Source organism: Tympanuchus pallidicinctus, unplaced genomic scaffold (genome assembly GCF_026119805.1).
Source record: "Tympanuchus pallidicinctus isolate F22 unplaced genomic scaffold, pur_lepc_1.0 scaffold2, whole genome shotgun sequence".
Lineage (NCBI taxonomy): Eukaryota > Metazoa > Chordata > Aves > Galliformes > Phasianidae > Tympanuchus > Tympanuchus pallidicinctus.
The window spans coordinates 44,343,266-44,402,260 of record NW_026294721.1 but is presented as its reverse complement, the minus strand read 5'-3'; the positions used below and the strand labels follow the sequence as shown (position 1 = coordinate 44,402,260).

The following is a 58,995-nucleotide window of genomic DNA, read 5'->3' as shown; positions in this document are numbered from 1 at the left end:
CAGCCATCTGATTGCAGTCAGATGCAGACAAACAGCATCCACGTAGACAGGCACATGCTGGTCTGAACCTCAAATCTCTGATAGCTACCCCCACCCAATGGGTGCTCCTTCTGACACGTCTGCGCTGTGCAGGCTTCAGAGAGGCAAGCCAGCGTGCCCTCCATCAGAGCCCGTCAGAGGGGAAAAAGAGGCAATTACAAAGGAAAAAAGAGATGAGATGCAGGCAGGAATCTGTGCTGCTTAAATGCTCACAGCTGAGGCTACACAGCTGTGCAGCAGCCCTCAGTCCCAACCCAGTTCTGTGATCTCAAGCCCATAGGGCCAGCCTGCTGCTGTCAGCTGTCTGTTAGCAGGTTAACTAACATTAATTAATTAACCTTTGTTAAAATTCTTGCTGAACAAAGGTCAAAGCTGAGGGCGTATGGCCCAGTAAAACATGCCCACCTCTCACCAAGAGGGATGTGATCTGGAAGCGTGCGTCGATGTTTGCAGAAGCAATGCTTAGGGATGCAGGCCATCAGGACGTTGGATCTTGGAGTCGACTTGGGTCCAGCAAGATGGGGTTTTCCATGCTGCTATTCCTCCCAAAGGCCACAGCGAGGCAGAGGCAGCAGCCACAGCCACACATGGGTGCCCCTAGGGAAGTGCTCAGGGGAGCAGAGCTGAGGCTGTGGTCACTCAGCTCTGGATTGCTGAAACAAGAAATTCCACCCCCCGGCAGCTTGTTTGCCATTTTGCCATTAGAGATTGCACCACCATCTCGTTCACTGGAAGAATTTAAAAACAAGCAAGTCAAAATTCGTTTGTTTTAATTATATATAAACTCTTGTCTTTATATATCCAGAAACACGCACACACAGCAGTTCATCCCCCAGCACAGAAGACAGACAAAAAGATCTGTGACACAATTTTTCTGGAGGGAACTTTACCTTGTTTTCCTTTCCCCAAGCTGTGTCACGGATCCCCTCTGCCCTTCTCTAGGCCCGGCTCCTGGCAGTGCTCAGCAACATTCAGACCTTACCTTAAGGACATTCTCCACTGAGAATTGTGGTGTTTCACATGCACTTTAAAATGTTGAGCAAGATAGGGTTAAAAAAAAAAATTGAATCACAGCGGTGACATTTGAAATCCTCTCTCCATCCTCAGCAGCTCTGTTCTGAGCAGCAGGAGTGCCAAACAGTGCTGGGCCACACCGGCTCCTAGGAATGCCTCTCAAATGTGGGAGTGGAACAGAACAAAGCCATCAAGCCCGGCTGAACAGAAGCATGGTTGAACAGAAGCATTCTGATGCAAAGCGCTGGACCCAAAGAAAAGCCTGACCTCAGGAACGCTGGGGGAGAGGAAGGAAGCCCCACAAGACGTCCAGAGGCTTTGTGCCTCAACACAGAACGCCCCAGAGCAACAGCGGCAGCACGTTGCAGATGTGCATACAAACCCTTGGGTCGGGAACAGTAATTTTTGGAAACACATTCAGAAATGCTGACAGTGGCCCAGAAACGCTGTTGATTTTGATTATTAACAGAGCAATTAATATGAAGCAAGCATGAGCTGCCAGAGAGAGATCCAAGTGAAATCACAATCAACTTTCATGCAGCTGCTTTGCCAAAAGCTGTTGCCTCTGAAAAGGGTAAGCAAAGCCCAAGAGAGAAAGACAGCTAATCCAGAATAGATAACAAATCCCCAAATAAAATACACATGGCTGCAAAGTCAGGTTTGGTAAACAATGGTTCAGTAAACAACCAAACCACCCAGCTCCATCCTGCTCCAAGCACCAATTGCTTCCAGCAAACCATGTTTGCAAACGTGACATCAAGCTCCTCTCACCTCATCCACAGCTGAAAAACGGACTGGGTGCTTCACATCTGAGGTTCTGTCTAACTGGCTGTTTCTTTTACATATTCCAATTTGAATTTTGCCCTTAGGATTTTAAGTGTGCAGTGAAAAAGTGCATTGACCTAAAAAAAATCTGTTTCCACGCACACTATCTGTAACAGCAACAAACCCAGCAAGCATTTAAAACAGGATCCAGTATTCCGAACACTTCAGCTGCTACATTAAAAACCACATCCATCAGCAGCAAACATGATAGGTGCAAAGCGTATTGCAGAAAAGACCTGAATTAAACACGTATCCCAGCAGCGCGGAGACATGAAATCGCTCTTCCTGGGAGCACAGACATTCACCACCAGCAAACAAAGCAGAGGGCAGACAGCAATTCCTCTCCCAGAAGCTGAGAACACGAGGACTCTGGCAACGACTCGCAACAAATGGGCTACTTCATGTATTGTTTATTACCCACATGAGCGAATTGACCATGTCGGACACTCCGTCGCACACAGGGCAGAGGTTATGTACAAGAGGGACACGTGTCCCCAAAATAAGTTTAAGGTGTACAGGTTTGTAATGAGAACCAAGATGGAAGGGAGAAAACCAAACACAAGGACATTGCAATCAGACTTTGACCTTCAGGTACAGAAGAGATCTCTGTCTCCATGGAAGTGGAGCTTTCCAACTCTTAAATAAATGGTATCTTAAAAATAGAACATTTAACAATTCAAACACATTATTATTTCTTCTAAATAAATATTGCATGGAAATGATGCTGCGTTGCCACCACAGCCTCCTCTCCTTCGGGGACTCAACCACCACCTCTAATTTTCCTTAGATGCATAGTTTTATTTCCTAATGGCAAATCCTTTTTTTTTTTTTTTTTTTTACTTCCCATTTTATAAAGGGCCTGATCAGACTCAGGTGAAAACTATGGGCACCTTTCCCTAACCCTCGCGGGCCTCTCACCTGGCTCATGATGGAAATACAATGGCTTTCTGAAAATTAGCTCCAATTTAAGCAGTCTCTTCCACCAACAGAAAGAAAACGCTGCTTCCACCCACCCTCTGGATTTGAAACGAGAGCCCCTGTTCCACCTTCCAGCTGCTTCCAGCAACAACAGCACTCCCTGCCCTCTTCCTCAGCTAGAGCACCCGGACACAGCCTTGCTGCAAGGAGAAATCAGAAAGCAGCAGTGACCCTCTGCTCTGCAAGCCAGGAGCAAGCAGGCTCCCAGTCACTCCCTCTCACAGCCCCGGGCAGCCTATCCCCAAAATGCAGTAAGGCTTTTAATAAAGTGAACATAGGACAACTCAAAGGTGCGTCTCTGGCACAGCATCCAGCCCATGGCAGGGGGAAGCTGCTCCTGCAGGACTTATGTGTGGTAATGCAGATTCTTCCCTTGCTTCCAAGTATTTTTTGCAGATTCTTGTGAGTCTCCGAACTCCCAGCAGGTGTTTTGCAAGGGCTTCTGCTGCACTTGTGCAGATCTGCTCCTCCACCCTGAAATGATGTAGGGAAAGGGAGCTAACTCACCAGAGATACGTTCTTCCCTGTAAGCGCAATTTATTTTGGGACATCGTCCTCCTCTTCACCACTCCCGCAGCTGGGAGGGATGTGAGAGGTGACCAGAGGGCTAAGGCACACTATCAGATATGACGATGGCAGGATGCTGCTGTCATGCAACAGGAAATCTTTGGGTACAGAAGGCTGTCTTCCTACAAGTGCTGTGGATGCTGCCTTCACTGCTACTGCCACCTGCCAAATCACAATTCCAAACATGCAACTCCTGACTAGGACAAAGTCCTGACTAGGACAAAGGCTTGCAAACACCTTGCTATTCCCTTTTGTGTTCCCTTGAAGACAAGTTCCACGTCCCTGGGCCCACTCTGTGGTTTAGCTGAGGTAGAGTACACAGTTACCTCCCACATAAAGGGCATTTGATTTTGGTATCCACATCCTGCTCCCGGATATTCATTGGGACCAGCAAGGGCTGCAGGCCAACATCCAAACACAGGACTCATCTTGTGCCCCATGAGGCCACGTGGCCTCTTCTTGTCCCACCTCTCCCACCCAAAACAGTACTCAAGTGGGCACAGTGACCCACGACAGCCCTCCATCTGTCCACTCCCCCCGAATGGGCGCAGCGTGAGTGGACGAGGTGTCCTCAGCAGGAGCAACATCCCTCCATCACAGGGCCAATGCTGAGCCCCAGCTGCATTTGGCTTCCACAGGTGAAACAGAGCGAGATGGTGAGCAACGTCATTTAGGGTGTGTGCCAGGCCAGGTGGAGGCACAGTGACGTGACTTTGGAAGTGGACGTGCAGCACCAGTGGCAGGGTGTCATCAGTGCAGCTGCTGGCAGGCAATGCACGTGAGTGAGGCTGGGGCCGGTGAGGCAGAGCACTCTGCTGTCTGTACCACATTGTTTCGGTGATGGGGTTGCCACTCGCCATCCAAAAACAAAGATCCAACACGATGGACTGCACCCATGCTCGCCAATACACTCATTTCACATCTCCTTCAGGCACACAACTGACTGTGGTGTGTTGCATAATAACTTCTGGAGGCAGATTTCCTTCTTGTCGGCACTTCTTCAGGTGTGATTATTGTCCTGCTGGTTATTCGTAATAGAAATGTTTTTAGACCATCAACACATAGAGCCACTCAGACGATTCATTGCACTTCACCATTTTAAACGAAGGCGCCATCAATGCTGAGGCCCTCCTCTGTCTCTTCTTTTCCAAGGCAACAAAATGCTACCCTAAAATTAAAGTTCATTTTTTTCCAGTGTAACCAGATTACTTCACCTTTATTCATTTCCCTTGCAGGTGCTTTGTATCCAATAATTCAGCAAGCCAGAGTGTTTCTGAAGCTTCCAAAGTGCAAAAGAGTTCAAGGTACTTAGCCACCACGAGCACCAGTTAAGGCGTACTTGAGTTCAGTCTCAGCCAATGTAAACCCTGTCTAGTGTAGTGTACCATTTCGGTCATGCTACTGGTCAGTGCCAGAGGGCACACCGCTGTGCTGAGTTCAGCAAAAAACTCTGCAAAAAGATTAGAGAGAGAAAACGGTTGGTTGGTTTCACGCAACAGGCACAGCATGTTTGGCAATACATCCCTTCGCCCCGAAACACCATGTGTGTGACGAACAACAGCACTACGAGCACTGTGTGGGCTGACTGAGCTGTGTCCACACTGGGGCTGTCGCTTGTCCAACACTGTTTGTGTCATGGGACAACAAAAACAGTGTTTTTAACAGTAAAACTATAAAATGCGAGACCCGGACAGGCTGAGAGTTGGGCAGAGAGGTTCATGCAGAGAGGCATGTCCTGCACCTGGGAAAGAACGACTGCACACATCGGTACAGGCTGGGGGCTGACCTGCTGGAAAGGAGCTCTGTGGAAAAGGACCTGGGTGTCCTGGTGGACAGCAGGTTGGCGCCTTGTGGCCAAGAAGAACAGCGGGATCCTGGGGTGCGTTGCAAAGAGTGCGGCCAGCAGTGTGAAGGAGATGGTCCTGCTCCTCTGCTCTGCTATGGTGAGGCCACATCTGGAGCACTGTGCCCAGTTCTGGGCTCCCCAGCTCAAGAAGGACGGGGAACTTCTGGACAGAGTCCAGCGGAGGGCGACAAAGATGATCGGGGCCTGGAAAACCTCTTGCATGGGGAAAGGCTGAGGGAGCTGGGGCTGTACAGCCTGCAGGAGGGAGGCTGAGAGCAGATCGGATCAGTGCTTATCAATATCTAACGGGTGGGAATCATGCGGGTGGGGCCAGGCTCTGTTTTGTGCTGTGCAGGGATGGAGGCAATGGGCACAGATTGGAACGCAGGAATTCCATACGAACATGAGGAAGAAGTTTCCTGTGAGGGTGACAGAGCACTGAACAGCTGCCCAGAGAAGCTACAGAGTCTCCTTCTCTGGAGACATTCAAAGCCTGCCTGCAATTTTCCTGTGCAACCTATTTTAAGGAATCCACCTTAGCAGGGAAGTTGGACCAGATAATCCTCAGAGGGATACCCTCCAACCCCTATGATTCTGTGATTCTGTGTAATAAGAATGCAGCAGTTGTTTTACTGCCAAATGCTGGTCACGTACTCAATAAGGACTCCAAGTGCTGCTTGCTTACTCTGTTATAGCAGGAAACAAGTCTCACCATTTTCAACTCAAGAATTCCAGAGACTCTGACAAACAAAATGAAACACAAGGCCACTGGGCACAAACCTGATTGAAAGTGAAGTGAACCAACTCAGAAAACCTAAGCTCCCTGCAAGGGAAAAACAAAGAGCAGAAAAACTCCTGGGCTGGCTTCTCTTGTTAGCACAAAGCAATTTGCCTGGTTTCCTGCAGTGAACCCTTAGTTCATAGACATCTGAGGCTGCCAAGATAATCTTTTAATTGGAACACTCACCAATATATCATCACTAAGTATTTCTGCCAAAAACCTGCCAATACACCACAGGTGTCTTTTCAACATATTTAAGGCTTTCTCCTGCAGTCATGGTGTTTGTTATACTAAGTGTTAGAATTTAAATAGGTTCACACAAATAAACACAGTGTGCAAAATGAAAAGCTAAAGTGAAGGAACCTTACCCTTATTATTCTTGGACAGTGCATCAGCATGTTCCCAAATATTATACGCATAGAGGACATAGGAAGTGATGTTGACATATGAAGAGGTGATGCTTGGGATGGTGACTGAAGAGCCAACGCCGTTGCAACCGCAATTGCTACCATTTGATCCCTGCTGAGAACTCACAGATCTGGCAGGAGAGGGCACTGGAGAATGAGGAGAAGGCATGCCTGTGCTTCTGCAGGAGAAAGAAACACCACCGTGAATGCCTGTCTTCAGAGGTAAATGTCTTATCACAAGTTCCTGACATTTCATGCCAGGAGCTATCTGGTGCCACCTGGACCTGCACTCAATGTGGCCCGCTTGCCACAGGGTAAGGTTCCATCATTGCTTCCTGCCACTGGTTGAAGTTGCTTGTATGAGATAGCCTCCACCACTGCACCTGGGAAGCCATTTACATATCAGCAAGCCATACTGCACCTGTGGCAGAAAAACAACTGGATCTTTAGACCAAATGAGCCTCTCAGTCACAGACTTTAAAGGGGATCAGTGTGGAACTAAGCATATATTTCCCAAATACATTCACTGCAAAACAGAGGAAAACTCTTCTTCTGTCCTAAGGTGCAGGTGCTGTGTTCTGAACTTTGGGTCAAACACTTAAATGGCAGCTTTCCTTTTGCTGCTATGCATACAAGAACTGTGCTGTAAATATAGGAAAGTGACAAATGTTCAATAATTCAAAAATCAGAAAATGAGTTTCTTTTTCTTAATTGATGACTAACACAGAGAAAAATATACAAGTATCACTTCAAAGTGATTCTAGCATGGTGTAAAAGCATTGTCTTACTAGGTAGCAGCCAGGGAGATGGGCATGATATTCCAGAGAGTCTTAGAGATCTCAGACATGGAATAGAAGGACGACAAGAGCAGGGGTTCTGAGAGCAACACAGCCACAGTGCTCTCCCCACTGTCCTGGTGGAGAACTGATCCCCAGGACAGGCAATGACTCTCTGGATCTCATCCCATAATAAAAAAATCCTTCACTGATGCCAAAGACAAGAAAGAGAGCAGAAACACCCCTGTGCCCCCTAACGTGATGTCAAGCAGCAAGGTGGAGTGGGTAGCAAGTCATTTTCAAATGTAGTTAGCATCTCAAAGATTCCTGCTTCAGTTTCTGCTCACACCTTAGCAGATGCAGATTTTCACACCTTACCTTGCAACACACGGAGAAGGTGCCTGTGTTATTCTGGAAGAACTCTGCAGCAAGGAAGAGAGCTCTTGTTAGTTTTCCTGGCCATACCAGAACGAACTGTAGCCCCTGAGCTGGCAGCACGGCAACACAAGTGCCCTACCTTGAAGTGGTCGTTCAGGATCCTGGAATACTTTATTGCAGTGTCTCTTTTGTAACGAAACATTGCCATGTGCAGGAGGGACTGGCAGCGCATGCTGTGAACAGAAAGACAGTCAAGAGTCAGCACTCATGCCTGGTGCCACTGTACCAGCAATGACCACACCAGGCAGTACCAGCAGCCAGCAGCCTCTCTGACAAACCAAGTTCAGGATCTCCTCTCCTGCTCAACTTAATAAGAGTCAGATTCTGTGAAAAAGAGGAAGGGCTATGTTTTAAGGAGACGGGTGCACAGCCCTTTTGGATGCCAGGGGCTGAGTGAGCCTTCAGCCAGCAGCAGCAGCTGCTGTGCTCAGATACAGCATCAGTTACACAGCCAAAATGTGGGCAAGCAAATCACATTCTTCTGCCTGGGGTGAAAGCCTTCACACACTCTCCAGTTACCAACAGGTCAAATTTTGGAGCCTGCACCTTCCATGCCTGATCTCTTGTTATATCCTAGCCCACTTTAAAGATTTTCCAGTTTGCTCTGGCTTTTATATTGGTTTTTCCCTTGAAGAACTCTGATTCCCATTTAACTCATTCCTTCACTCAAATAAAAAAGGACTTTCACTGTAGTAAGTCTACAAACAGAATAAGAAGTTGGAAAAACAGCTACGCACCATAACACAGCAAAGACATGTTCATGTGAAGATGCCGAGACATCCGTAAAGGGTTTTAGTGTCATTACGTACCTGAGGGAACAAAATGAACAGCATCTGGTCAGTCATCAGGGCTCTCAAATCCGTTTAGAAGAACAACTGCATGCCACTGCCTCAAACACTGCTCCAAAACCCCAGAAAGGTGATGCCCCCATGGGTGCAGGCCTGAAGCCCTCAGCAGGAGCTCTCCTCACTGAGGGTGGAATATTAATTCCAGGCCAGGTAAGACATCTTGAGAGGAGTTCTCACAAAGCAAAAAAGCATTGTGAAAACACAGTCCATTAAAATCAGAAAGCAGTGAAATTTAAAAATGTTGAAGTCTGCCATAAAAAAATTATGGCAGCTGTTTCAATCAGCTCCATGGAAAGGAAGTCATAGCAGCTGTTGCAAACACACACACAACCGTCAACTTCAATATGAATAAAGTGGTGCCTGTCTCTTTTCTATCTAGCATAGGGCTCCCTGGGTTGTACTGCCTGCAGATGTCATACCAGCAAACAACACAACCACTGCTTCCCTCCAAGCACACTGCCTGACCGTCATGGTTCCAAAGCCACTTACTTGAGCAGATCTATTGTGTCAGCGAAGATGCTGTAAGCAGGTTTTGGTGCTTCTGCATTCGATTCCAGGGCCATCCCGTATTCAACGAAGGAAAGGGCAGCATCAAGGTACTGAAAGGCCTTTCCAGTCTTGTCCATCTGTTCGAAAAAATGTCTCACTTTCACACAAAGGCAAAAACTATTTATCTCAAGTGTACCTGAATTCCTTTTCTCTCTCCAAATAGGCAGAATTTGAAGAAATTACAAAACACACATCAGGTCTCCAGGTAGTGATGGAAGGCTCTCTGCTGAGCCCCTAACGTTGTCCTGCTCACCAGCCCTGTGTGCTTGCACTATTGGCCTCTCTTCCTTGTGTTCTGCCACAGCAAGTGTTTTTCCTATGGCAATAATACTTTCTAGGTATTCTTGGCAGCACCTGGGGCTTACATTCGCAAAGGGCATTTCCAAGTCTTGTTCAACAGCAATGCAGTTATCACCAGTACTCTGGTATTTCAGAGCAAACCGCCCTACAACTGACTTTCTGATTCAGCTGCCAGGACTTTGTGATAGCTCTGCAGAGCAAAGTCAGCTTTTATTCCTGTTCTCCAGGTACAGTCTCTGGACGTGTTTATACAAAGGGAAGTGCCTGAAAATTTGGTAAGTAAAAATAGCCTCCCCACATATGACTGGAACGTGTTCCACTAGTGGAAGGGACACCAACCAGCACAGTTCCATCATGTACCTGCAGGTGTGAGATCCCAGAGGAAAAGCAGTGTCAAGCACAGGGCTCAGGCTTACCATGGCATCAGCCTCATGCTTCATCTTCTTGGCCTCTTCCAGGTAATATTCTGTCAAATGCTGTCTGAAATGGAGACAGGCAGAGGAAAACAAATGTAAGAGAAAAAGGATATGGAAAGTAACAATGCTAACCTTATCCAGATGATGCTGTGACTCCAATACAAGCTGATACTGCTATCAAACACACATCAGATTTAGAAGAATCACTACATGAATGTCATGTGCCTGTTTAAAGGTTCATATCCTACTGGCCTGCCACCTGCCAGGACTCAGAGAAACCAACAGCATCCCTAGCTGTCAGGCACATTGCACAGTCCCGTGCAGAGTGGGATGTCTGTAAGTTAAACAAGCACCTGACTTCTACTAGACAGCTTCCCTCAAACTGAGGGCTGCTAAAAGGAGAGACCATTGCTTTGTGGGGATGTCCTGGAGGTGACAAGGCAGGTCTAACAAAATCAATGGTCAGTACAAAGCAGGAGCCACAGTGACTGCATGGCCAGCCTTGCCTGCCATCTTCAGAGGGGCAATCTTCAGAGAACAAAGTCTTACCTTTCAAACTTGATTTGAGGTCTCCTCGGTTTGGAGGTACCATTTGGCACAGAAGGCACTGGTAAAGAATTTGTAACATCCCCTGCAGATCCCTGAAAAATCAGGAGCAGAGATAAAGCTGATTAGAGAGATCCACTTAGAACAGTTCTAAAACACGGCTTTCCTAAATTTGAAGTGAAAATGTTTATTTGTCTGAGATATAAGCTACTTTTCAAGGTTCCTCCCCCTATTCTTTCCCAGACCCCAGGCCAATACTGGAAATGAAAACCTGGCTTCCCACCAGGCTGCTGCTGAGGTTTTAGTGCCATCAAACATTCCCTGAGCAGGCAGGAATTAGGCAGCAGTTTTCCTTGTACAATAGCTAAGATAGCAGTAAGGCTGCCAGCAGCACATTTTTCACAGCCACTGGAAAAGACAGGAACTGGTAATATTCATTCACACTTACACACTTAACCACAGCAACTCCTGAGTCTGCATTACTAACTACAATGTCAGGAAAAAGAAAGTAGTGAGAAGCCAGCTTATACAGCACGCACAGCCTCCATTAGAGTGCATGCATGTGGAAGTTCTGGACCACACACATACAGGCACTCAGAAATGGCAGTTGAGCTGAATTTCCTAAGCCACTAATGTGAAGATCTAGCTGCAAGAATCACTAACAATATTTCTTAATGCAAGCTATAACAAATTCTACACAGGTTGCAGCCAAAACCAGAGTTTGGTTATTTCTTACTCGCAAGCAATCCGCTTGTTTTTGTTAGTTCGTTTTTTGTACACACACTTCTCTTTACACCTACCATACCTTACTGGCAGTTGCCTACATTCAGGACCAGTTCCTGTCATAAACACCATTATTTTTTATACATGGTCACCCTTTCACACTGAGTTTCACCAGTGAGATGAAAACAGAAAAGTGAGTAGCGATACAACAGCATGGCTATTCAAGCTAGGAAGATACAGTCACAGATTGCCACTGAAGGGACAAACATGTTTCAAAGAGCTCTTTCTGGTGGCTGGTTTACTGTTCTTCTCACTTACATCCTATAGACAGGTTTCTAAAGAGAATTAGATGGCAGCTACAAGTTGCAGGACACATCCCACCACTAATAACCAGTACCTACTTTGTTACCCTTCACCTGCTCAGAGTGGTTTTCCACCATCTTCTTCTGCTTGGAGGAAGAAGGATCCTTGTGGTTGCTTGTGTCCAGGGCAGTGCTGCTGGCAGTGGCAGGCGGATGGCTGTTCTCACTCCTGGGTCTTTTATGGGCCTTCTTGGTTGGCTTTTGTGCAGGATGCAGGGGAGACGCGGGCAGCAGTGGCAGGGGTTGCCTGAGATCTTTGTTATGGGTCTCAGACGAAGTGTTCCATGCTCTGGAGATGGGAAGTGAATTTTGCAGTTGGGATGAATACAGTATCTATATAATATTGAGAGTGTAGGTTTTTTTTTTTAATGAAAAATCATCCTTAAATGCACTGTGTGCCCATACTGTTTAAATTTCTTCAGAAATGCAAGATGATTTATTAACAAAGATTCTAACAGAAACAAAAACAAAATTTCAGGGACTTTGCTGTGTATTAGATACCACGTGTTCAGCTGCCAACAACACACAAGCAAGTTGCTCTTGAGGTAGGAATAAGCCTCTGGACTCATCCTTGGAGGAAACGTGCAAGCAGAAGGTCAGGATGCTGCAGAAATGCCACAACACCTTCTCATTGAAAAAGGGAGGGGGCAATTCCAGAGAGAAAAATCCCCAGGACCAGTCACCCAAGATTGCAAGGGAACCACAGCACTGCGTGTCTCCCCCTGCTATGGAAGAAGGCATCTTCTGCAGCCACTGACGCCTGCCCTGACACATGACCCCATGCAGGCCTCAGCAGAAGTAAGCACAGTTGGTTCTTTAAGGACTTGCCAACTCTACTAGACAACACATGTGAGGATTCAAGGGAGAAAGATTTTAAATGCTGCACTTTTAAATGGTGGAGCTGATCATATTTAATAATACTGTGCCAAATTTCTGACCATCTGGGGTTGGGATTACAAGGGAACTCCTGCAGCTATAAGCAGAACTCAGTAGCTCTACGTCTAATTTCACTGACGCTCATTTACATTATTTTCTTTCAGTTCCTCTAAGTTTCCAAGAAAATAGAAAGTGTTTAGAGTGAGGAGTGCTAAACATGGACCCTGACTGTCAAGGTTTTCCCTGGAGAGAAGCAGCTGAGTCAGGATGCAAACCTCAACAAATCCAAGCCAATACCTCAAGCTCATGATGGCTCTGAGTAAGCAAAAAATGACTGCAGCAGCTCATGATGGATGCACCAGCCTCCTCTCTCGGGAGCGCTGCCCATCAAGGTACTTTCTTGGAAGCCATCAGGCAGACCTAGCCAAAATGCTAGTGGTATGCTGTTGTGCAAATCATGGAGGGAGTTTCAGCAGAACTACCAGAAGCACTGCCCGTGCAATTTCTGGAATAAAGGAGACATTTTTGGCTATGAAGGCCACCTAAAATTCCTGGCGTGATTCACAAGGCGCAGTGGATGTGCACCTATTCAGCTACACACTGGGACAATTTGAGGGGAGAAGGGAAATGCTTCTGACAAGGGATTACCACTGCAGTCAGACAGGGTCCCAGCAGGCAGGCAGTCTGCTGCAGTATTTCCAACTCAGACACCACACTTTGTGCAATTGTTTTGTTGCACAGCATCTCTTCTGAAAGATGGCAGTGCCACTGTGTGGATATCAGCCTAGAAGGAAAAGCAGCACTGGCACAACCAGCGATTTCATTTCCTGCAGCCTCAACAGATTTTTTGAGCTATGTGTAATGGAGGGATCAGTTCAGCAATCTGAACTGCAGGATGGATACCTCTGTGTTTCAAATGGCCAAGCCTTCATTTCATCTCCACTGCTAGAAATTGGGACAAGTGCCACCGCATGCAATTTTACAGCAACACAGTGTAAGCGTGGCAGGAGGCCAAGCACCAAAACATCAAAACATCAACTTGAGCATTGCAAAGGATGAGAAAGATGGGGGGCACTAAGGGCAACTGCATATCTGCAACAAACAAAAAGGCAAATAACGCTCCTACAGCGACGTGGCAGACAAATTTGCAGCAGATTATGTTTCCAAAGGCACATTATGTTAAGCAAATTCACAGGAAGCATGGAAGGTTTCTCTTTGTTTTAAAATTGTAAAGAAATGCTCAGTTTAATGCATTTTTTCTACCATCCCACCACTGTATACTCACTTCAATTTACAGGAGTCTTTGTTAGGTGAAGACTGCAGTGATTTTGCTTCTTTGTCCAACTTCCTTTTCTTCCTATCGATGTCCTTCTCCTTTTCTCTCTAACAAACACAAACAAAAAAAATCAACTTTCATGTAAAGCACAGAACAAAACAGCTAAGTTTGATGGTTTCACATTAAAAAAAAAGAAAAGAGATTGGAACTGGCAAAGTGGAAAACCAGAGTACAGCAGATTTCAGGCTCCCTGACAAGTCCTGAAATGACCTTTATCCACTTCTGCTTGGACAGAATAATTATTTTGTCACGGAGGGGACGGAAAAGCTAAAGTTCTCCTTGCCAATAGTTGAAAACTGATGTGCTTCCATACTGAAAATGCACATTTCACGATGTGATTTCTGCATATTGTTTTTTTTTTTCTTTTTTTTTCTTTTCTTTCTTTTTTTTTTTTTTGTCTAAGACTAGGGAGAAAAAAGCCTTCATCAGAGACTTAAACCACTCAGCTTCCTGACAGGTGAAGGGATTTGGGTTTTATCAGCAAGAATCAATTAGAGGGTGACATTTCAATTAAATCTGCAGCCTACACACTGCCCTCCAGTACGGCAGGAACCACTGAGGCAGAGGGGTAATAAAGAACACCTTTTATGCACACTCCATAGATCCTATGATACAAACCATGAGATGCCAAATCACCAGAGGATGAAAAAAACTTCCAAATAATTCACTACAACACTAGAAAATTCATAGAAAAGGAGCACAAACCATGGCGTACGTGGTGCTAGCAAACAGCATCTGAGTACTTTCCATCCATCTCTTAAGAGCAGGTTCATGTCACTGTGATGCAGCTCGGTGGCTTGCACACAGACGGTGCAGAGAGCCACCAGGGCAAAGCTCCAACATTGGGATCGTGTCCTTACACCATTTCTCAGGTTGATCTGTGATCACTGCTTCAGAAAAGGTCTGGCAGCTGCAGCTGAGCCAGCTGGCTGCGAGGGAGCCTATGCTGCCAAGGGCGCTGCGGCACACTGACACAACACACGTGGCAAGGCTGGGACACAGGTTTTCCTGCCATCAGATGCTCAGGTTGCGAGGCACGATGTGCCCAGCATCAGATAGCTCCTCTTTGGCCCTGGAGAGACCAGTGGGAACACTGACAGATTCACTGCCTGCCTGCCTTCTTCCTGCTGCACTGCAGGACAGGAATCACTGGGGCATCCGCTTTTCTTCACCATCTCCTTGTTCTTCTCGGTTCTCCCACACAGCCACAGGAAGCTCATGGGGTGACAAGAGCAAATGAAACTTGCACCAAATCAAGATTATTCACCCACACGTGCTAAGCCACCTCCTTCTGAAGGAGGGGCCAAAAAGACATGGGGGTATCAGACCAACTCACTGCAAGCCCTGCAGGAGAACTAGCTGTATTGTCACAGTCCATTCTGGGAGACATCTTTAAAAAAAACACTTGTGATCAACGACCAAAGCAAGGGTTGTACTGCAATTCAAGGAAAAGCAACTATTCTAGTTGCAGGGTAATATAATTGATAGCTGCAGAACAAGCGGGGGGCAGCATGCTCTCCTGCAAGGGATATCCGATGGCTGAGGCCATGTCTGTAACATGAGGTACATGGAGAAGGCACTGCTGCTCTGCAAAGCTCTCCTTGGGTTGAAACTAGGACTAATCTTTTGGAAACACCAAAGCATTTGTTAGACAGCTTGCATTTCATTTGCTCAACGGTGGATTTTTGACCAACAAGAAACATCAGGGGATAGTTTTTGATGAGGTTTCCCTTTAAAAATTTGGCAATGCTGCAGCAGGAGTAGGTTAATGAGTCTACTCTGAAGCTATGAAGAAGAAATAAATCATATGCAGGGTTTTTTTCAGACAGCTCCACATACACCACTGTGGCCCCTGCACAAACCCATCTCCACCTCTACCTCTCACCTTCCTCTTTTTGAAGGACCTGTCAGGAGTGTCTGCACTTTTCTTCTCCAAGTCCTGCCCCTTGCTACCAGCGTGCTCCTTCACCTCTGTTCTCTTCTTTTGGTTCCCCTTCTCAGGAGGCTGGGGAATTCTTGACAGGAGTGGGAGATCAATTCTAACCAGCAGGCTGGGATTGCCAGGCACGTCCCTCACCGGTGGCAGCAACTTCTTCTCCTTGGTGGGCACAGGAAGCTTCCCCTTGTGAAAACCCTCCTTGACCTCAGCAGCAGACCTGTGGCCACTAGTCCTGGTGGGAGCTGCGCCCTGGCCCTCAGTGAGGTGTTTGAGAGTGGGATGCTCCTGGGCACTGCCTACCAGGACATCTCTCATGGGTCTGTGGTCCAGCAGGGCTTTGGCATCGGCATGGTGGGAGCTCTTGTGCTTCTTCTCTTTAGGAGCCTCCTGCAGCCGGGGTTTCAGTTCTTTTTGGTCACAGGATTTGGGTCTGCTTTTTGTTTTGGGTTTTGGCTTGTCTCTGGAAGACTGCTCTCCAATCTCATAAGGAGCAGGCTCGCTCTCAACCTTCAGGCCTCCCTTGGGCTCCTCGTGCACTGGGGGCTTGCTGGGCCTTTTGATCCCCACAGTCTGTCTCTGTGAGGGCTCCTCAGTACGTACAGGAGACTTCTGGCAGCCAAGTTTGGTCGGAAGATGAGCATCCTGAGGAGCCTGGGCTGCTCGGATGAAGCTCCTGTCATGAGGTTCCTTTGGTGCAGCACGCTCACAGGAGGAACCGTTGCTGACAGGCTGCTCCTTGTCCTCCTCGTGGCCATCTGTGTGGGCAGTGTCACTGGGGCTTTCTGTTGGCACTGCTGGTGGGTTCACTTTGGTGAGCCAGTTGTCAAGCTGCCACTTATTGGAAGTTGGTGGGTCAGGCTGCAGATAGAAAGAGAAAGGAAGTATGCAAAGCTGACTCCTTTATATCAAACTGAGCACTGGTTATCAGAACCCACTAAAATTTCCCTATACTGTTAAAAGACCTTGAAGGCAAAAGACCATGAGATAGGGGGAATGCTTTGGTACATGCACACCAACCATTAATTCAGAAGCACAAACATCCTTTTTGCACAGGACCAGTCAAACTGTGGCACAACACTTCTGGACTCCCCTAGCCCTACCTGTCGTGCAGTAAGAGGCTGCTCTGCACAAAAGCCTCACTTTGGTGTGCTCTATGCCACTAACCAACACCCTGCACAGTCAGACATGTACAGACATAACCACTGCAAAAACAAACCAGGTGCTATCCTCACAATGCTTTTACCAAATCATTTGCACAAGATGGATCAAGAGCTGTCACATCTCACTGAAGTCCGACAGGTACGGTGGCAGAATTCTGTGCTTTAAGCATTTATCAAAAGAAAGTATACAGCCAACACATCAAGCCCAGCCTCTTCTGAGCCCTCTGCCTGCACTGTCTGCCAGGTGTGTCCCCCTGATCACACAGGGCATGAGCTACCACTGAGCTAACTGACCAGATACATCACACGACTAGGAGAAGCCCTACAGATCAAAACAAAGGTCTGACAAATTGAGAAGAGAGTTAACCAAACAGCCACAAAAACAGACATCAAAGCTGCAAATTGCAAATTAGGGGCATGATTCTCTGGAGCCAGTTCAGAAAATACCACTTAGTTCTCAGCCACAACTCCCTGTTCAGAGAACAGCCACAGCACTTCTCAGAAAAAAAGCTCTAGCGCAGGAAAGGTCTTCCAGGACTAATTAATCCCTTCTGCAGTGGTTTTCTTCTCCACCCAGACTCAGCCCTTCTTTGCACAGCAGAACATAGTGACATGTCTTCAACCATGACTCCAAAGAAAAGCCTGGCATAAAAACAGATTTAGTTTTGTCACATGAAATTAAAACAAAACAAAACAAAACAAAAACAGTCCATTCTCATTTTCAGATAATGATCTCTTCCCTATTTTCACTAGCATTTTAACTTATTAGCCCCTCAGGAGCATTCTGTTGTTGTTAACACTATAAAGACCTTGCTTAGGAACTTTGTAAGTTTTGGTTTATAATGTAAGTAGGCAACTATCAGACAGTGGCAGATGTTGACCCTTTTCTGCACTTATCATCAGCTACCACGTGTGATCTACACCCTCACAGGGGTGTTCAGCCTTTTCAAACACAAAGGATAAGGAGATAATATTTTTTAAAAACTAAATACAAACAAGGAAATATTAACTATATTTTTAAAATTATTTCTTTCATATGAAGAATTGGATCTAATAAAAACAAGCCATGAGCATTAAGTTGTTCCTTGTGCTGAATAAAAAGGGATATAAAATGGTCAGTTCACAATAGCTAGGACTTCACTTGAGTGACAATAATCTAATAATGTAACATTATCAAGCACAGTTGGGTATGAGGAGACAACATCTGTTTCTCTCATTGCAGAAGGCAAAGTCTGTAACTGAACTGCTTAAGTGTGAAGGGTGTTAGATGTGAGACGTTAGAGTGCTCCTAAAGTAAAAGAAAGGAAAGTATGAGCTACAGAAGGCAGGGGGAATAAACGATGGAGCTTTTGGGCCTTGTGAGAATCCTTCAGAATGGCCAGCGAACTGCTTTACATAAGCTGTGGTCCATCAGATTGAACCATGCATTTCCCACTGGCCCAAGAATGTTCTTGAAGTGAAGGACTGTTTTAAACCATGGGACAAGAACACAGTTGCAGCAGATTTTTAAAAGCTGCATGCTCTCAGTTATTATGCAACTTTGAGGCACTAAGCTCTATTTCCCTGCATTTCCCCTAACAGCCTCAGAAATGCCAGTGCAGCACTATCTGAGCCAAACCCAACAGAAGCAAGGCTAAGCACATTCCTGTCCTTCCTGCAGGTCCTATCCCTTCTGCTGCCATCTGGGAGAAGCTGAGTCTGCCACTCACACGCAGGAACTGAAGAGGTGCAGCAGCAGCTTCCAGAAAAGGTACACCTCCAGAGATGGGCCCCAAGCACTGTGCCAAGCTTCAGTTCCCACCTGCAATTTGCTTGTGCCGCACAGGTGAAGGCGTAAATTCTCCAGCAACAGAGAAGGGGAGCACTTCAAGGTTAGGCACGTAAAAGTCTATTTATGCTATTACTGAGGGTTATTTGTTTGACAAACTCTGGCAGAGAAGCAAGAGGCAAGAGGAGTTTTTTGATGATGCAGCAGAGGTGTCACCGGGACACCTGAAGGATGACGGTATTTCAGGTCTGACAGCAATGAGTCCACATTAAGCAGCCTCTACATTTACTTTGCATTCACCTCAGGAGCTGACACCTTTGGAGGGTCGTTGGCTTCACTGTCACTTGAGCTGCTCTCTGTCTCTGAAGAGTCTGAAGAGCTGTCTGAGTCACTGCTGCTCCCTGACTCTGTGCTGTTGGAATGTGCTGATGCCACGCTCTCGGGCTGGGACTGCAGGGCACTGCAAGGCCACCAGGAGACAAAATTAGAAAGCAGCACTCGTGAAGGTTACTTATTATATTGATATGGCAGTATCCAGAAATAAAACCTAAACCCCTTAGTTTGGCACTGGGAAGAAAGGTGAGAAGGCCAAAGGAAAACACAGCCATATTCACAGATAAAACATCAGAATAAAAAACCTCTGGAAATAATAAAACTTTCAACTTCCACTCACGGCAAAGGGAGAACAGCTGGAGGAATACAATTCCGGTTCAAAAGCAAAATCCAGCTTGCCTGGATTATTTATTTCCAATTTAAACTTTCTGTAAAGCCCCACACAACTGAAACCAAAGCTGAACAGCAGCTTCAGGCAGCTACAAACCAGAGCTTGTATACAGAACAGAAAAAGGGACCCATTCCCACATGTACAAAAAAGCAAAGTTCTCCCCCCTCCTCCAAGCTAGCAGTTTGGGAACAAACATGTACCTTGGAGGATCAAGTGAAGAAGGTGTCTGTTCAACAACCTGTTTTGTTCAAAAAACAAATGGGAGAGGGGAAGGAAAGGTTAGCTTTAGGAGCTCAGAGCAACACGACAAGCTGTGATGATTTTATGGGATGTCTGTGTGCAGAGGGGATAAAACATCTAAAACTGACTTGGTCGTCACCACTCTCTTCACTATCACTGAGCTGCAGGTCCTCCTGGAGCACTCTGAAAGACAACCAGAAGAAACACATCAGCCAGGGCAGACACGTTTTCAAGCAGCAGACCCCGAGAGAAGACTCAGTTTGCACTTTCCTAAACAAACAGATCTCCCAAATCCTGTTTTACTTCTGGCATGCTCAAACTGCCAATCTTATGAGTACCAGAAGGAATGACAATAGGACTCCCAGCCTCAGGGCACTTTGCACCATTGGGCAAAGCATCACCGGGTGCATGCAGACAGCTGCTGAAGAAGCTCAGTTCTGGTACAGCAAGGGGCAGGTGAGATCTGCTCTACTGCTGCCAGAGGACAGAGCGGGATGCTGTGAGTGTTTCCAAACACACAACTGAGTTCTAGGGCTGCAACCAGTAACTGCTGCTTCTAATTTCAACAGTCAGTAGTTGGGTTGAAGGGAAACTCGGGCATTCTCTCACAACTTTTCCAAGCAGCAGATTCAAGCACCACAATGCAAAGCAAAGGCTGTATCTTTTCTTCAAACAAAAAGCTCCATCATTAGTATCAGAGCTAATGGGAATCACACATAGACAACAAAGAGAGAACAGACTCCAGCAATTATTCTCAAGGCTTGTTATGTTAATGAATACTTTTGCTTCCTTTCAAAACTAGTAACAATTCCTCTGCTTCCAGCGCTTCAGGAGGGAATCCAGCCCCCCTGCGTAAAGCCACAGCATGGCAGTTTGTTATTTGCTGCTACTTGCAAACATTCTTGCTCGCACAGAAGGAAAAGCACCCACTTTCTAGGGCGCGTCCAGCCCAGCTGGAGTACATGGGATGAAGAAATCCTACAGGAAACTCCACACCTCTCTACAGCCACATACCAGTAGCTACAGCACATCAGTTTCCAACACGCCTGTGGCCCTGTCCACTCCTTCTAAAAGAAGACAAGTCCTTGACTTCTTCATGCTTGAACCTGGGTGACCTGGAACTGAATATCCACTAATGAGAACACCCCACGTCTTCAGTCTCAGTGGAAGACAATGCCCTAATACAGTCACAGGCTCCACTACTGAATTACATGCTCCCATCTTCCTGCATCACTGCCATTTGTTTGCACCATTAAACTGAAGAACTTCATCCATCCATTTCCAACTCTTACTAGTAATGCTGCCAGGTTAGATGTTTTTTTCTTCTTCTTTTTTTTTTTTTTTTTCCTTGGTGGGATTTGAGTGAGGGGCTGTCTCTCTTTTGAATCTTACACTTCCAAATTCTTGGTTTGGAAGATGAGAAAATGGGTACGTTTTCCTGTTTGTAAAGAAGTCTTTATTTAATTCTTCTTTTTTATTTACATCTTTGAATCCCATATAACCTTGCTAGCTTAGGGTGCATTCTTATTTTGGTAGGATGTATGCTTTGGCACAGTTTCCTTCCAAAGATGCCAGGGCTGGCAGTGCTGGACACCATCTGTGGATTCTGTTGATGCAGCAACTCTGTTTGATGCAGTTTACTTTCAAGTTACAAGACTCTGAAAACTCAAGAGTAGATGCAAAAACAAATGCCTGGGAGTCCAAACCATAAGGGAGAAACTGCATCCTCCTGTCCTTCTCTCCCCAGGCCCAGCAGACAAACTACAGATACTACAGCACCAGCAGTGTAATGCGTTGCTGTTGTGTTTTATTTTTCCAGTTCATAGCTCTGTTGTTGAAACACGTCCATGCAGCTGCTACTGTACAGTTCAGAGAAAAAACCTGTCTCAAAAGGCTGTGTTTCTGCATGACACCCGTCTGAGTCAGACTGAGGCTGGGATGCACAGAGCAGGACAGCATGAAGAAACACCCAAGGTTTTTTGTGCCCACCAGCAGGGTCAGTCCCTTCTGCAGGGACTGCAACTACCCACAGACCCCACTTCTTCTAACCCACGCAGAAAAGGCTCCTTGTGCTGTGAGGGCTCTGCCTGCTGACACCTTCACAGAGCTACGAGCTTTCTTTGCTCAGGCATTTTGACTCTGCCTTCCCTCAGGGTTATCCTTCCTCCATCTCCCAGCCTCTAGAGCCTCATTTCTGCACACACCTCCCCTGCGGATCTCTTCTTGTAGTAAACACTGGAGGGAAACAATAGAAGACACCAAGGTGGAAAACAACTCCCTGCATCCTGAAAGTGGTTTTCTGGTTTTTGGGTTGCTTTGCTTCAAGCGTCCACAGACGAATTTGCTTTAGAGATGAGAGATATCACAAGGAAGCACCACCTAGATAGTCTTTTACATCTGCCTTTTTTGCCTGAGCTGCTGTTAAGTTAAACAGAGAGTGCAAGAGCATTGCAACTGCTGAAGTTCAATTCAGAATCAAGGAGGAACACTGCAGCTTTAAATGAGTCATACTTTTGCATGGACAGACAAAGCTAGTTTCCACAAAACAAAGTTTCAACAAATTGTCAAATAGCCTGGTTCAAGAAAATAAATCTGCTCTAATAATCATAATGTTTTAATTAGTTCAGCACTTGAAAGATGTCAAGTTCTCGCTTGCAGGACCAGCAGCTTATGCGCACACCATCAATCTCCCTGCAAATCTATTTAAAAAGAGCTCTTTTCCCTGGACAAGGGTGCTGAAACCAGAGCAGTTTTGCCAAACAGCTCCATTGAAGCAGGGGCTGCTCCCCCCCAGCCGACCACCACGCCAGGCTGGCAACTCCCCATTCCAGCATAGGCAGCTGTGAGCGCAAGGGCTGCATCCAACAATGAAAGCCATCTGGGAACCCAGGCCCCTCAGGGAGCTGAATGCTTAATTTGGGTACACAGATGCACAGAGGGATTTCAGCCTCTAATTAAGAGACACAAGCATCATTTCTGTTCAGCCTGCTACGCTGGGTAACACGAGCGATGCCGGGCAGCTGAGCTTTCAGACAGTCACGTGGCTTTCGCAGAGCAAAGAAAGCCCTGTTGTGCAGAGAGCAACAAAAACAAAAAAGGAGGGCCATAGCAGTTGAAGGGAAAAACGTGGGTAAGTCCTTGGGCAAATCTCAATTCGCTCCCCTCTGGATGTAAATTGCTCTGCTGCTCTGGCTTGAATTGCCTTTGTAGGCAATAAAGCAGGTTAAGTGTGTCCGTGATACATGAGAGCTGGCTCTGAGATGCTACAGACACTGCATTTAACAATGGACATCAGTGACCACAGCTTCTCTTCATCCTCTGAGGTGGGATGGTGAGGTGGGATAGGGTCTCTTCTTCCTAGCTGGCTCCAGAAGGCTTTGATTTGTCTTCCTTCAATGAAATCTCTAAATGCAGAGACTCAGAGAGATGCTCCCAACAGTGAGCAGTAGAATGCTTCTGGCTGGGCTGACTGCTCAGGTCAGGAAGGCTTCCATGAAGAGCTTGAATGAGAAATCTCGAGGTGGGGAAATACTCCTCCTCTCTTTTGTGCCCAGGCTTTTTTGTTGTTGTTGTTACTGATTTAGTTATTCATCATAAAGAAAAGTTTAAAAGGAAATTGGTTTAAGCTTTGTAGCCTGCAGCTTGCAGCCCTCCAACACCACAGCCTGAAGTCAAACGAGCTCTGTATTATCACCGAACTGACAGGCGTTCAATGGCTGCACACAGGCAACTCAGCCTCCTATTGGAGATGTGGAATGGTTTCTGCTATTCAGGGCTCAGGACCCAACAATGCTGCCATCTGGTCAGCTTAATCCCAAAGGACTGAAAGTCAGCCTGCACAAAACTACTGTCAAGAAATTCCTGTAATTAACCTAATTAGTAGATAACCACTTTAACCCACCGGAACAGCTCCAAGTTGTCCTTCTGTTATTACAAATCTTTTCCACTGGCTTAAATAATTGCATTGAAGCAACAGATGAAATCAGTTGGCACTCCTTCCCTGCTTTCGCAAAACTGTGATTATGCATAAACTTCTACAAATTCAGGTTCAAATTCTACAAAGCCTTCTGATCAAAGAAATCATAGAATGGCAGGGAAAAGAAATACAGAAAGAGAGAAGAAATAAGTAAATATAGAAAAGGTACAGGAATTTCATATCCATCCCACTATAGAGAATGTAAGCTGAGGTTTTTAGAAACTTTGCATGAAAGGTTTTATTTTTGTTGTTGTTGTTGTTGTTTGTTTTAATTAAAACAACTGAAGTACAACACAGCTTAGGGAACTTTTCCCTGGCAGTTGAAGAAAATTAGACCACGAGATCTCTTCAAAATATCACCTCAAGCGTACACAAATTCCATCCCATTGCTTTACGAACCCTCACAAACTTCCTAATGCTATGCAAAATGGATCAGCTTCACTTCGTTTCATTTGCAATCTGCATCAGTTTAACACATTACTAACACACACACAGTATGTGATGATATTACGTAGCCAGAAATCAACAGAGCAAAACCTCTCCACTTGGTGCATTCATAGTCGTGTGGTTTGAGTTTGTTTGTTGTAAATTCACTCAGTTTAAATTTTCTGAGAAAAACCAAACTGATAAAAACTTTAATCTTCAGCAACACCAAGCAAGCCAAATTTTAATTCTTTACAGATTCTTTCAAGTAACTGCAGAGTAGAGCATGGGAACTGAGTCTGGTTGGTTACTTACGATATTGTTGGATGAGAACTAGGCAACGTTTTGGAAGGTGCGTCATACTGCTCTGTAAATCAAAAACGAAGTGGTTGGTTTTGCTTGCCCCATGTGAACCATATTTTACTTTATGGGCTTTGGGTGTCAGATTAGAAAGTCACTCTCTTCCAGGGTGTAATCATTCGCCAGTGGGATTATTCACCACCCCAAATAGGATTTCCTAACAGAATTCCTAACAGGACAGTTTGTTCTCTGCTGAACTGCTGCCTTAATTTCCGAGTAAGTAATGGACACAATCTCCTAAGCACTATCTAAATTCCTTAGTATGCAGCCAAGCCCAGGAAACTGTGCTTCTTAATCAAGGTGAACATCTGATACTCTCCCCAGTGTTTAACACAGCACACAAAGCTATCTGCCAGTTCATACGTATCACTGCGTGCTATTTGGACTTCTACTTACTGTGATTCTGTGCTACAGATGTGATATGCTGCGATTCCTGGAAAGAAAGCGAAAAGTTGAGAATAAAACAAGCAGATTTCTCTTAACAGCTACATATCAGTGACCATAAAAGCCTGCCTTGCCAAAGTTTGCCTTTGAGTTGCCTATGAGTTTCAGCTGCTTTGACGTAGTTCAGCATTGACAAACTGCCATGTGTTGCTGCCAATCAGGAATGTGCTACTGGCACCTTCACGGTGTGTGCCTTTATGAAGAAATATAGAACATTTTAGCAGAGCTGCCAAATGTTTCTGTTTAATGCAGGCATCAAATATTTTTGTTGAAAACAAAGACAAAACCTTTTTTTGTGTTGCGACAGAGACATGATGCTGAACATGTTTCTGCACAGCAGTCACAACTAGAGCCTTAGAGCCTTGTGCTTTAATTTATCTGACTTCTACAGAAGAGAATCTCTCCTGTCAGCCTTTATCTATGAAAAGCAGATAAAAACCAGATGGAAGCATATGCCAGAGCTAGGAAACCCCCCTAATTTATCAAAAGATCTGGAAAAAGGGGCTGACTTACCTTTGTTGGAAAGGGGAATTTGGAGGGCTCCGCAGCACTTGGCGTGTGAATAGCTGTTAAGAGAGGTGGCCATGAGTGTGTCATTTCCTGGAAAGAGATGGAGAAAAGCAAAATGCGGTATTTCCACTGATACACACAGGTGAATTCTTAAGCTTAAGACTTGCATGGCTCTACCTGAAGTCCCCGTGGACACTGGAGATGGTGTGGTGAGAAGCCCTCCTTTGGGCAGAGCACCCACCCCAGAGAGAGGGCTCACTCCCGGCAAGCACACCTGCATAGCTCACGCTGCACCACACAGTTTGCCTCAGGGCTTGAAAGAAAATGTGTGTGGGGAGCATGTCTGTGCAAAGTGCATTTTGTACTTTTGGCAGCAAGTACATCAACTGCAGTGTTAAAATCTCTACTGGGCTGGAATTTGCAGATGCCTTTTTTTCCATCAAGGCACAATTAAGAAAGCTCAGAAGTGTCTCCAGGTTCCTTATCAATCAGGAATAGAGTAAGGCACGAAAATTTATAGGGAAGTAAACCCACACCGCTCCCTTTGGCTGCACCAAGCTGCAGTAGGTGACACATCCTGGGATGCACCAAGCTGCAAGACATTACAGGCAGGAAGCCCAGTGCCGCACCTCCAGCTGTACCCAAAGTTGGTGGCTTTGACTCTCTGTGGCAGACCCAAAGACCCACTTCTTCTGGCTAATAAACTGAAGCACAGCAGGATTGCTGTTCATAGTATTTTAATGTGGGAAAAACAGAGTTAAGCGTTGAGACCTGGTATTTCAGAGCACTGACCTTCAAAATTTCTTCAACGCACTGGCTATCACTGGGCAAAGTTTGCTACAACAGAAAAGAGGGAAGAAGAATGAGTTTAAGACATGCACTCATCATATGTTTGCTCACCACTGATTATATAAACATGAAAACCCATTAAAAAAAAACACAGGTAAAAAGTAAGAGGCTACCAGAAGGATCAGCCACTAAGATTGCCTGCATTTTGTGACTTGCCTCCTTATTTCTGTGCACTCATGTGCCCTCAGCCAACAAAGAAATGAAAGCCCTAAGCTTGAGAAAGCACACTTGAAGACCACTTGTAAGTGGTCTTTGAGTGGAGACACTGTGCATCAGATTCTTGACTCCTATGAATATCACAGAATCATAGAATTGAAACATCAAACAGCTAGGACTGGGAGGGACCCCAAGGATTACCAGGTTCCAAGCTCCCTGCCACAGCCAGGGCTGCCAACCACCACATCTGGTACTAGATCAGGTTGCCCACGGCCCCATCCAACCTGGCCTTGAACACCTCCAGACACAAGGCATCCACAAGCTCTCTGGGCAGCCTGTGCCAGCACTTTACCACCCTCTCATGAAAAACCTCCAACTGACATCTAATCTAAATCTTCCCTCTGTTAGTTCAAAACCATTCCCCCTTGTCCTATCACTGTTTTCCAGTGTAAAAAGTTAATTTCTCTCATGTTTATAAACTCCTGGAAGGCTGTAAAGAGGTCTCCCCACAGCCTTCTCTTCTCCAGACTGAACAAGCCCAGCTCTTTCAGCTCGTCTTCAGAGCTCCAGCTTTTGGATCATCTTTTGGCCCTCCTCTGGACCCACTTCAACAGCTCCCTGTCTTTCCTGTGTTGGAGCCCCAGACCTGGACACAGTACTCCAGCTGAGGCCTCACGAGGGCAAAGTTAGAGAGGGACAATCACCTCCCTGTCCTGCTGGCCACCCTTCTTCTGATGGAGCCCAGGATACCATTGGCCTTCTAGGCTGCCAGAGCACACTGCAGGCTCGCTTTAAGATTTCCATCTACCAGGACCCCTAAGTCCTTCTCAGCAGGGTACTCTCAAGAAGTTCTTCACACAGACTGTATACATATCTGGGATTACCTTGACCCAAGTGCAAAACCTTACACTTTACTTTGTTAAGCCTCATTAGGTTCACATGGGCCCATCTACCAAGTTTATCTAGGTCCCTCTGGATGGCATCCCGTCCTTCTGTCATTTGAAATTATAACTGCAAAAGCAATTCAGCTGTAATGCTGCACTTCAGAGGAACGCCTTGGAACCACCACCAAATAGGCATTCATTATGTTTCTTTGTTTCCTAACTTTGCCACTGCAGAAAAGTTCACCAATATTAATGCTAAAAAAAAATACCACTGGGTTCCCATTTAGAGCTGCTTCCCAATTAACATTGTATTTTAATACAGATATTGATCCTCACATTTATTTTTGCATGACAACCACAACAGCTTTCACCAATGCAGTGAGGAACACCAGACACCAGGGTTATCCTCCGAGGGTGCTCTCATGTTCTGTATCACAAAACAGGCTGGAATGCATCCATCAGCTCTCAGCAGAGCATGCTCTGGAAGCCTGTGTGATTTTGCAGAACACAAAGGGAAAGCATTGCTATCACAACTGCAGCAGTAGAAAAAAGACCCCTGCAAACCACAGGAGAATGGATGGCACATGGGAACCACTGCAGCCAGCAAGGAGCAAAGAAAAGCAACCAGGCTGCAGCAAGTAAAAGGAGCACAGGAAGGCTGCTAAAACACGATTTGCCTTTCCTTCCTTACAAGTTGAGAAATTGTTATTGAGGGTTTTTGGTTTGCTTTTGCTTTTTGTGTTGTTTTTTTTTTTACAAAATTACTGGAATTTTTAAAAGGAAAAATAAAGAATTTGATCTAAAAGTTGCTGAGATGATTAAGTCTTTGCACAATTTCCTTAAGCTACGAATTAAGCTGTGGCAAGTCAAACCAAAGATTATGCAGAGATTGAGAAATGAGCTGGATTTTAAGGACGCAAATACCTCTTTCCCAACTGCAGGATGGGAATACTTGCATGGACTGACATTTTCCTTGATGCTACTAACATACAGAGCCCAAAACCATTTATGGGAGGTACTGCCCACTGCGGGGCTACACGAGCAGTTTGCGTGTGGTCTGTCTGCAATCTCAGCACCTGGCACCCCTATGCTCAGTGCACAACACTCAGCAGTATTCCTGTTTGCATGTCTGGAGGAAATAACACGTTCTTTAAAGATGTTACATGCTTTTCTCGCTCAGGGATGGGTTCTTTTCCTAAAGCAAAATCAAACAAAGTCATGCAGTGTAAACACGTACTGTGCAAAATCTCATTCACAATCATGGGTAGGAATGTTCTGTTGGAGTTAATAAACATATATGCTGAAGTACTGTATCAATTACAAGGCTATACCAAAATGACCAGATGTTGAAGCTGAATAAAGAAGCACTTTGGAAATTCAAATGATGGGGTACATATTTCAGAAGTTTTCAATTTCTCAGTAGCCCCAGCTTTAATTGATAATATTATTCAACTATTTAAGATTATGCTTTGCTCAGAGTCTGCAGGAATTAGGCTCTTAAAGGCAAATCAATTCTTTGCAAATAAATTCTACCTACTAAGATCAAAGTCAAGCATAGCAATTCTTCTTCTTAAAAACAGATGGTCCCATTATGACATTTGTTACCAATAGCAATGAGTACAAAGGATTCACACAGAGGGTGATAAAGCACTGGAACAGGTTGCCCAAGGAGGTTGTGGATGCCCCATCCCTGGAGGCAATCAAAGCCAGGTTGGGCAGCCTGGTCTAGTGGTTGGTGACCCTGCACATGGCAGGGGGGTTGAAACTAGATGATCACTGTGGTCCTTTTCAACCCAGGCCATTCTATGATTCTATGATGCACTGCAGTACTCAAGTGAAGTACTTTCAAAATGAAAGCACTGATTGCCACTTTGAGAACAGAGCACAAGCTTCCCAGACCTCCTCTCTTCACCATGCCATTCCTGACCACTCCTGCTTATCTGAGAACACTCAGTGCTAGAGTCACAGCCCCTGGGGCACTCATAGGAGGAAGCAGCTTCCAATTTGCACAGGAGCTGCAGCCATTGAGCACGCTTTTGATGTCAACATTATTTTAGCACTAGTGTGGTTTCTCTTGCATGACAACAGTAATTTTGTATGCATGTTTCCTTCACAAACCCTCTGCTGTCCGCCTGAGAAATTATTTGACTGTCAATTCTGATCTCCATCTGAGTTCAGTGAGGAGGCAAGAGAACAGAACTGTACTCGTCAGGATCACTCTTAACTGAGGAAGTCTAGTCTTTTTAAACCTTAAGGGAAATGTAAGAAATATTTCCAAATGCTTCTAAGCTGAGGAACTAAACCTGTGGAAAAAAAACCAGCAGAACAGCTTTTCACTTGTGAAGACAACTTTTTCTACTGTCTTACAACTGATTACATGCAAAAAGAGTGGCTCTAGATCTGATGCTCTGAAAGTGAGAGCAGAGTGCTTCATGAGTAGCTGTGTCACTGTACATCACAGACACACTTTGATGCAAAGCAGCATCCCTGGGCTGGATATCAGATACATACCATACCTCAAGGCTGCAGCCAGCTGTGCCCAAAGCTCCTCAGCCACTCCTCTAGCGCATCCTTAAACACTCTGCTACAAAACCACTGCTCTCAAGGCTCAGTCTTTACTTCCAGCTATAAAAGCAGTGCCAAAGGCCCTGCTCCTGGGGTCTGGTATCATGATGTGACACACACCAACCGTGTTTATTCCTGCTGCCAACAGCTGTGTGCTTGGCAAAGGTTTTCTGTGGCCATACAGCCACAAGGAAAAGCTCTCTCATTAAAACGCTGTTGGTGGAGAAACTGATTTTCTAAACTTAACTCTTCAGATAAGGAAAAAGTGTTGCTATGTGGTCACTACTCAAGCAGCCAAAGAGAAAGAATGATTGCCTGAAAAGGTGAAATAATCAATTAGGTATAATTTATTGCTGAAGTAATAAACATTTGTCATGGAGAGGATGAAAATTGGCTGCAAAAGCTTGGGAAGGAGGGAGATACTGATACTAAGGGAAAATTCAGTCAACTACCTCTTTAGAACTCAGTCAGAATGAAACATGAGACTTGACACTCTGAAGCACAGAACACTAAGCTGCATGGTACAACACAGCAAGAACACCACTACTTTCTGGATGTTATTTCAGAAATTGACACACTGGTAGAGTCATACTTTAAAAACAGTGCAGCACACCCTACCGGGTAATACCAGGATGATGCTACGTGGCTGTCCCAACTGCCCTCTGAAGTCACTCATCACTCTGACCACGCTCATCACAAACCAGAGCTCACTCACACTTTATTGTAGTCATTCCTTGCTGCTGTACAGGGCAAGGGCATGAGAACTGCTGTGTTGCCAGGAGGAAAGAGCAGTACCAGCAGGCTGCTAGAGCATGCATCACTGTGCTGACACAGGAGACACCCACAGAGTATCCCTGAGCTACAAAATGCCCTTCACCTGAGTTCACCAGAGTCCACAAAGAGCAATAAAAGATGAAGCATGATAACCACTCCCCTCCACTTCGACAGCATTAGGAATCAGAGCAAAACCAGAAAGTTGCTCAGATCAGTGTTAGGAGAGTATTAAGGTGATGCCCAACATAGGAAAAGAAATCTGAAAGAAAATGCATCTCTTGAATAAGATACTATGAAAGTACTCAAATAAGGCCAATTCCCTCTCTCCAGCAGCACTGGGGACAACAAGCTGCCCCCTGCCTGCCCCCTGGCCCCCATGCCAGTAGTGCATGACCCATTTCCCTTGTCTCACGATAAGCTCTCTGTCCCCAGCAGCCCCCTAGAGAGTGCAGATGGGGTGCCCACAGTCCGCAGCCAGAAGTGAGGTCTCTGTAGTCACCAGCTCAGCACTTACCTCTGTTAGCACCGCTCACCGCCTTCCTACATGGCAAGGGAGATTTCCTGTTTTCACACCCCCCCCCATCGGCCCCAATTGGTGTCAGGAGGTTGCGGTGTCTTTTGTGCTGGTGGTGGCCCTGCCAGGAAAGAACTTTTAATCTCTTCCCTCGCGCCGAGCTGTGAGCGCAGTGACGCTCCCAGGTACAGCTCCCTTGGCTCCTCTCCGAAAAACGCTCTCTCAAGCACACGGTTGCTTAGCAATATTTGCCTTCCCCCTGTATGGTTCCAACTGGCAACTTCTGTCCCTTTGGTACTTTGCACCAGGGCAAGAAACAGCGCGGAGAGTTCTGAAATCCACATCAGGTTGGTTGGCAGAAGGTGTTCCGCGTGAGCTGCTGCAGCTGCTTTGGCGTGGGGCTGCTGGTTTGTTTCCAGCCTGGGTTAAACACATTGCTTCTTCCAAAGAGGAGGCACACAAGGGAAAAATGTCTTTTGCCTCCAGTGGGACCCACCTATTAAATCAAGCACAACGAGTTGCTTTTTTTGTTTACGTTATTCTAGCTGCATGCTTTGGCTCAGTTGAAAGAAAAGAAAAAATAAAAAACACACAAAAAAAACCAAAATAACACTGCCATATAATTTTCCCCTGTCCACTGGGATTGGGTTTGATTCCTCCTAACATACTTTAAGTGCATCAGGTGAGAGAAAAAAAGGGGTTCCACAACCTGTTACTGCACCTGAAGCATAAAAGCTGCCCACAACGTTGCACTCAAACTCTGTCTGATGCAAAATGCTCGCAGCTGCCTGGGGAATGCTGGTTGGGATCAGCTCCTCTGCCGGATCAGCAGTGCAGCTAGACCACACCAGGAGAAAAAAGAAACACAATTCACATGAGATCAGAAAAAGGAGTAACTGCTTTCAACTCAGAGAGCCACAGAGGACTGTGAAGAACACATGGGATCGCAGCAGCAAGCAAAGTCCTGCGGTTCCCTCTTCCAAAGATGTGGTGCACACCTTCAAGCACCACAGGGCCCAGCACAAGAGAATGGTGACATCGAACTTCCATTCCTTCTAACCAAGCTGGGCAAATTGCTTGTGTCACGCCTGAGAGCAAGCATCAGCCCAGATCCAGCTGCCTGATGCCCCGTAATATATCCCAATGATGCACACTCCCCCCAGTTCCTAAGAGACGCTTGTAGCGGGATGGCTACTGATACAATTCTTCAATAAGCCAGTAATGAAAGCTACCTCTGGTTGGCTGTAAAGTCATCCTGCCGGAAGACCTGGCTGTCACAGGCTCTCAGCCTTTCCAGATCACCCTTTTTCACATTGCTGTTTACAACACTGAGCAGTGACCCTCACACAAACAGCACAGAGTGCCTCTCGTTATAAGCCACAAACCTGCACAGAAGGAACCCAAGCTTTCACCTGTTGCTTTTCCTCACAGCAATTCCCTCTTTGAGATGCTGCTATGTAGCCACCACTGCAGTCCCTGTTCCTCAGCAGCCGGCAGCTCATTTCCCCTTGCAGGCCTTCTGCCCTAACGAGCTGCCTGGCAAAACACAGCAGCTAATGCAGCTGCAGCACTCAGCCACAGTTAGCCTTGGTTATTTCCATTCCCATGCTAATTTTTTAATAGATAGTTCTATGCAATCAGCTCCCTTCACTGAATCGTTGCTTTCCTAAAGTTGCAATCAAAGCAGCTGCTATCTGTGTACAAAGGCGCAAGCAATGACAGCAATGGTTAATCCCTTCCAGCAGAAGATGGGACTTGCCTGTAGGAGCCAAAAATAATTCTTCAGAGGTAGGATATGGGCACACAGCCTGTAATATCAGAGTTCTAATCCTCTTTTGAGTCGTGCCAATGCAAGGGTTACAAACAGGGAAACCAAAGGAGCCATGTTGCTCAAGACACACTTGATTGTAACCCCAGGTTACGATCAAGTAACCAAGTACCAAGTGCTAACGCTTCCTACTAGAGTGTGTGCTTTAACTGGGAGAGGCTGAGCGTATGTCCCAGTCCACACAGTGCTGCTGTCCTGCAGTTAAGAGATCCTGGCCAAGTGCCCAGGAGAAATGTGGAAAGTGAAGTTGTCCTCACATTATCTTTGTGTCATATATACACTTCTCCGCTTTCTAAGGGACAGCTGGAGCTTTACTGAGCAGCTTATCAACCATACTGCTTCCCCAGAGTATTACCTTGTGCCCTAGATCATAATAATAACACCACCCTTTCAGGACAGACTTCATTTTATTTTGATCCCCCTCCCCCAGTGCTGCATCTGAATGTATTCATTCACTCTTTATAAACTGTGCATTAGTCCACACTGTACAGATGGAGGTTTGGAGATTTTAATCACAATCACAACTGCAGGTATGCACTTTACTGCTTAACAAGAGCATTCCTTGCTCCCAGGGCCTTAAGTTGAGAATCCAGGAATAACAACAGTCATTCATGTTTGACCCCCTGTTTTGTAGTTGTGAATCAAAAAAAAGACAAATTAATGCAATGCTTGGGAAGCAAGGAAACCCTTCTTGAATCCCATCCAACACCTCTGACCATGAAGTGGGTAGTGGGGAAACACTTAACTTTATGATCCAAAACAAACGAACAGAAGCAAACAAACCAAAAAAAGGGGAGAGAAATCAACCTCATTTGTTAAGCGAGTTGCTTCTCAATTTACTTCTCACTTTGTAGGTGAAAGAGTCATCCCGTGATGGTTTCATTATAAGGGACAAAAGGAGCTACCTACCAACATTAATAAAACTGGCAGGAAAAAAAAGTCCAGTGCTGCACATTTGTTTAGACTCTATACCCTTAAGAATGCTTCAGGATTTATCAACACTGTCTCTCATAGAAGCCTTGCTGATTCCTGGCCCTGCCATCAAGCCTATTTCCTTTATGACACCACCGTCTTTGTAAAAGGAAGTAATAGGAAGGGGACAAAGACCGAACGTAAGGTTTTTTATTCAGACAAGAGAGGAATGTTGAGTTTCTGTATGTGAATGCAAAGTGAGTTACTGCTGGTATCTGCTGTGGATTCACCTGCCCTGCAGTGGATCTGCTCATCCGTTCAGATAGAAAGGCTCAACTCCTCAGTGCTGCCAGGAGCAGGAGCTGCCCAAAATGAATCCACAACTGCAGGTGATAGATGCCTTTGAAATTCAATTAACCACAAAACACATGCTAGAAGACACGGCTTTCCTAAACACGTCAAAGGACATCACAGGGAAGAAGCTGCTTCCTAAAAGCAAACAGGCCACCCTCTCACCCCTGCCACCCATCTCACCGTGCATCCAGCACAGAGCTTATCCAGGTACCCAACCACGTAAATGAAATTGGAATTAGAGTTTTGTCTAGCACAGAATCATTCCCTGCATTAGTTTCAATTCCCTTTCTATGGTGCTCTTCTTAGGCCACAGACCAACAGCACTTCTGCCTCATTAGGGTGCAGGATTTCTGACATGCACTGAGCTCCAGAGATATGTGTTTAATGGAAAGTGAGTGGAAAGAAGGTCACTGAGCAGACAGCATCATCGCCAAAGCCGCCCCATCTTAGCTTAGATTACTGCAGATGCACACACAAGGTAACACAGAGATCAACTGGATGGGGAAAAAAGATAAGACGGATGTAGAAATGGAGCCAAGAGAGCTGAGAGAGAACAAGAAGTCTCATTTCTGACAAATAAGCATTTTTTTCTCTGAAGAAAAAAATAAACACACTAAAAAGACAGGCTTTAAAAGTACAATTATAAAGTGAGTTTCTGCTTTTAAACTTCTGGGTAATGAGGAATGGGTAATGAAGAAGATAAGGCTCCACGTTGCTTTACTACCCTACCCCCTTAGGAGTAAAACATCTGGTCAAGCAAACAACCAACTTCAGAACACACTGCTCTTCCCATTTTGAGTTATGATACGTTACGCCAAATCAACATTGAAGCAAATACTGTCTCTCAGCATGAAACTATTTTCACAACTTCTTGACAATATTGCATTACCAGCTTCCTGTTTTTCCACATGAAACTGCCTACAGCTATTTGCAGCTGATCAAAACATCTTCCAACACACTTTACCAGGAAAAGCAGACGGCATCCACCCTATTCCTTTTTATTAGAAAGTCAAAATGCAATTCTAAAAGTGCCTCCATAGGTCTCCTCATCCAAACATCTCAGAAATCAGCACTGGGAGATCCACATGTCACAGGACACAGAGCAGCCTAACGATGAGCACAGTAATGCTCCCCAAACCATGCATAACAATGCTGTTTTATAAAACTTGATGTACCAGCAAAGGAGGTCTCTCTCTTCATTGTCCCATCCAGGAGAAAACTGAGCAGAATCCTACCTTAAAATGCACCTTCTAGACATGATAACATGCACAGCCGCCAGTGCTTCAGCAGCCTCTGTTATTCAATGCCCTGCTTTCCCACAGCTGAATCCTGCCAGCAACAAAGCCCTCTGACAGTCGCACTCACCTCAATGGGCTCAGAAGAGATGTTCAATTTGGATAACTTGACCTTGGTGTTTGACTTCAAATCTGAGATGTTTTCATACGGTTCACCATGGTATTCCTCCAGCAGAGGCTTGAGATCGGGTGACTCCACCGGAGCCTGCTCTTGGCCATCCATTGGTCTGACATAGGCAGTTGGTTTCTGCTGCATTGCACTGGTTTTTGATGGCAAAGGTGGGGGAAAGGGTTGAGAGGAAGGCTGAGTGGTGCCAGCCAAGATAACGGCTGAGTTGTCCTGACTTTTATTCTCCCGTGAGCCCACCGCTCGGCCCTGAGGTGATTGAGTGTAGGCTGGCCCATGACCTTTGCTGCTGTTCTGTGACTTGGAATTAGTGTGCTGGATGGAATGTAGAGGTGACAGGGGTGCCACTGGAGAAGACAAAGATGGCAGCAACGGGGAAAGCTCCAAAAGAGTGGCCTGAGGCTCAGAAGCACGACCTCCACCACCAGAATGCCTGTCAGTTCTGTTGTGGTGAGAACTGGCATGACTGTCCAGCCTGCCACGCTTGTGTTCCTGACCTTGGCTCCAGCTGCTGGACGAGCTGTGACTCTTGGCATGCCAGCCTGGAGCTGGTCCTGTTCCTGGTTGTGCCTTTTGGTGGGGAGCGTAGTGGCCTGGGCGGGGAGGAGCAATGACTGGAGGTCCCATGTGTGGATAGTGGCTTGCATGGTGGAATGAAGATGATAATGCACGGCTGGTCTTTTCAGGGAAGGATGGGCGATTGGGCTTTCTCTGTGGGATCTGAGGAACGTCGCACTCTGGTATCCCTATGAGATTCTGATGGCACCTGTCATTAATAAGGTCCTGCAAGTCATCATAATTGCCCAGCATATTCTGAATACGGCTTGACAACTCATCTTCTTTATTAGTCTGAAACAGAAAAACAGAGTGGGAAATCTGAAAAGCACAGAAAAAACCAATCCCTTAGATCCAGCTCAAGAAGGGATACCCTCTGAGATCTTATTTTAATCACCACAAGTTAAGCTATCAAGGTCAACTTGTTCCTGCAGGCAGCCTCTGCAAAGCAGATCTTGCTGCTCTTATCAGTATTATTCCCTGGAGCAGATGCTGAAGGCACACCTGTTTTCAACCACAGCTGTAAACAGGTGTGTAGCCCAGCCACTTGTGAGAACTCTCCCACCAAATCCCAGACTTCAGGAGACCCCCAAAAGAACCTGCCCAACCAGAAGCCCAATTTTAAGTGCACACACTATTATCCCCAGGTGAGCAGATGGGACCACCATGCAGCCCCCCACCACTACCTTGTACGGCTCAGGAAAGAGTGGGGTGTTCTCAGGGAACTTGTCTTGCTCCTGCAGAGCCTCCTGATTCCGCCTCTGTCTCTCCTGTATACGCAGCAAGTTTCTGTCCTCATTGTACAAGCTTTAGGAAAGAGAGAATGAAAGAGTGGTTAATGTTTCACAGCCGTCTTATCAACGAATATCCGCTTTGTGCGGAACCTTCTGTTTTCAGGCAACACATCCAGCACAGCATCTTGAAATGCACAGGTTGGTTACAGGCAATAAATTGGTCACGCCTAGTATTTGCAATACTGCAACACCATGTAACATACAACATACACAATGTATCCTTCTCACGGATTTCCACTGCCAACACCATTTATCAAGAAAGGTGGGAAGAAGGAAAAAATAATCATCCATTTAATAGTGAAAAGCAGTCTGAGAAGTATTACTCATTACTTCAGTTCTTCACTTGGGAGAAAAATCAATTTCAGAGTTTGAACTTTACCAACTTTAGAAACTGGCTTGAAAACCCCCACATGGGTACTCAGTGCTTAATTAGGAAACCATGCAGTTGCATTTAAAGTCATCATATAATCATGTTTAAAGAGAGGGTCCCAGGAATTTGGAAAACCCAACACAGGAGCACTCCAGTCTTCATGAACCACAGACACTCCCCTCACTTTACCAGCCTTACATCACAACAGCAATAAAGCTGTCTCATACACACAGCAGGAAGACTCCATGGAAAACCAGACTTTGCAAGCTGCATTTCTACAAGAGGCAGTATGGTGGTGAAGAAGAGAAATGCTTGTGTCTGCATACTTTGCCAATGAGATTCGTCTTGCCAGGTATCTATAAATGTTAGAGCAGTGGATCTCCTTACTTTGCAATTGTGCCTCACAGCAGAGCTTCATCTTGCAATGTCTGGTTTTCCATGGAGTCTTCCTACTGTGTGTGTGAGACATGGATTGTGGAGATATGGACATGTGAAACCTTCTTAGTTTGACTTCTGATGTGTCCCAGTCTGGCAAGGAATCATCGCATCTTGCCCACACTGATGCCTCCCCAGCCATCACACGCTGTCAAATACTCAAAATTCAGTTGTCCCCAGAGAATAGGTCTGACTGCTGCGGTGTGGTTTTCCTGACTTCGAGAGAGCTCTGGAAATCATGCTGCCGAGTGGGAAATTTCCATAAATGGAACTGCAGCAAGGAGGTACTTATTCTACTGAGACAGATAAACATATTTAGGGGTTAAACTATGCACATTTAAAATAGTTTCCAAATTTGCTGGTGCTGGACTGTTCCCAAACACAGCAAAACCAGAAGCTTCCAGTAAGCACTACTCTTCTGAAAACAATGCAAGTTAAAAAATAAAAAGGAATCACACATCACTGGTTTGGTAAACATACAACCTATCTGCTAAAAACAATATGCAAGAGAAACATCTCCTCTGTGCATCTGATGGCATCTAGCAAGTGAAAAAAAAAAAGTCCTACGTATCATTAATTTGCTGCACAGCTGCCTTATGAGTGCTGGCAGATACGCAACATATCAACTGCAGAAGACAACAAATTAGGAAGACTGATAGGGGGAGCTAGAAGAAATTGTGGCTACATCCACTACTCAAAACTGTGTGCAAGCGATTTCTTAAACAAATGCATTTTGTGTTGACAGTATTTTCTAAACGTTTCTGTCTGAGTTATCTGGAAAATTTTTACTGAGTGAAACATCACCTTCCAAGCATTCCAGGAAGTAGAAAAAGATTCTGTAAATATTCTTCATATAAACTCACAGAAATTCCCTTTAGAGCAAACATGGAAAAGCCCCAGAAGATGATCTAACAGCTAAGACATTGTCTGCTAGCACAAAGTGGACCTCTGAAACTCCCCCTGTACACATCATGAGATTACGGCCGCATTTCGGGACACGGACACCAACTGCAGAGCACATTTGTTAGATGAGCAGGACTTGACCTGGAGGCAGCTCCTCTTTCCCCCAGCTCACTTCCCATGTAGTTGCAGAAGGTAAGGCAATGGGGAAGTCAGACACCTCATCCCACATTTGCTGGCTTCCTCTGCAGGTTGCACAGCTCTCTTGCAAGAATAGCTCTCTTTGGACTCACCAGCACCTTCACTGCCCTAACTTTTGCACGTGGAAGCCAGCACCCTGCACTGGCTACCAACAATGCTCAGCTCCATGACAAAGACCCAACAGGAACATGCAGTTCCCAAAGTCCCTCCCCATCCCAGCCACACCAGTGGCAAGAAATACAATTACAATGCACTCCTCTTCCTGATGATCCAAGCAGAGATTTGCTGCCACCTGGAATCAGGCCTGGAAGTGCTTGCACACAATGCATGTTCGCTCATTCTGGCCACATGCCACATAGTTTTGTTTCATCACACACACACACCTCCCAGGGAAAATAGCAGAGGCACCTTTTGGACATAATCCCATCTCAGGCTGCCATTTCTTTCACCTCCTTTAGCACCAGCCATTCTCCCAGCCAAGCTTTCCTCTGGCAGCTCTCAGCCACCGTTTTCATCATTGTGCACACGGCAGCACAGAGAGGAAATTAGCAAAAATAAAGGGTATCTGCTTTATTTGGAATGTGACAGCAGTACTCAGAGCTAAGCTCCTTCCCTCTCTTCATGCCTCCTGATAGGCATTTTGACTCAGGTTGCCCTGTGGCTATTTCTGTCTTGGTCCACAAGTAAATATCGAGCACTCTGTCATACACATGCTTGGTTTTGTTTGTTTTCTCCCAGTACTTATTGAGCTTCTGACAGTGTTGACAGGGCTAGAGGATACACAGATATTGCACTACCTTTCCCCAAGCATATTTTGCTGATAAACTTAATTGCATCTCCAATCCAGGCCTCCAGCCATGGGTCGTTGAGCTCGCACAGCTCGGTGCTGAGAAAGAGCTGTTTAAAATATGCATCTAAACAATACAAAAGGACAAAAGCAGCAGCAGATGCTACATCTTGTTTTACCTCCCCAGGTGAGAGATTGCTCACCTCTTTTGGCTGGACAGGAAGATGGAAGAGCCACAAAGTCAAGCGAAAGCCTCTTGGGGAGTGTTTTCACAGCTAAAAGAGTAATTCCTCCCCTCCCAACAGGCCTACTCCAGACCACAACAATCTCAGTTACCTTTAAAAGCCTCTAAAGTCACTACTAGAGCACAAAACATCTCTTTACCATCTGTTTTATTGTTCAGTGAGGTACCTGCAGCAGTAATTGAAAACCTGAGATGGAAAGAACAAAAGATCACACCACTATCATCAGCAAATTAAGAGTGAAAAGAGCGATAATCCCTGAACACCGGTACCAGTGCGTGTGTATTTCCCTGGCTGGCAGATTGCTGAGATTCTGAATCACTTCACAGCTGGGCCCTGCTGCAGAACAAACAAGTGGAAATTCTGATCAAATTCTGTTCCAAATTGCAGAGGAAGCTGAGCCAAACCCACTGAAAATGGCAAAAATATTCTAATCGGCTTCAAGGGATCTCATGTCAGGCAATGGGCAAGTATTCTTCAGCTATGTGAAACAAAACTGACCTTGGGTACACGCAAGCAAAGCATCCTCCACTTGGATGCTGCATAAGGCTCAGCTTCAGTGGTTTGCCAACCAAAAAAAAATACAGAGAAAAAGAAAAGCAGCAAACCTAAAAAACTCAACTGTTTTGAGTTCCTGAGCATTAATTGCAAATGAAAGCATTAGCAGCACATCACTTCTTGTACCACAGGTATATTTAATCCTCTTTACCACAAGCTCTCCCAGCAATAACACTACATCTATTAAGATAAAATACAATGCATGTACATATACATATGGGAGCAGAAACTGATAGGAAAGGATGCAGAAGAACACCAGTGAGAGGTACTGAGAACACCAGCCAAAACCCTAAGGGCTTCTTCTGTTTGTCCTCCCAGAAAGATGTCCTTTACATCATGCCCTGTCATAATGATCTCACAAGTTCTTGGCTTAGAGCTGCAGAAGCAGAACACTCACATTCAATCTAACAGTAACAGTTACAAAAAAATCCAAGCCACATAGCCTGACCTTGCAAAATGTTTTCTACCCAAGCCCTGTGCTGCATCCCCAGTGGATTATGGATATCCTTCTATTTCTGGGCTGGCAAGCATCCAGATTCAGAGCAATCAAACTGTTTTCCTCAGAGCTCCTGATTACATTCAAACAAAAGGAAAGCCCAACACACTTGTAACTTGCATCTCTTGCAGCCACAGTATTTACCAAAACACAACTCTTCCCTATCTGCATCCCAACAGAGTGCAGCACACTTTGTGTGCTGCCTGCTGCAGCAGCAGTGAGCCCTTTTAAGATCTTTTCTTTCCCTGAACCCTCCTTGACCCCCAGCTCGCTTCCCAGCAATAAATTCCTTTTACAAAGTTGGAAACAGGAGAGGAGGAGGGACGCAGGAGGGAAGGATGCCATGAGTCGCCATGATGCCTTCTCCCTGACTCTGAAAGCAGAGGGGCATGCCACTGCTGCAGGGCTAGTAGATAGGCATGGGGCTTGCAAGTCAGCAAGTGAGCACAGTATCAATTCTGCTCTGTTTCCCCTGGCTGCTCCATGTCACAGCAGTGATTCCCAGCTGACAGCCATCCATCACCTCTGCAACTCTGTGTGCCTGTCAAGAAACCTACTCCAAAGCCATCCTTGCTTTCCAACAGCTGGTGGATCTATTTGCCTTTGGAGTTTTGAGCTCCACAGCAAGCAAGCTGTGCACAGTAACGTGCACAGATCTCCTCACCACAGGAAAAAAAAACCAAAACAAATGAAAAAAACAACAACCCAACCCCCTAAATCATGCTTTGCTCCACACAGAGATGGCCAAATGCTCCTGGGCTGAACGCTGCCCTGTACAGCAGGGCACAGAGGCCTCTGTTTGACAGCAGAATCGTGGTCTGTAACACAAGCCATGAGGATGCCAGCGTGCTCTCAAGCTGTTCTCAGAGCCATCGCTGTCTTTAATGCGGATTCAAATGCTGGCGTGTGACTACATGGCCCATGACACCGTTCTCAGAAAATAGCCTGCTGTGGACGGAGAGCTGCCTCTCGTCCTGTTCTGGGTGCTCTCTGTATGAAAACAAAACGAAATTAAAAATGTGTATTTGCTTTAATTGTAATCAGATCTGCTACTGGCCCCAAAATGAATGACTCCAGTAGTAGGGAAGGGGGTGGGGAAAGGCTAAAAGCAAACACAAACGACGCTTGCCTCCCTCCAAACACGCAGAACCTCTTCCTCATAAACATTAAGAGGGAACATTTCCTTTTAGCACAACTGCAGGAAAACATTAATTTATTCAAGTCATTTTGTCATTAAGGCAGCCTCTCTTCTATGATGAGAAGCTGCTGATCAACATTTCCCAAGAGCAAGGGACATGTTCTTGTTTAACTTGGAAAGAAACGCTGCCACGCATGGCCCAGGCAGCTCGCCCCACGAGGTGGAGACACGCAGATCAAAGACAGACGTGACATTCACACTGAACAGCAGGCAACTTGCCTCATCTCAACCTTTCCTTCCTTTCCTTTATGGTAATGCCCTCACATTGTGACTTGCTGGATATTGTTAAGGTCCTTTTCACATCATCAAACACTGTTTCACAGTACATACGCAGTTTGAGCAGAAACCAACGACAAAAAATGCGGCAGCAGCGCAACAGATGGCACAGCCAGTCAATTATTTTCTGCATCAGCACCATCAACACTGACAGCATCGGACTGCAGAGCAAAAGATGGAGGCCTCGCAGCCCATCCATGAGCGTTTATATAATCTCCACTTAGCTGTCTTCAGTAAGAGCACTTAACCAAACTGCTGCCTCCTAAGAATCCCAGTGCACTGAGCTTAACAGAATGCAGCCAGCAAAGGCGTTAACTAGAAGTTATGCAGGGAAGACCAAAGTTGTCTTTCTCCATCTAAATGCAAATACACCAGGAGGGCTTCTAGGAAGGTGTGCATGTGTGAAGAGTAATTACAAGGAGAGCAGCCAGGCGTCAGAACTATGATAGATTCAAGGCTGCGTTTGATCTGGATGCGCAGGCAAAGGAGGAAATGTGAAAAATGTAAATCATCGGGTAGCAGCGATGATAAATCCTGTCCACTTTGTCTCTTAGAGACAGTGCTCTGCCTACACCAGCCTAACTCACCAGGCTCAGGACTTCCCCAAGCCAAGCATGCGGTCTGACCGCCTTCCAGCGCCGCAGGCACTTCTGCCTTCCTGGGTAGGTGAGAGAAGGAGAGGAAAATGCAAGCAGGCCAGAGAAGCCCGTGCCTCTAGTCGCTCCAGAGACAAGGATCTTCCTTCCTGCAGCCCCACATCGCCTCACTGCTTCTGAGCCCTTGTGTCAGACACCGTGCAGGCCCACAGGCTTTTCAGAAAGGCTTCTAGGAGCACCCCGGGCTAACGAGTGCTAATCGATCCTACTTAACAAACACAAAACAAAGCAAAAAAAAAAAGTAATTTTTTGCAGTAGAGCAAAACACCACAACTGACATGCAAGAATCCTGTTTTTCAAACGAGTGCAAGATTTTTAAGCTGAAAATGCAGTCTGTTTGCATTTAACATGGTGTCTGGTGAGGGCCACTTCTGATCAAACATTCGCAGCTCCGAGTCCAGACGCCTACCAAATAGTGCATAAAAAAAGCAAACTGTTCTGAAATGCTCAGCAAGTGCCACACACATCTCCATACAATTAATGCAAGCATGATATGAAGAAAGAAGAAGGGAGGAAGACAGGGAGAAATAAATCCAGACTTTTCTGCATCTTTTTTTTCTTCGGTAACTTTTGAATGTCAGACATTGAGAATCCTGATTAAAAGAATAAGCATAAATGGGCAAGGGAGAAATTATCTCTAACGACCATTGTGATTCTCCTAGATAAGGAGGAAGGCAACTGGAAAGCACGCTTTGATGTTATCCGCAGGCACTCTCCACAGGGCTGATGGGGCTCCTCCTTGTCTAAATATTACCACACAGCTCCAATGCAAAGTGAGCTTAAAAGGAAGCGGCCCAGGATCAAATCTCACTAGAGAAAGTGCGTGCTAACCAGGGGTACCGCAGGCACCTCGGGTTGCAGAAGGGCTGCAGTCATAGCACATGGCCTTCCAAACAAGTAGCCTGTCTTCCAACTACGCCCCTTCAATGAGCTACCCACAGCCTGAATGTGCTAGGGCAGCTAACACAAATTCTCTGTGCTATTATCTCCGTGCCAAATTTGCGTTGAAATATTGCTCCGAATAGCTTTTGTTGTGGCTCAGGCCCATCAATTCATTTGTAACACACTTATGGGCAGCAAGAGAACCATGTGTCTGCAGCAGCAAGCTACCAAACAGGGAACTAAACAGTGAAATCAGGTTTCTGCTTCCCTACAAGAGGCTGCAGAAGAGTGTCTTGCACAAGTAAATCTTGGAGACCTGAGATGATGAGAGAACTACCTCCTCTTCAGGCCAATGGGCCAAACCTTTTATGCCTGACCTCACACCAAAGCAATCACTAAAGGAAAGCCCAACAGTTTGGGGAACTCACTGTTTCCCCAGGGCCCCGCAGGAATCACAAGTAGTAAACAGACCGTAAGAAAAATGTAGGCTACAGGGAAAAAAAAAAATCCAGATGCTATCAGCTATTAAGTATCAGAAAATGTTTCATTACCCACCTGAAACCACTTTGCAAGGCAAAACAAGGATTTACATCTTACACTTCTTGGCTCTACATCAGTTTTTCTAGCACATGGGAATGCTCACTGCAGGTACAAGAAGTCAAATGCAATAAATCTTTGGCTTTGAGGCTATGCTAAGATTATTCAAGGAGATGTGCTTTTTTTGCTCATCATTTTATAGAGCCAGCTCCTTAAATGCTATTATAATATTTTATTAATATTAAATAGTAATTTAATATTAATTATTAAATATTATTAACAATACTTTATATTAAATAGGTTTGATATTAGGAGGAATTTTTTCACACAGAGGGTGGTGTCACACTGAAGCAGGTTGCCCAAGGAGGTTGTGGATGCCCCAACCCTGGAGGCATTCAAGGCCAGGCTGGATGTGGCTCTGGGCAGCCTGGTTGGCGACCCTGCACGTAGCAGGGGGGTTTAAACTAGATGATCATTGTGATCCTTTTCAACCCAGGCCATTCTATAAATTAGGAAAAAACAGGGATTACTGAAGGCTAAAATTATTTCATGCTTTCACTGTAACCAGCAGCAGGCAAATTGTGCAGCAAATGAAAAGATTTCCTTGCTCTTCGTAGCTTTCCACTTACATAACAGCAGGTACCACGTAACAGGTTGAACAAGTCTTATCTGCACTGCAAGGACTAAGCAGGAACAGAAGGAGATTAGCAGTGTTTGCAGAATTATATGCTTATATGCTCAAAAGCCCATTTAAAAACTCTTTCCCGCAGCCTCTGCCAGGTTATAATGATTCCCCAACTATGTCCAAAGTTTTCCATCTCCGCACAGAAACATCTGCTCACTTTCCCATGGTTTGCAGCCACGTTTGATTGCACCGAGGCACGCACACTGTCTATCTGGGCATTGCTCCGTACTGGAGTTTCACACTGCACTCAGACCACGCTGTGCTGTCTGTAACAAAGCAGCTCATTGTCACTCCCAAGGCTTGGATGGCGTTCAAGCCACGCACAGCAATAACCCATGACAGGCTGCATTAGGCAGGTACCGAAGCATGCCTAGTAGCACTATTAGCAACTAAAAAAAGCTACAAATATCCCTCTCCCTTCAATTCTAAATAGATCTGTTGAACAACTTTGAAGTCCATCGATTAAAAAAAGACCATTTTCTTCCTTTCATGCAAACCACTGGTTGTGAATGGCATGTTTCCCTTGGCACAGCAAGCCAGATTGGAACCAGAGCTCAGCCCTACGGTGTGCACAATGTTTGCTGCAGGAAGAGCCGTGCGTGCTTGCACAGGGAAACTGGGAAAGGGGAGCACTGGTGGGAACCAGCAGGGCTGCTTCCAAAATATTTACCTGCTGCCTCGGGCACATACTGACTGATAAGCCTGCTCTGCTCTGGAGAGTGTGCAGCTGTACAACCAAACGTGCTGCCAGGTTGATACTCAGCTTGTTTTAAAGCAATACCAAGGCATTCTAAGGTCAATGTGCCTTTGAACACAGCCCCTCCACAGCTGAAAACCCATGCACTGGTTTTCACAGCCCATACAGCAGCGCAAGGCATGTACAGTGAGGCCAAGGGACAATGCATTTTCCAGCTGAAATGGCAAACTGCTGCATACCAGGAGTTAGCTGCCAGCAACTGGGAAATATGTTGATTAATACTTTTTTCTGGGTTGCCTCAGGACAGCTCACGCATGGATATCTTGCCACTATTCATTAATCACTCTTTGTGTGTTTATCCTGGTAAAACATAAGTGTCTCACACAATGACTGCACCAAATGAGGCAATTTCTACCTCCAAAAGTGCTGATATTGCCTGTTTATTTGCCACGCTTAGCCTGATGCTCAGGTTGGCAGCAATTTACCACTTAGAGTATTTCATTTCATACTCCTCTCTCTCCTCACCGTCACCCTGCAAGCACAGTGTTCACAGGGCAGGCAGCCACTGGCAGCACTGCAATTAAGAGACTGCTCCATGAGGCTTTGTGTTTCTACTTGGTTTCACGTTTCCTTTAAAACAGCTGAGGGTGATGGCAATGCAACCACAGGAGTGTGGGGAGTAACCCAGCAAGGGACAGGCAACACTTGTGGAGAGGATTTGAGTCAGGCTTGCAAAATTGGGGAGACACTGGAGACACCCATATGCAGGACAGGAGGGTTTCTTCTCCAGATCACTGCCCTCTAAGGGACTGAGATCCTTTCAAGAAACAAGTAAGCCACATTAGCCGAGACAATAACTGAAGTGGTTTCACACCACCTTGCAACCAAGGCTGAAAAACTGCACCAAGCTGCTGCAGGGCAAAGCAGTACTGCTGCCCCTAGGGTCCCTCACCCCAGCGAGGTCCATGCATCGCTTGTGCATGGGGCAGGAGCTGCCCCTAGGCTCTCCGAGCTGATGCCTTGCAGTAAGTCCCAGCTCCAATCTCTATGGCTTTTAAATCCTTTTGTGCACGCTGCCAGATTCCTCCTCATCCTCTGCTCATGTCTGCTCAGTATTATGCCCAGTGCCAGGTGCCCGAGCTTCACAAACCTGCCCCAAAACAGCTTACTGCTGGCAAGAGCTACAGGGAAATGAAGAGGTTCTGATCCAAATTCCTCCTCTTGGTGTCAAAAGCAGTCCATTGCCTTACAACACACGGAGAGGACAGATTGGCTGGAAATGAGCATACACAGACTGCTGCACATAAATGGTCTTTAAAGTTATACTCCAGTAAACACAGCTTTCATCTGTAAATTTCCTTAATCAGAAGGAGTGGAGAATAGCACATTTTCGAAGGAAGATATTAAAAAAAGGGAAACCATTACCTTGATATTTAATCTACAAACAAAGGAATAGGACCATAACGAGATAATTTTCCTGACATCTCCCCTGCTCAGAAGTTGTCTACTTCTCCATCTGCCCCGTGACCACATCCCCTATCCACCAAGCGGGAAAAACTTAACAGGAGTCTTAGGGTGAGCATCAAAACAACAGCATTTGACCTCCAAAATGACATAAGATCAGTCCACAAAAGGCCTGAATACTCATTAGACGTAAGAATCAATCCAGATTGTGTCCAGCTTTACAAGCATTACGGAATGGGTTTGGTTTGGTTTAACAATGCAGCACATGGAAACAGATTTTAATCAATTGCTACTAGCACCAAAACCAGCTTGAGGTGGGTTTAGTTGCAACCAGCAGAAGGTGTGGCAATGACAAACTGTTTTCACTTACTGAAAAATCATGAAGAGGAAGTTCTAGGCTGTCTGCCTTCCAAAAACCTAACACAAAATCTAAGGGCAACTTCAGAGGGAAAAACTCTTCTCCTTTCCTAAGTTAAATTCTTCCTCCAAACAGGCTGTGCTGCTTTGCACCCAGGATGTCTCCAAACTGCAAAACCCAGGTTACTAGCGTTGTTTCCTTCTGCACAAGAAGCTGCAGCCTGCAGAAGGCTATCCACAAACCTTAAGGCCATCTCTGTGTTCAGAGATGCTTGTTTTACCAGATGAATTCATCTGTCGGGTAACCCTTCAGCAGTTACCAGTGGTTCCTTCTTGGCTGCAGCATTGCTCAATACAAACTCACATCCTGCAAAGAAAGACTAGTAAGTAAAGCTTTTGTTTTCTCCATTGAATTGACTTTGTTTTCATAAGCTACCTACAAAAAGCATGTTACAACTAGATGGCACATCTTTCTATAGCATCATTAGCTTTATTTCAGCTTTCTTACTTGCCAGTTCTTAATTATACTGCACCACCCAACTCACAAACTCTGCCTTTTCCCAAGAGGGAAGAATTTCAGCTGGCCTCTTCCAATATCACACCATTTTCACTGCGATAGCTTGATGACACTGAAAATTCCTCACACTGGAAAAACACAAGACAGAGAGTTATTCCCTTGTGTATATGCTTTAATGGAGAAGGCCGGGGGTTCTGGTACCATTTTTTTGTAACAAATATATGGAATATTGTACATAACATCACTAATGGACCTAAAGTATTTTTTTCAAAGATGGAACATCCAAGTTGCTGAATTTTTCCATGTCAGCCAGTTTAGGGAGTCTTTCGGTCTGTTATTTTTAATGCCTCAGCGTATGAGTCAACTGATTTTCATGAAGAACAGCATGGGGAAAAAAAAGTCCCTAACGACCACATCCCATTATTACAGTGTCTCTATAAGGAGAAAAGGAGACCAGCTGCTCTCAGAACAGGACACAGATCTGATGCCTGTTTTGCTCCAGGATCTGGGCAGTTCAATGGAATCTACATGAGTATGTAGCCTTTGTTATTCTACAGAGCCAAGCATTTACCTTTAGGAGGTTCACAGATCTAGCTAGGTAAAGCAAACCTAGTATCAACATGCTGAATCCAGCCCGTGTAAAATGGATAGGGGTTTGCAAGCAGATAAATTAATAAACAGTGCTCTAATACCTTGGTGTAGCGATCACATTCCCTCAGCAATAAGAGATCCCTGTGTCTTTGGTCTGCAGAAAGTTATATATCAACTTTGAAATCAAAAATCTGCAGAACTAAAATGCCAAGTATAACATCTCACTGGCAAACAGCATTTAAATAAATGGAAAATCGGGAGCTTTCAGAGATCCACATGCATAATGCATACTAAACAACCTCATAGATTTCATGTGCTTTTGGAATTGGAGCATTGCTCATGTCAGACCGGGCGAGCCAAGGCAAAAAGCTGCTTTCTCCAACTGCACACCCAGGGATTTACACACCAGGCACCTCTGTTTCCTCATCTACAGAAACCGTCGCAATGAGACAGATGACTCTCCATGTTGCCCTTCACCCCCTGGACCCACTCCCTGCACACATGGTTCTGGTGCAGGCATGAAGAAACACGTTCCAGACAGCCAGCTGGGACAGCACGGCCACGGGCTTACTGGCACCGGGGGAACAACGCTTCCTAGAACAGCGTGTGCTGCTGAGGGCACGGGGATGGGGAGAGCTGCATCACACCAGAGGACCTCCCGTCTGCCAGCAGAATCCCCGTCTGCGGCACAGCCTGCTGGGAGAGAGGATCCTGGGGAAAGAGCTGCAGGCTGGTGCTGAGCCTCTAAACCCCACTGGCAAAAAAGTGGTTTAAAAAAAGCTCTGTCGCTTTTTAAGCACAAACAAAGACTTCAGAAGCATGAGAACACTGAAAGTTAACTCCTTACCAGGTGCCACTCTTCAGAGGGCCAAAAATCCTTTTACCACTACACACACAAGTCCTAGCTGCTGTTAGTATTTGAAACTATAATGCCTGCAATTCAACTTAGAGAAAGGGGGAAAAAACAAAGCAAGCTTTTTTTTTTTTTTTTTTTTTTTTTTTTTCCAGTTCTGAGAAGGAGTTTTGCTGTTGCCAAAGAGATTAAACATTAACCAATGGCAACTGATGTTGTCTACCCGGACTTGTGCAAGGCCTTTGACATGGGCCCCCGCCACATCCTTATCTCTAAACGGGAGAGATTTGAAGGGTGGATTATTAGGTCAATAAGGAATTGGTTGGATGGCTGCAGCCTGAGGGCTGTCGTCAATGGCCCTGTGCCCAGGTGGAGGCTGTCATGAGCGGCGTCCTCCAGGGGTCCATCTCGGGACCGCTGCTCTTCAACATCTTTATCAATGACATAAATGATGGGATCAAGTGCACCCTCAGCAAGTTTGCTGATGACCCCAAGCTGAGTGGTGCAGTTGATACAACAGATGGGAGGGACGCTATCCAAAGGGAACTCGGCAGGCTTGAAAAGCAGGTGTGTGAGAACTATGAGGTTCAATAAGGCCAAGGAAAAGGTGCTGTACTTGGATCAAGGCAATCCCAGGTACGAGTATAGCCTGGGAGAAGAGTCAAGAAGACGGACTGACCCCCTCTACTCTGCCCCTGTGAGGATTCAGCTGGACCACTGTGTCCAGACCTGGGGCCCCCAGCAAGGAAGGATGTGGAGCTGTTGCAGCAGGTCCAGTGGAGGGCCACAGAGATCATCAGAGGGCTGGAGCACCTCTCTCATGAAGATAAGGTTGAGGGAGTTGGGTTTGTTTAGCTTGGAGAAGGGAAGGCTCCAGGGAGACCTCATAGTGGCTTTACAGTACTCAGAAAGAAGCCAACAAGCAGGAGAGAAACCAAGTTTTTACATGGCCTGATAGTGACAGGGCAAGGGGAATGGCTTTAAATTAAAAGAGAGGAGATTTAGGTTAGATGTTAGGATGTAAGCTTTTCTCACAGGGTGGTGAGGCACTGGCACTAGCTATGAGGAAAGGCTATGGATGCCTCATTTCTGAAGGTGCTTAAGGCCAGGTTGGGTGGGCCCTAGGCAGCCTGAGCTGGTGTGGGCAACCAGCCCACAGCAGGGAGGCTGGAATGAGATTATCATTAAGGTCCCCACCAACCTAAGCCATTCTATGATTCTACAAGTAACCATTTTCCTTGTCAACCTCTCTCTGTAAGCTAAAGCAGGGATACTTTTCCCTTAACCTGATGGGTAAGGCTGAAGAAGCAACAGTAGCACAACTTCATGTCACTTTTACAATAAACTACAACACAACTACAAATGACATTTCCAAACACTAAATATACCCATCCCCAGACCAGCCCAGAAAACAAACATGCCCATGCAAAGTATGAAACAGCTTAATGAAGTTTGCCTACTGGAACTTGCTGAGGCATCTCATCTTGGCAATATTCAAACCAGGGAGGTACTGAGAACTGGAACTGAGCAAGCACCTCCCCTGATGGGGGCCTCTTCCCCTAGCTGTGTGAATGCACAGCTGTGGAAAACCTGTGCTCACCTGCTCCCCATGAAGTGTTCTGCTGCAGCAAGACGCTGCATCTGAGAGGACACCTGCCCTAGCCAGTCCAGCCAGGCTACGTGTGTCTTTGTGCTCTCATCATGGCCATAGCCAACTCCATCCAGCAACCTGAACTGCAGCACACAATACTGCAGGAAAAACACCTCCACGCTGTATGAACAGGAAGAGAGCTCTCCCACTGTTTTGAGGCTCCGTGTTCTCATTCACCAGGCAGCAGAACTGCCCCAAGACCCTGCCAACCTATGTTTGCAGCAGACCTCAGGAGGAGCAGCGCGTTAGCAAAGCCACCATGGGATCAGGGGTTGTTTCATCTTTCAGCTGACAGGTGAAGTAACACAAGACAATGTTTCAGCCCTTCTTCACCTGCATCAGCTGCCTGGAATGCAGTATCACCAATACTGGCATCTGCCTGTATTGGCAGGACCCGCAGAACAAACACATTATGAAATGTGCCTGGAGATCTGGCCCAGAAAGCTGTGAAACGACACAGAGCAAAAACCAAGCTGCATCTTCCTCAGGGAAAAGCCTTAGCACCACTCCCTTCAGAAGAAACTGTTTTGCTGCACTATTTTAAATGCAGACGTAGCTACATGGTGTTTGTACACAGCATTTCCTTCCTTTTTTACTGATATGAGGGCCCAGCACTATTCCCTGACTCTTATGGAGTTAGAAGTCGAGATGTGGCTGTTGGGGGCCTTACCATTGTCCCCAGCTCTGGAGAAGAGCCAGCAGGGACAGCAGCATGACACTGACTGCGCAGTGCTCTGGCTGTGCTTCTCCACCACCTCCCTGCAGGGGAGACAAAACGGTGTTGGTCCTGCATACCTGCAGCCACACCTATTAGGAGCACATCTAAAGGCAAGTTGCAAAGCAACCAGAAATTGTTAGCAACTGTAACGACCAAGTATTACAAACAAATCCACCAATTTCAAGTAAATGTGAGAGTAACAGCCTACATCTTCAAAAAGCTGGATATCACACTGCAACCAACAAGGAAGTGAACTTGTTCCCAGTTCTGCTCCTGAACACAGCACAAAAACCCAACACGGTCCATGCTGCTCAGGGATGCTACAAGCATCAGATCATCTGTATGTTCCAGAAGGGAACGCACAGGGTTGCAGCAGCAAGCGTACAGCTCAGCCAGTAACTGAAACACAAAACACCCCACGTTCTGCACAACGCAGACTGAGGGATACCTCCTCCACTGACTGCTTCTATATGTAAGGTGGTAGCCGGTGGTAAAAGCTGATTCATCTCAAACAGCTAAAACACCCAACTCACCACGCAATCAATTTTAAGATTCGGTATTAAAAAAATGAAATAGTTATGGCATCTGCTAGTGCATCAGTTTCTCAGTTATCACCACAGCAATTTCTGAAGCACTGCTGAGCAGCAACAGGTGTGTTTTATCTCCTTGTTCGCCTTATTCTGCCACCTCCAAAACAGTGAAACCAAACGCGGTGGGAGCACTAAAAATGAAAGGACGCAGGATTTTCTCGCTGCCAAACCCGCATCCTCCCCAGGTTCACCTCCCTTCCCCTGGCTGTGCCTATTGAAACACACAGCAAGCGAGAAATAGCAAACCCAAGCAGATGGAGGACTGCCCAAAAGGCCTCACGCCGAGCGATGCCCAAAATGCGGCGTTCTGTATCACACCACCTCATCGCTGATTTACTGAGCTTGCAGAAACTGACTGCGGGTCTGTTTGCTTGGTTTTCTCTGACAAAAGAGATGCAAAACCAAAAGGCTCTCACCTAACAGAGAGAACCCTCTGACTTGCTTTAACAAATCAGTTCTGCGGGTGCTTGGCCTCTCTTTCCCACGTAGTATGACTCCAGTGACTGAGCGTATGCATCTCTGGTAAAGGCTTTTATGCACTCGTGCAGCACGCATCCCTGGCACACTGTGGCTAAGCCCGCAGACCCAAAAGCACGGCAAGCTTCCCGGGGAACGCCGCTGCTCACCGTCACTCCCACTCCCCCTTAAAACAAGCAACAATTTGACTTCAGTGCTGATCTTCATGCGCGCAGAGCTTAGTTAGCGAGTAAGGGAACACAGAAACAAGCAGAAAAACCACCGCAAAACGAAGCCTCGGAGTCCGTACCCCCCGCCCCCCGAGCCGGTGACTCACTCCGAGCTGTGCCCCCCGGAGCCCTTCACAGCCCTACCTGGACTGCGCGGCCATGGCGAAGCTCACGCCGCCGGCCCCGCCGCCTCCATGGGGCCCTCCCGCAGCCCCACGGCCGCGCTACGCCCCGCAGCGCCTCATCTCTCGCTCTGCCCTGAGCTGCCCGGCCCGGGTTGGGTTACGCTCATCCGGGCCCTCCTCCGGCCCGCCGCATTCCCCGACGCCACCGAGGGCGCGGCAGCCACCCGCGGCCCGAAGGGGCGGTACGGCCGCGGGGCTCCGAGAGGCCCCGTCGCCGCGCGCCCGCCGACGGACGGGGCCGACGCTCGGCCCGCGGCCCCCCGCCGCTCCCCCCTCGCTCCCCCCCCTCTCCTGGCGCTGTGGTACGGCCCGCAGCCCGTGGTGGAGGCGTGGGGCGGGCCGAAGGGCTGAGCGGGGGGGAGGTGGTTAAAAAAAAAGAAGGGAAAAACGAAATACGAGCTCCCGAAAGCCGTCCGTCTGCGCGTCGCCAGGGTGAAACCTGCTTTTTGTTGGAGAAAACTGTGAACATTGCATCCTAAAAGGCTTCTTGTCTCCTATAGCAAACAGCCAGGCTGCACCACCACGGTGTTCCTTTCAGACTTCCCAAAGTGTCAGCAGGACACAGCCTTCCCCACATACTTTTTATTCATGCACTGGGGATAAAGTTTTGCTTTTTGGAGCCCTTGCCTCTGAAAAGTGTGCCCCAAACGAAGGAAACAGTCTCCATGAGGTAAAATGCAAAGAGATCAATAAAACGTGACCTGTCACACTGAGGAGTGCATCCCTGAGGTGAATAGTGTTGACGATGCACCAGTCCTTAAAAACATCACGGGCAAAGGTTTCAGGTTGAGTATTAGAAAAAATCCTTCTCAGAAAGAGTGGTGATGCAGTGGCACAGGCTGCCCAGGGAGGTGGTGGAGTCGCCATCCCAGAGGTGTTCAAGAACCATGCAGATAAGGCACTGAGGACACGGTGGGAGTGGATTGGGGTTGGACTTGGTGGTCTTAGAGGTCTTTTCCAACCTTAATGATTCTGTGATTCATACTTCACACAGGCGAGCACAATGCAATGTGTTGAGCATGAAGCAGCAAGGATTTCACTGTGCTGAAAAGAGCTGGCCTGGCCTGGCATGGCGTCTACAGCATTGTCGAGGGTCTCTGCTCCTATAGCAGCATGAGCATGATCTCTTGGCTTGCCAGAACAACCCCGCCATACCCACAGCAACCAGTGTGCAACTTTTGGGTTGATGGTCCATTGCATTTGTGGGATAAATCTCAGAAGCTTACACTACTGTCAAACAGTTGAGCAAGCATAAAGGATAAATGCAGTAGATGCCACACGGTATTAAAGTAATTAGACACTGGCCTGTAAGCTTTCCTGAAGTATCACATTTGCTGTACAACACAACAAGTGCTTGTTTATCCCCAGAAATAGGTCAGCTTCATGCCCTTACCAACCTTTTCCAAACGTCTCATTATATGGTACCACACTGTGTTTTTTTAAACAGTCACACACCCTTACTTTCAGCCTTCAAGAGGCACTGCTCTCTTTTAATTAAAGCATGTCCTCCCAGCTCTGTTGACAAGAAATCACCATTGCCACTGATGAATCCTCCACATCTGAAGGTGAGAAGGGTCACACATGCATTGTGATTCTAGGCTGTGATTCCAGACGTGTGAAGCAGCAGAGCCTTTTATTTGCAGAGAGGACTTTTGCACCAGGTCAGAAGGCAAAGGCTGCTGCAGACTTACAGGAGAACCCCTAACAGTGCAGCTCTGGAGCACCCCTAGAAGCCAGTGCCCTCCTGCCCTGCTCCTTCTCATCACCTCCACAGAAAAGTGGAGGCTGCGGCCTGCAGAGGGATTCATCCTTAAGGAACTGCACATGCTCTGGCAATCCCAAAGCATATACAAACTTGGCAAGGGCTTGATATTCTCCTGTCTTCCCCCAGCCCTAGCTGCAGAAGCAGCTGTGCAACACACATGCGTTGCTGCTGTAAAGCACAGGCTGCAACACCACGCTCCACAGTGTTTCACAGGCTTCACATGTGCAGGAGAAAGGAGATGATAGATTTATCTTTCCCCTAAACTCCTATCTCCAATGTACAGCTGGAAAGCAAGTAAAAGCTAGAAACCCAAACATAAAAGCATAGACAAAAACCAGTTTAACAAGGCAAATCAAGCTGCATGCTGTGGGCAATGGCAGGAGTCTAGACCAAGCTCCTCTCCACAGGCTTTGCTTTATAGCACCGTCTTAAACTTAGCACTTCCAGATCTCCATCTGGTTGCCAGCAGCACACCCTTGCTGGGCAAAGCATGCAAAACACTCAGCACCAGGTCTCACCCATGCTGCATGGCTACAGAAGCGATGGGGGAAAGGTAAACCAGCACGGCACTGAAAAAATGGGAGGGGAAGAACATAACCAGAAGGTTATGTTTGCTTTAAGAACAAGAGGCCAAGATGCATGCAGCTTGTTATGAAAAAAAAAAAGAAAGAAAGAAAGAAAGAAAAAAGGGTATAGCTGTTAAAAATGAAACATTTCTGAGAACCAAGAGGAAAGCAACCCTATGTATTTCAGTGTTTAAATGAAAGGAAATAGACTTCAAAAGAGAAACCACCTCATCCCACAAACAAGACCACACTGGAGGCTGTACCCGATGAGATTTTGGCAGCCATCAGGAGGAATTTCCATTACCTCCCCAGGCACTACTGACTTATCACTGTTAATGTCTTCAAATGTTCCACCAACAGTAAGAACTTTCACAAACAGTTAAAGTTAGAAAGAGGTTTATAGTCCTTGTTGGCTTTGGCACTGAAACTGTCAGAAACCACACTGTGCAAGGGTGTTAAATATCCTGATTTATATTCCAATTGAATCAAGATAACATCTATGTACAGAACACAATGTACCCTTCAGATTCACTACAGCTGTCAGATTCATTTTGCAGCAATATCCAATCCCCAGATGAGGCAGCGAGGTATGTAGGACACCAAGAAACTAAATGCCTGTGATTTTGGTTTGTTTTTGACCCGGCTGTTATGCATTATACTCCAGAATTCCAGAAAGTGGGTTTTTTTAACCAATTCTTCGTAGTTATATTGACAATTAAATATATGTGTATGAATACGCCTTTTGGAGAATGGCAGCAGAGGAAGTGCAGAATGGTTTGAATCTCATCAGTACCTGAGTGTCTGTTCACCCATGTCTTTCCCATATGCAGCAATCACTGTTCTTTCGTGCCTCAGGACAGCATAACAGGGGAAAAGATCACAGAACTCTGCTATGAAGGTAAAACATACTGGCAGCCAAAGAGAGCCATGTTGAAAAAGCAATGGGAACTGCAGGAAAATGACTCCAAAAAATCAGTTTTGCAGGTTTGGCTTCTAAGTGAAAACCCTTCTGCCCCACCCAATCGCTGTGATGCTTGCACTGAGTTTTCTACTTTAAAAAAATATATAATCTAATAATTAGTCCAAGCATCCAGGAAGATAGGAGAACACCAAATTAATTCCTACCTGCGATGTGGGATGCTCTCTTTGCCTGGAGATGCCATAGCTGTCTTTCTGCAGTCAGTTCATCTGAAAGAGAAAAAAGAGATACTGAACATCTTGCAAAACAATAGCATGTTGTACCCAGCTGATGCCACCCAAGCTTTGCTTGAACAGTCAAAGACCAACCCAGGAACATCCTTCCTCAAGATCTGAACAGAGAGGGAAATAGGAGAGCTAAAGAAGTAAATGTGGCATATCTTCAGGTTTCGAAGTAGTAAGTTATGACAATGTAATGATGTCCAAAATGTTTGTCATGCTGACCAGAAAATGAAATCTGAATGCACATTTTCTTTCTCTCTCTCTGTGCTCTGCATTTCAGTTTGGATTTGTGTTACATCCAAAATCTGTTTCAAATTAGTTCTCCAAAACCATTTGGAGACGCAGTCCTCATCATCCCCTTGCATATTTTCATAACTGTGTGAATCCCTTGATTCTCCCTGGCAGCCTAAATCGTCTCTCATAGAATCATAGAGTCACTGAGGTTGAAAAAGGCCTTTTAGATCATCTAATCCAACAGTCTACCTACCACCAATACTGCCTACTAAACGATGTTCCTTAGTACCATATCCCCATGGTTCTTGAACACCTCCAGAGATGGTGACTCCACCACCTCCCTGGGCAGCCTGTGCCAGTGCCTCACCAATCTTTCTGAGAATAAATTCTTTCTAACATCACAGAATCACAAAATTGTAGGGGTTGGAAGGGACCTCTAGAGGTCATTGAGACCAACCCCCCCTGCCAAAGCAGGTTCCCTACACCAGGTCGCACAGGTAGGCGTCCAGGTGAGACTTGAATATCTCCAGAGAAGGAGACTCCACAACCCCCCTGGGCAGCCAACCTGAATCTCCTTTGGCACATCCTGAATTTCAGTGATGTTCAGAATGACGATGGTGTGAAGTAATGCCCAACAAAAAGGAGAGGTGTAGCCTGATGAGTGGATGCTTACCACAGGCAGCAAAACATCTCCTTTTTTTTGTAACAGACAATCTTTGCATGAAAACCACTTGTAGGTTAAGAGACTGAATTCGAGGCAAGCTTGTAAATACTGGACTGTTCCTGTGAGTGCTTCTGTTGGTTTCAAAGGGACCTTTTAGAGCCACAAGCATCCATTATTGTGGACTCAGCCAAGTGTGTGCCAATCAAGACTATGGCTCCAGGTTCAGCTGTTGAATTTAAGAACAAATGTGCCATGAAGGCACTCCCTTTAGACACCCAAACTGCCTGCTGGTGAGCGGAAGCATTTGTGGAAAGGAAAAGCAGTATTAGAAGAAAACACAGCTATAGATGAAAAGGTAACACAGAAAAATTACTTCAAAGCCTAAGCATTCAGGAAGCAAGGAGGAAACAGAAGGGGAAGGATGTTGCAGTAGTTATTGCAAGAGACTGCCCCTTATGCCACTGTAACGGCAGTTCTGAAATCATAGAGCTACAGAACTGTTTGTGCTGGAGGAAACCATTAAAGGCCATCTGATCCAGCTCCTCTGCAATGAACGGAAACACCTACAGCTTTCTTCTTTGACGTCAATCAAAGTAGCTGGGTAATCTAATGAGGATGGCTTCTCTTGTTCCAAAAGCAACTATTTTATTTCCAGTGCTTTTTGCTTAAAGGGCATAAAACCCTTCACTCATTTTCAGCAATGCATGCTGCCTTCTGCGCTGATGGGGAAGGCAGGAAAGCCAGAATGCCAATGTTTTTATTCCTCTCCAATTGGTCAGGAAGCAGAAAACATTGGTAGAAATCACTTTTCAGGTAGCACAAATGCTAGCCATCTTTGCAAATCTTTTCTTTGCAGTTCTTTGTTTCATTTTTCAAGAATCAATAAAGAAAGACAGAAAATAGAAATTAATGCCTATGTACAAATATTCAACATGTCTTCCAAAAACACTGACACCAACGGTGATGTACAAATGAGCTAAAGTAACTGGAGAGATTGAATTTGCTGCCTGAGAGAAGGTCACATTTCTTCTTTTCTTCACCAAAGTCTTAAAAAAAGCAGTTCTGATACCACTTAGGTTGTGGTTGGACTTGATGAGCTTTAAATTCTTTTCCAACCTGAGCTATGCTATGATTCTCTACTTCGAATAGACTGTAACTCTTCAGTGAGAAAAGGAAAGGTTAGCACTGTGTGTCTGGGCATCTGCAACATACTGTAAACGAACCCTGGTGGAAAACAGGTTGAATGCATGCAGCCT

General features: G+C 46.0%; 1 protein-coding gene across 3 annotated transcripts; it reads right to left on the bottom strand.

Moving 5' to 3' along the window:
- Positions 1-2,268: 2,268 nt before the first annotated feature.
- Positions 2,269-56,819, bottom strand: AFF1 (ALF transcription elongation factor 1). Of its 3 annotated transcripts, none has more exons than XM_052683017.1 (21): positions 56,767-56,819; positions 36,671-36,791; positions 35,373-36,278; positions 25,964-26,008; positions 25,175-25,261; positions 24,614-24,650; positions 24,173-24,224; positions 19,587-19,641; positions 19,419-19,456; positions 18,795-18,954; positions 15,513-16,424; positions 13,577-13,674; positions 11,455-11,704; positions 10,334-10,425; positions 9,785-9,848; positions 9,009-9,145; positions 8,409-8,480; positions 7,751-7,844; positions 7,612-7,655; positions 6,419-6,636; positions 2,269-4,873 (listed from the first exon to the last, which is right to left on the bottom strand). In XM_052683017.1, the coding sequence occupies exons 1-21, from the start codon at positions 56,802-56,804 to the stop codon at positions 4,752-4,754; spliced, it is 3,642 nt and encodes a 1,213-aa protein (XP_052538977.1). In that variant the 5' UTR covers positions 56,805-56,819; the 3' UTR covers positions 2,269-4,751. The 3 variants fall into 3 exon arrangements, with proteins under 3 accessions (XP_052538977.1, XP_052538978.1, XP_052538979.1); XM_052683018.1 differs by having other exon boundaries at positions 11,470-11,704; XM_052683019.1 differs by lacking the exon at positions 56,767-56,819 and adding an exon at positions 53,270-53,496.
- Positions 56,820-58,995: the final 2,176 nt, after the last annotated feature.

Excerpts from the sequence above, each read along its gene's own strand:
- AFF1 (XM_052683017.1), bottom strand. The coding sequence starts at position 56,804 with ATGGCATCTCCAGGCAAAGAGAGCATCCCACATCGCAG. Across the intron at positions 18,955-19,418 it reads TCTTCACTTGATCCTCCAAG|TGCCCTGCAGTCCCAGCCCG; the intron begins GTACATGTTTGT and ends GTGGCCTTGCAG. Across the intron at positions 9,849-10,333 it reads CCTCAAATCAAGTTTGAAAG|ACAGCATTTGACAGAATATT; the intron begins GTAAGACTTTGT and ends TCTCCATTTCAG.